Consider the following 72,089-nt stretch of genomic DNA (forward strand, 5'->3'; position numbering starts at 1 on the left):
TTACACATTTCACAACATCAAACATTTTATCAAGGGCTTATTCCCAAGCAATTTTAAAGCAAAAACTGATAAAATTTTCAAATCATTCATTGAAACACGTAAACATTTCCCCAAAACATTTTGAAATGCAAGTTCACTCACCTAGCAAAACTAACACCGACAAGGTTCTAATCCAAGTAGTCTCGAAATACCAGTAAAACCTATATTTATCAATAACCCATAACAACCTTAATTAAGTCATAAATTTAAATCTAATAATTCTAATAAATTTGCATTAGCTAATCTACCCTGTAACCTAACATTTAACCTAAATTTCTAGTCTAATTCTCAAACCCATCATATCACCTATTTCCAAATGTAAAGATTCTTTACCTTGGTGAGCTTGGAGGCATGAAAATCAACGAAAAACCTAATATTTCCAAGAAAAATAATTTGAAGAAACTAGAAAATAAATCTGAAAATATAACCATAAATTCCAAAATTCCAAAAGTTGGAAATATATACCTTTCAAGCTTGAAAATGAAGATTTGAAGCCAAAAATCCAAGTGTTGTTGAAAGTGATGTAGAATTAGAAAATAAAGGAAAGAAAGTGAAATTTTTCTTTCTCTCTCCTTGCGTTTGCAACTGTTGAAAATTGGGGTTAGAAGTTGTAACTTTGTTGCACAAGGAGTTGGGAGAAGAAAAAAGCAAGAAGAGAAAGGAAATGAAAAGAAAACAAGGAAAGAAAATGAAAGAAAATTAACTTTCCATGGGAGAATGAGAGTGGCGTTGGAAGCTTCAAGAATGAAGAAGAAACATCTTGTTGGAGGAGATAAAGGATGGTTTTGGGCTGATAAGGATGAAAGTCAAAGCTTTCTTTGGAAGCTTTGACCAAACTTTGTGTAAAATTACCGTTTTGCTTTCCAAGTTTCTTCCTTTTTTAATTTAGTCCTCCCAACACTCATTTAACTTCAATTTCCTTCTATTATCTTCTTCTACACATGTACAAACAAAGTATAAAGTTTGTACTCCAACGCGGTGTCCCCATAATATTTAAAATATTTATTTACCCGCGCTATATTTACTTAATAAAGACAAACGGCCCTATTAACGTCATTTTTCTCTGAAATTTTCTCATTCCTCTTCTCCCCCACTTGGATTGACCATATACTCCTCTTTAATGGAAAATTTTGACACTAAATAAAATATTAATATTTTAATATTATTTATTCCAAAAATTTCCTCGTCTCCTTGGTACCCAAAATACCTTACTATGCCTCAATTCACTTCCGAATCACTTTTTATCTCTTAAATTCTTCCTTGATAAAAATATTATTATTTCCTCGCGTGTGAAATATTTTATCCCAAACTATTCCTTTCATCTTTCATCACTTCTAAACATTATAATTAACCTCAATTGGCATCCGATAAACTTTATTAGTCACCATATCAAAGTACGGGGTATTACACATAGGCTCTCAAGCCATCATGTTCAATTTACATATATGAATATAAAAAAATCCATACCAATTTTAATGCCATAACATGACTGCATCATCACGACAATATCGAACAACATTATAAGACAATAAATAAGTAACAATCGACTTGACTAGAAAAATATAACCCAACTCTCTAGGCTTCAAAAGGGTTGCTATACCTGTTGGCTCCATTAATTTTTGATGATAATAAAACATTCACATTCATTTTTGTCTAATATCTCTACTTGAGTGTGCAGGACAAAAATTGCATGCAAATAATTAATCAATCATTCAAATGCACATATCAAAGAGCATAAGAAGAGCATAAGAATAAGGAAGTCACAATTGATCAACAAGACAAAAGCCCTTTAGTCGATTAATGAAGAGTTAGTCAACTAAAATTCAAATCAGAAGTTGATGAGCTCAAGAATATTGAGAAACAAAAAAGACTTAGTCGACCAAGAAATAAGTTAGTCGACTAAGTGCTCACTGCCAGAAACTGGAAATAGAAAACAGAGACAACTTAGTCGACTAAGACATAAGTTAGTCGACTGAGAGCATTTTGGTAGAAAATTTGAATTATGCACTAGAAGATAGATTAATGGCCAGAACTGCAACAAAACTATTTCCAACGGTCAAAAAATGTCTAACTCACTTCAGAGCTAATTTTTAAAGTATAAAAGAGGCTTCCAATGGCTAGTAATGTAATGAAGGCTTCCAAGAACACCAAAGAGCTGAAAAACCTGCAAATACTCTTTGCTCATTTACTGCACTCAACTCTTATCTTTGTAATTGTGATCTACACTTCACTTTGTACTACTTAGATCAACTGTGTGATCATAGGTACACTCTTATCACTTTTTTTCCTGTATTCTTAGAGTGAGCGAGTCACTCTAAGGGATTGATTCAAGCTAAGATTGTTTGATTTAGTATAGGTTATAACTTAACCTTGAAAAGTTAAGTGTTGGGTTTTAGTTGATCCTGGTAAAAACTATTGTGTAAGGTTTTGGCTGAGCCTGGTAAAAGCCATTGTAAAAGCTTGGTGAAAGCTTGTGAATTTCACCGTTCATAGTGAATTAGTTTGGAAATCCTTGGTTAAATAATCAAGGTAGTGGATGTAGGTCTTGGACCAAACCATTCTAAATTCCTACACATTGTCTACTCTATTTTTATTTTCATTGCTTTTCAAATTAGTTCTTCATCTTGCCAAGAGCCAAAAAGTGCTATTCACCCCCCTCTAGCACATTATTTAGGACCAACAATACCACCTTCCAAGAAAGAAGAACAAACCATGTCTTCGTGACTCTAGTTGTTGAAGAGCTATCACTGATCTGTAACAAAAAGTAAGGAAAACTAACCTGTGAGTCAAAAAGACTCCATGAGTGAATACGGGAAGGGGACAAGCCAAAGGGGAGAGTTTTTACATAAATTACATTGTTAATGCAAACATGATTCTTGAGATGAACATACTTCATTTGCAAATTTCTGATAAAATAGAGTTGTTATAAATTAGTCCTACTTTCATAGTGAAATCAACATTTCATAAACATATAGTTCCTTAAACAAGTTGAACATTTATGCAAAACCTTTACGAAAAACAACCAAGTTGTATCTTACCTATGGTATCAAATCCTCCTTAAGAGAAATGATACTTAACCATATAAACCCAAGTTATGGGTAATTTACTCCAATCTTTTTGTAAACCTTGTGAGCTGCTCATGATTCTCATTTAGAATTCAATCATATAACTTCAAGTTATGATCTTTCCATCCATATAATTTGAGTATTCATTTTCAATCCATAAAACTCAAGTGGTCATTCTTTCTTTATAATCCATAAACTCAACCAATGTACTAGGACTTGTTCTATCTATTAAACCGTCTTAGCTATCTTATAGCTTAGAGTTTTAATCTACAACTCAATCAATCATCACAACATAAAAAGCAATCATAAGAAGCATCATAATAACAAAAGTAATATGCAATAATCATGAATGCAAGGGATGCCTACTTGGTCCTGGCCCACATCTGGGCATTTATGAATGGAACATCAGCCTCACTCACGTTGAGCGTTGCCTCCATGTAGTAGAATTTTGCCTGACCATGTGTTGGGATCGCCCGATGCATATCATTAAGCGTTAGCACCACACGTAGAATGTTACCTCACATTGTGTGGAAACATTATCATCATCATACTAGACGCAATAAACTAGTGTGGAATGTTACCTCACACCGTATGAAAGTGCTAGGAAACTATCAAAACATTGTAGGCTAAAATCACTGGCGGAACTTTTACCATTATCCCTACAACCTCAACTCAAGAACAATAGGTGGTCCTTCACCCCACTTGGGCTATATGCATTTGTACCTGGTACGAAGATGTCACGACCCAATTTTTTGGGCCATGACAGGCACATGGGTCCAATGGACATAATCCACTAAACCCAAGCAAGCCTATTATTTATCTTACTTATAATTCCATCTATTATCACTAAGTCATATTTCATAACTTTGAATCAAAATAGTGATATACATTGTCAACTCGTACTGGCATTACTCATTTAAAATTTACATTAAGTTCATCTATACATAACAAAATAATACTCGACTTCCAGCGGAGGGACTTAGATGAATATACAGTTACCAAATGCCGAGACACCTACCAAAAGATGGACACAGGTCTACAAGGACACCTCGTCCTAATTATCGACTGCCTCGTGATCTGAAAATATGAATTTTTATAAAACATGAGTACAATACTCAGTGAGTAAATATTAGAAGGGAACAAGCAATCTCAAGCAGGAAATTTGACAATCATGATGCACCGGTTGAAAATAAAGCCATTTTCATCTAACTACTATTCCAAACCCTTTTTCCCTTACCTAGAAATTTATTACGCATTCAAGGATTAAACATCCTTGAATTTACACCGATCCTTCTAGCAAAGTAGTAAAACTGACGGTTATTTACAAATCGTCACACAATAAGGGTTTCACAACCCGTATGATTCATATATGCATGTATCACGTACAATTTCATTCACCAATTGTTCTATCAAGCAAGATAGCAAAATTAACGGTTTATCATAAACCGCCACAAACAAGGGTTTCACATACCACACAATCAAACATATACACACAAGGATATGAGCAATTATATACACCGCCAAGTCTTCACTATTCTTGGTGGTACAAAGAAATAACTATCGGAGTACTCGGTAAGGGGTATCACTCAATATCCATCTTTGCACACCTTTGAATTTTTAGGAAATTGTGGGCGTTACGTATCGCCGTCCCCACAACCTTTATCATTAAACCGGCATTGCACTTCCCACTCCGCACATGCACGATTGTAATTATCACATCCTTTGTCATTCAACTAGCATTGCACTTCCCACTCCGCACATGCACAGTTGCATCAATTCCACCATAATTTATTAATAATGCATATCAGCATAATACAAGGGTACACAGATTCAGTACACTTAATTTCACACAATTTCTCAATAATACATGTAGGCATCATACAGATATACACAGATGCATCGCAATCGTATTTAACATCACTGAAATATTTTCACCAAAGGCTTGTTCCCGAGATTCATTTTTAAATGGGAATTAGATATAATCATTGACGCATTTCATTTCAACTTAATCAGAATTCCCAAATAAATTTTGAAATGCAAATTCACTCACAGGTGTCGAAAATTCAGATTCCGGGTGCACTCGGACTAATAGTCCTCAAGCGCAATTCCTTTGCCTTTTTCGGACGTCTCACTACCTTGTCAAATAACAAAGTCAAGGAATTTACTATATTGTCCCTAAATTGATATAAACTAATTTAAATTACTAATGCTTGATATGTAAATGCAAAAATACGTTCGATTACCGCTTAATCGCAGTATCGATTAAATTCGACCGATCACCCGATTAATTGGCGATTGTGTCCAAATCACCTCCAAATTAATCTATTTCTCCTCTAATACCTTAATCTACCACATACCATTTAAATAAAGCCAAATTCAGCATTAGAACCCTCACAGTTCCTTATAGAAAGATTCGATAATTTGGTGCACTAGCACCGAAATTTTTTCTACATAATCGTTTCACCTTAATTCATCATTTTCCAAGCCATTTTCCTTGAAATAAAAACAATCCCCCATTGATATTCAGCCCTCATGGTTCGACCAACAAGGAACCCTAGAGAAATTGAATATTTCTTTTGTATTTTTGTTCATAACCATGCTTAACTATCCATAAACACTAACATAGTCTAAATTCAAATTATTCTAACAACAATTCCTCTTCCATACCCAAATTTCAGAATTGAATTCATCATGATAACTCAATATTCAACCATGGAAATCAAGAACAAAAGCATGGGTAAGCTAGGTATCAAGGAGAATTAAAGAAATTTTAACTTACCTAGCTTGTTTCCTTGATTTCTTCACTTTTTCTTTGAATTTCCACCTAGGTTTTCTTGTTTTTCCCTTTGTTCTTCCTTTTTTCTTGTTGCTGGTTGTCTAGGCCGAATATGGTGAGAGAATTGGGGATTTAATGGGCAGATTTCTATAGAAAATAATAAAATAATCAAGCATGCCACGTGTCACATGCTTATTGCCCCAAATTTTAACTTTTTGACTTTTTCTTCTTAATTTTCCACCACAAATATTCTGGTATTTATCCAATCCTACCACAATGAAAATCCCTTGGTCTTGACAAGTGCTGGGGTGAAAAATTTGACGATTTGCCCCCGAAGAGAAAAAATTACGATTTTGCCCCTATACTCGGAAATATACCGGAATCACATTATTTCTACTTTTCAACCTCAAATAACACTAATATTGATCAATATTAACCAAATGGGGTAAAAATCGTTTCATAAAAATTTCGTTTAGTCCTTTAGTGGTAAAATTACCATTTTGCCCTTGTGCTCCAAAAATACCGGGAATCACAATTTTTCATTGCTAAACATCATTTTATACTCCAATAATCATAATTATATTTTATATAATTATTCTTGATCAAATGTGATCAAATCTTGGCTAGAAATCTCCATTTTATCATCAAATGGTAAAATGATCGTTTTGTCCCTAATCGGTCAATTTTCCTAATTGACTCCAAACTGGATCTTGAACTCCGAATCACTATCCTAAACCATTCTGTGGGTTTCAAAATTTCAATTTCCTCTTAGAATTTCTATTTGAACTAGTTCAAGGCTCGATTTAACTTAATTATACCACTCGATACAATACCGTTTTTTAATCGAGCTTGACAGGGTCTCACAGAAGAACCACATGGCACTCATCATCATAAAGAATTTCACATATTCATACATATATCATCAACACATATTGAACGTATGTAGACTCGTGCTACAACTTTAATCTTTCTTGTAGGGTATGTGGAACTACATAACATATTATCACAAAGAACCATGTTTCACATGTTCTAATATTCCTCATATAAAACACTTCATAATCTTAAAGGTAAGAACATCTACCTTTACTTTAGCATTCACCTCTAGTTTTCCATAGCAATAATTTAGGTACTCTTTTACCATGAATTGTATTTCTCCCATAATACTCAATCATCATGTCTACCATCAAGGATGGAGGTGGGAACTTGCATCCAATTATCATCCATAACTCCATTCACATTTCTCACTCATAATCATACCAGAATTGAAACATTTGAAGTAAAACATTTGAAAAGGCTTATCCCCTTTGTTGAAAACTAATACATAATAGTGATATTTACATACATATTTAGATTGTTAAACTTCTTTGAAAACATTTGGATAAATTCATTTGATTTAATATTGTAACCATGGTATTCAAATCATGCAAGCCAAACAACTCAATAAACCATGCTTAGCTCTACCATATTAAAATATTTTAAAGAGGTGTATCCACTCACCTCGATGGAAGCATGCTTCTAAGCTTTGCTTCACCAAACCTCGCTCGTAATTCGAACCCAACAAATTTTAACACAACAATTTCTAACATAAGTTTTCTATTTTTTTTCTAGCAAACCCATTTATTCGAAACTAGTCAAGTAAACACATTTCCTTTGTTCTAAGCAAAAAATCCATAAAACTTTAAAGCCAAATCTTAGATAATAAATCCTTGAACATCCTTATCTCAAACACCTCCTTAGAGAGGAAAACCCCATAAAATACTTTACTCAAAAATGAGCTAAATAAGCTAAAAATAATGAATTCTTAGAGTTAGGGCACAACCTTGGTATTTAAGCTCAAAAATGTCAAATCATACCTTAAAATTGAGATTATAAGGTTGAATCCCTAGTAAATGAAGTCCATGGAGATTGGAGAAAGGTTTGAAGAGGAAGAGAGAGTGTTTAAAGGCTAATGCAAATGTAAAATAAGGAGAAAATCATGTTTTAGGGGTTTTCCCCTATAACTCTAAGGTCGAGTTTTTAAACTGGTAGTTGATCCTCAAGCTTAATTTTTGTCGACCCCAAACCAGAAACTCATTTTTGAACTCCATGTTGCTAGTGTCAACTTTTAGCCTTTGGGGGTCGACCCTTAAGCTTCTAGAAGTTATTCTAAGTGTTTCATCTCGTGAAGATCTACCCTACCTTGCTTGGGGTTGATCCTTAACACATGTAGTAGCTATTTAATGATTTTGTACCCCTTAGTAATGACATTTCAAGCTTAGATTTGGAAAAAAAAAATCCTTTCCTTTGGTTTCCTTTTTCAACCATTCTTCAACAATCATCACTCCATAATTAAAACACCATATGAAGGATAAATTTAAAACTCCATGGTTTGGATAACTCATTCAATAATTTATAAAGAAATAGTCTGATTCGCACATCTTTATTGAAAATTTTCCAAACTACACTTAGATGAAAAGTTGGGGTTTTACATGTACATGATGAAATACATCTCTCATGTTTTGGTTAAGTGGTACGATGAATGGGTCGTGTTGGAGGCTTGCTTGGGTCTAGAAAACTATATCCATGTGGATCCTTGCATCAGTCATGGACTTAGAGTTGGGTCATGACATGGATTCTCAAGGGTAAAAATCAAGATTTTTGAGCTAATGGAGATGTTTCCTAAGCCCACCAAGTTAGTTACTCGTTTCAACCATGTATCAAGAATTAGAGGCTTCACACCCATCCGATCTCTTATTGATGCGAGATTTGTGACATTCTATTCCTCCTAATTATATAATGCTCTTGTTGCACTAGTTCTTTTATACATAAAGGAGAGGGGTCGCACCTTAGTCCAAGTCTACCTCGACCTTGGTATCTCTCATGGGGTTCTTACAACAATGAACATTTAGGTCTACTTTGATACTTTTTTTTTTCACAAGTCCACATTTCCAATCTAAAAGACATGCTTGATAAATGGAGGTAGGGTGAGCATCAATCGATTTTGATTATGGAGGAAACCAAAACCGATCAAACCGAATGGGTTACACACCTTATCAAAATTGTCAAAACCAATGAAGAAACCAAGCAAACCAAAATAGACCACAGCTCGGTTAGTTAAGATTTTATTAGGCTTAGGCTTAAAAGCCCTAAGTTTAAAAATAAGCTCTTATTGTTGCACTTAATACCCATATCAAACAACCATAAATTAATTCAACAATTAAGGCTTATTCATCACAACTATATGTCATCACTCATCACTCATAAGTCTTTACTTTGGCTTTGAGAGTTGGGACTAGCAACAACTAGTGAGGAAGGCTTAGGTAGTGGCTGGCGAAGAGGTGAGGTCTATCACGACACAAACTTGGGGGTTTGTGATCAATGCATAAGCCCCACAGGCAAGGCCCAAGAGACTCGAGCAAGCCTCAAAATTCCAAATTATACATACCACATAGCCAAATGTTTCATAACATAAATATTCATTTAATATTCAATTCAAATATATAAGTGTTGCCCTTGGCACATAATTTGTATACAGTATTTAATACATTTCTCACAAGGCCATACATTAGCCGCATAGCGAGTTTGTATCATACAACCCTTATGCAAATATAAATAGCAACATTGTGTTTGCACAAATCCCAAATATACATGGTTGGGAAACCAATACCACAAGCAAATGCTAACATAGTTCAAATTCAGTGGAGTGGACTCACTGGATAGGGAACGTACTAGATGCCAAAAGTTTTATCATGAGCAAAGTTAGCCATGTAGTCTCATAGCTTACCTATTTGCACATGGTACAATAAAAGGGTGAGTCATTTAATACTCAGTGAGGGAAAAGACTAATATAGCATAAAAATTCTCATATATATATATATATATAGGCATATCTAGCCATAAGACAATCATAATCAAACATCTCCAAAGGTGAAAATGCGAGGATCATTCTAATAACCTATGTGCATTTCACGGTGAATTGTTGCAACGTCATCTCAATGGCATACTCATATTCAATCAATGATCAAACCAATGTCTCCAAATAAATGCATAATAATCAAAACTTATCTTTATAAACACATCATCGATTAAGCTCTATAGGCACATTTTAGTTACCGAACACAACATCACACTCAAAATATAATTTGTTTACCTCAAAGCCTTTCATCAATTATTAATCATATTTCAATCATATCTCTCAAATGTTAGGGGCACATCAGTTATCCTTAAGGAGCCTCCACATTGGTATATATATTATTAGGTTGATCCTTAATGTCACAACCTGGAACCTCCTTCGGGCCTATGACAACCGTCGTGACCTCCCAATTGACACTCATTACCCGAAATACCAATCAAAACCCCGCAAGGCTTACATATCAGTTTCTTGCCTTTCCTGTGAGCAATCGTTGTTAAACATTCTGTTTTAAACAATTACCAGTCGTTTTCGACTCAAGTAAATCGAAAGATAAAAATTATTTTATTATTATTTTTTTTTAAAAGGATTTATAGATAAATATTACTATTCAAAATATTGATTAAAATATAGCATTATTATATAAAACAATATTTATAGAAACATGTGTAAGTAATCTTTTGTAACGTGGAAGTAAAATAAATTCATACATACAATAATTTACAAAGTTATAATGTATAATAATAATTACAATGACAAGTGGCCTGTAAATACACAAAGTGTTGGTGATAGTAACCTATTGTCTATGAGATAGAGGGGTCAACTGGAATCCTTGACAAAATCGGGTATCTACAAGCTACCACAGGCCTGAAATATTTGGAAATGAGGTGGGTGAGATTTTGCAATCCCAATGAGTAAACAGACATTATTATAAATATCTAAAGGCGAGTAAAATGGTGGCAAGTTTAAACAACAAATCACAAGCCATTTCATAAAGTTTTCAATTTATTTCTTAAACCATAAAATATTTGAATTTACCAAAACAGTTGTTAAGGCTTATGACTTTTATTAGAAACAGGGCTCAAGCCAAAAACTAGTCTTCGGGGATACCTTGGTCGAGGCATCTAACCGAGTCCATCAAGGTTGTTAAGATATTTACATGTTAAACACATGTTGGTTTTGAAAACAAGTCGTTTCTTGGCGTTGGTCGAGTTACACATTCACGTGGGGGTTCGACGTGAACCGAGCTTTAACACTACCCCAGGAGTTACCTCATTGCCTCTACAATTAGAGTAACTATGTAACCGGGTTTACCGTACCCCTCTAATAGGCAGTCCACAGAAACCCGTCACTGCAGTGACTAAACCCACCAATTTTAATAAAATTTCAACAGTATAACGTGGCTTTTATTTATTTACCAAGCCTGCATAGTAAAAAACAGCTTACATAAATTCTCAATGCAATTATAAAATATAGCCACATATACTCATATATCATAAGCCATTCATAGAAAAATATATTTTTCAAGACAATTAGCAACCTCAAATTACTCAATTTCATGATCAAAAGTTTCTTATTTCAGATAATCAACACAATATATTTATTTGTCACATTTATTTCTAAAACATCAAAAGTCCCATTTTAATCTCATTTTCGTTTCATAAAATACATGAAGAGCATTAAAAATAAACTCTAGATAATTTACAATAATAATAGGTTTACTCACCGCTTGTACAAATTAAATATTTTTTAGGTGCCCCGATCACTGTTCGTCGAGAACGACTTCCTTGCCTTTACCGGAAGGCTCTCCTCCTAGACACATTGCAGAAATTACACAATTCACCACATTGATGCTAAATCACTATATAATTGACTTAAATCCTATACTAATGCATGGTATGAAATGAAATAGCCTAAAACGGCTTAAATGCGGTATTAACCTATTTTTGGCATTTTACTCGATAAATTGCTAACGTGCTCCATTTTAGCTCTAAATTGTCCCATTTTCTCTCCAACATTTCTAACCATTAAATATCAGCCAATAACCCTCTAAAATCACCAAAATCAGCTCACTTTCCTCCTTGAAAAATTCGGTCAAAAATGGGACAATAACTCGGTTAATTTTTCACATTGTTTTTCTATCACATTTAACCATTTTTCATCATTTTCTCTTCATTTCTCTTAGAATAAAAATCAGGTCATCATCATTGTACATCACTAAATATTCGGCCAAGGGTGGGTATTGTGAGAATTTCATGCTTTTTTGCCCAATTTGATTTCTATACACATTTAACTAACTAAAACTACCAATTTAACTAAGAATCAGAACATAAAAATTTCAAAATCCTTCCCCTTGAATTTCGACCAGCCCTTGGTATCACTTTTTGATCTCTCTCCTCAAGCATACTAAATAGAAACAAAGGCATAGGAAAAGTAGAAATCAAGCTAAAGTCAAAAAATCTTACCGTTAGACGCGTAAACGGACAAAAAACGCGAATTCCCTTTTGAATTTTTTAGTTTTCCTTTGGTTTTTCTCTTTTCTTCCTTTCCTCTCTATTTTCTCTCTTATTTTCTCCTTATGGCCGACCATCACCTGATGTGGGGTTTAAATGGGCTGATTTTCCTTTAAAATAATATTAAATCATAAAAAAAAGTGCCATGTGTCACTTTTCCATTGGCCCGTTTTTAAAATTTCATCCTTTAAACTTCAAATTTTCACCACTTAAAATACCATAGTTATTCATACCAAAAATAAATAAATCTTATGATTTTGACAAGTTTTGGGTGGTGAAAATTACGATTTTACCCCGAGGTGACAAAATTACCGTTTTGCCCTTATGTTCCAAAAATTACCGTAATTGAAATTTTTCACTTTCTATCATTAAATTATACTCCAAATAGTTAATCCTGGTCAAAATTTTCACTCCATGATCAAATTATTATCTTAGGTGGCAAAATGACGATTTTGCCCCTAAACATCAAAATTTTCAATTTTTCCCCAAATGAACCCTCGAACTCCGAACAATCATTTTTAGTCATTCCTGAACTGTAAAATATTAAATTTCATCCTACCATTCCTATTTGAACTAGTTAGAGGTTAAATCAACTCAAGTGTACCGTTAGGTACAATATCGGGTTTCGTCTATTCTTAGGGGCTTTCCTAACGTAATAACATGTTACTCAGTGCATGTATGTCATGACATATGTTTATAGGGTCGGGTTTTATAATTCTACCCCCCTTAAAATAAAATTTTAACCTCAAAATTTCACTTACCAGATTCGACAAATAGATACGGGTATTGGTTCCTCATCTGATGCTCTACTTCCCATGTCATTTCCTCCATTCGAGCGCTTTTCCACAACACTTTGACCATTGAAATACTCTTGTTCCTCAATACTCGATCCTTTTGATCCAAGATACTCACAAGTTGCACCTCGAACTTCAATCGTCATGCAACTCGATTGGAGGTGCTTCGAGGATGTGAGAGGGATCTGGTACATATTTCTTAAGCATGGAGACATGGAAAACGTTGTGGATCCGATCTAACTCCAAAGGTAGTTCTAACCGATAAACCACTGGTCCAATTCTCTCAATGATTCGGAATGGTCCAATATACCTCGGGTTAAGCTTTCCCCGCTTTGCAAATCGAATCACACCTTTCCACGGAGAAACCTTAAGAAAAGCTCTATCATCAATCTTAAACTCCAAGTCTTTTCTCCGTTTATCTGCATAGCTCTTCTACCTATCCTGGGCTACATTTAGCCTTTCTCATATAACCTTGATCTTGTCATTAGTTAGATTGATCAATTCCACACTAACTAACTTTCTTTCACCCACTTCATCCCAACAAAGTGGAGTACGACATTTCCTTCCATATAAAGCTTCGTACGGTGCCATACCAATGCTAGACTGGAAGCTGTTATTGTAAGTAAATTCCACTAACAGCAAGTGTCTATCCTAACTCCCAAGAAAATCCATGACACAAGCTCTCAACATATCCTCCATAGTCTAGATAGTCCTCTCGGACTGACCATCCATCTGTGGGTGAAAAGTAGTGCTAAATTTCAATTTGGTTCTGAGAGCTTCTTGAAATTTTAGCCAGAGTCGAGAAGTGAATCGAGGATCTCGGTCTGACACAATAGAAACGGGGACTCCATGTAGCCTCACAATCTCATCTATATAGAGCTGAGCCAACTTCTCAATAGAGTATGAACTATGGACAGCTAAAAAGTGAGCAGACTTAGTCAACCGATCTACGATCACCCAGATCGCATCCTTTCCCCTCTGTGTCCGTGACAGTCCCAAAACAAAATCCATAGTTACATGCTCCCATTTTCACTCGAGAATAGGTAAAGACTAAAGTGTACCTGCTGGCCTCTGATGCTCTGCCTTAACTTGTTGACATACGAGACACTTTGTTACCTGCTACGTCTCGCATCATACCTGGCCACCAATAATTCTCCCTGATAGTCTTATACATCTTGGTGCTTCCGGGATGTAATGCATAAGCAGATGAATGGGCTTTTTCCATGATCGCCTGTCTCAGCTGGTTTCCCTCAGGAACACAAACTCGGTCTCTAAACATCAAGACATTATCTTCTCTGAATCTAAACTCACTAACTCCCCCATTGGTCAATTTTTGAATTTTTTTTCTTAACTCATCATCAGACCTCTGAATGTCCTTAATCTGATTAACTAAAGAAGATCACACAATGAAGCTTGCCAATAAGGATCCATCCTCACCATTTCTCAACTGGACCCCAAGATATTTCATCTCTAATAATGCTGGAAAATAACAACTCTGAAGTACGGCTAAAGACGATGAAGACTTACGACTTAAGGCATCAGCTACAACATTCGCCTTTCCTGGATGATAGTCTATCACCAAGTCATAATCTTTTATCAACTCCAACCATCGCCTTTGCCTCAAATTAAGCTCTTTCTGAGTAAGCAAATATTTTAAACTCTTGTGATCCGTAAATATCCAACAATGCTCACCATACAAGTAATGCCTTCAGATTTTTAAAGCAAACACCACCGCTGCTAACTCTGAATCATGGGTAGGGTAATTTGCTTCATGCCTCTTTAGTTGTCTAGAAGCATAAGCCACAACTTTTTCATCCTGCATCAGTACGCACCCCAACCCCAACTTTGAGGCATCACTATATACTACAAATCCCTTACCACTCACAAGAAGTGTCAATACTGGAGTAGATGTTAACCGGTTCTTCAGCTCTTGAAATCGACTTTCACACACATCGTCCCACTTAAACTTAACTCCCTTACGAGTTAGACGGGTCAAAAGAGCTGCTATTAAGGAAAATCCCTGAACAAACCTCCGATACTAACCGACTAATCCGAGGAAACTACGAATCTCCGTCACTATCTTAGGTTGCTCTCATTGTAAAATTACCTCTATCTTCCTGGGATCAACATATATTCTAGCTCCCGATACTACGTTTCTCAAGAATACCACTTCCTGTAACCAAAACTCACACTTCGAAAACTTTGCATACAACTATCTTTCCCGTAAAGTCTGTAATACTATACGCAAATGGATAGCGTGCTCATCATTATCTCTCGAGTAAACTAGGATGTCATCAATGAATACAATAACAAACTTGTCCAAGGGTGGAACACCCTGTTCATGAGATCCATAAAAACTGTCGGTGCGTTAGTTAACCCGAAAGGCATGACCAAGAACTCATAATGACTGTACCGAGTCTTGAACGTTGTCTTGGGTACATCCTATTCTTTAACCCTCAACTGATGATACCCAGACCTTAGATCAACCTTAGAAAACACTGTGGCTCCCTGTAATTGATCGAAAAGATCATCAATCCTCAGCAACGGATACTTGTTCTTCATGGTCATTCTGTTAAGCTGTCGGTAATCTATACATAATCGAAGTGTACCGTCTTTCTTTTTCACAAATAAAATTGGTGCTCCCCACAGAGATGTACTAGGGCGTCTAAAACCCTTGTCCACTAACTTTTTCAACTGTACTTTCAACTCCTTCAACTCTGTCGGAGCCATTCTATATGGAGGAATAGAGATAGAGGCAGTACCCGAAAGTAAGTCAATGGTGAATTCGAACTCACGATCGGGAGGAAATCTCAGTAATTCATCAAGAAATACATCAGGGAACTCACTTACTACGGGGACATTCTCTAACTTAGGTTCCTCCCTCGATATATCATTCACGTGAGCCAAGTATGCCGGATATCCATTTCGTACCAATTTCAAAGCTTTGAGGGCTGAGATTACACAAAACGGTAATATTTCCCGTAAATACAACTTCTGCTCCCTCTGAACTCTGAAGAATCACTTCTTTCTTAAAACAATCCACCTTTGCTCAATGTGCAGACAACCAATCCATACCCAAGATCAAATCAAAGCCCCGAATCTCCAAAGGGATTAAATCACCCATAAATTCTTCTTCCTCAACTTTAATACCACAGTCTCTATAATACGTATTTCTTACTAACTGCTCACCCAGAAGAGTATGCACTACAATCTCTTCCTCTACTGGTGACAGGTTCCTATCTGAGAATGATGCAAATGATATGCTCACGTATGATCTATCGGAGCCCGAATCTATCAAAACATGTGCATCTCTATCAAACACAATCATAGTACCTGTCACTGTGCTAGGTCGAACTCGGGCTTCATCCTCAATCACTGCAAAAACCCTGGTCAAAATCTAGGGCTACGGTTTGGAAGATGGCTACTCTGGGGTATTACTCCCCATGCCTGACCGTATCACTAGGCCTTGTCTAGATTGTGATCCCGAAATGTCTCTCCATGGTATACTAGGACGAGTCAGAGGAGTAAAAGTAACTACTGTATCTCGTCTCAACTGAGGACAATCTCTCTTGATATGCCACTGTTGGCTGCATTAAAAACACTTTACAAGCTTTCTACATGACCTAACATGAAATTCTCTGCAATTACGACATCTGTCCAATCCTCCTGAAGTTCCCCCCTGACTACTCATCACTGGCCAATCAAATCTAGAAGATCTCGGCTGTGACTGCTGAGATGGAGGTCTAGTGGATGCCACAGACGTTGAGGTAGTACTTCCTATAGTAGATGTCGAATCTCTGCCTCTCTTTAAAGACTGACCCAGGAACTTAGGCAGATTCTTTCTCTTTGCAAACTCAGCTCGGATCTGTCTATTCTAAATGGCGAGCTTCTCAGCCTGTAAAGCCATCTGCACAACTTTCTTATACGACTCCTTGCCAGTCACTATCATACGCTCTCGTATCTCATTACGGAGTCTTTCCTCAAAGTAGTTTACCTAGTCTTGCTCCAATTTCACCAACTCAGGTACATAAGACATCAGCTCGTTAAAACGAGTCTCATACTCCTCAATGGTCATGTTCCCTTGTTTCAAGCTCAGAAATTCTCTCTTTTTCTCTTTTTGATGGAAATAGGTGTAGTACTGACCATCGAACTCTCAGAGAAAATTCGTCCAAGTCAGCGATATAGGAGAGCGAGACTTTACTAAACTCCACCAGGTACGGGCTTTCTTCTCAAATAACCATGTAGCCACCTTTAATTTCATCTCATCATCTAATCTCATATCTGTCAATGTCTCCGATACTTGAATAACCCAATCCCTAACTACGGTCTCATCCAACTCACCAGTAAACGAGACGCAACCTAACTGTCTAGCTTCCTTCAATTTCTTAGAAATGGAGACGTCGGGTGTTTGGGGTGGAATAGAAGGTGGTGGTACTGGGGCTATTACAGGGAAAACAGCGGGTGGAACGGGACCAGCCTGAGCCTGGCCGGTAAGAGCAACGAGAAAAGTCGCTAATGCTTGAGCTGCCTTGGGTGACATGGCAGGTACGCCAGGAGCAGCAACAGGTGGTGGAAGAGGTATAGGAATGTCAGTAGACTCAGCAATAGGGGCTACTCTAAAAGAAGACGCAGCCGACTCCTCTTCTATGAAATTCGATTGACTCTGTCTAAGGTGACCTCTTCTGCAACGACCTCTCTCTAGTAGCTACCGACGTCCAATACTTTTGAAAAAGACTCGCCAAGTCTCGAACAAGCCTGTCTAGAATTTGCTTGTTAATCCACTACATTCAATCATCATATAATATTGATACTTTCATATACTAACTTGAACCATAAATATAAAAATCAATACAAACTTTTTCCTTTTTATTCGTAAGTATATGTATTAAAATCTATAATCTCCAAATTAATGCTTATATAAAAATTTAGAATTTGTTTACAACTTAATAAATAAAATGCTACGACTTGACCTCTAACAGCAGAGCGACTCGGAATAAAATGCTAGGAGATGCCTTTACCTATTCACAGTGGACCGAATGCGTCACTGACTACATGCTGGGCTGATCCCTATCTGCAAAAGGGGAAATAAAAGGGGTGTGAGTCTCATCGACTCAGTGATAATTATCGACTCAGCGAGTAGGACGCAGATGGGAAACAAGTAAATGGCAGATTAGTTTAATATAAAAATGCAGATTATAAAAATAATTCGTTTCAAACTGGGATTTGTGCCTTATATAAAAATTGAGAATTTCTTATAAAGTTTAAATAATCGAGGTAATAAAATTTTTTCACATCAAAATATATTAATAATCATTTTCGAATCAAATCAATAAAATTTAGCAAGCTCAAGTGAAACCAAATAATATTTAAAATCATGCCCAAATCATAACTCGCCCCATATGCAAGGAATTACAGATTTATTTCACAGATAAACATATAGGGGAGTTGCAAAAAATCGTTTAATTCCTTTTTCACCATGCAGAGAAATATAATTCATAATATTAAAACTTATTTCAACTCATATAAAACCATTACATTTTTGTCAAAAATAAACAACATGGCTTATGACTTTCTTAAAAACTTGGCTTGTGCCAAAATCATTCTCATACTCGGTTGTCAGGGATACGTTGGTCTGGGGCTATCCCAACCGAATCCGTCAAGGCTGCTAAAAAGTAATGTACGCATAAATCATATTTTTATTTTGAAAACACAGCCGTTCCTTGGCGTTAGCGGAGTTCATCATCACGAGGTGGTTTGGCGTGACGTGAACTCTAGCCATACCTCAGGAGATACCCTATGCGCCTCTCCGACCGAGGTACATATATAACCGAATTTCGTACCCCTCTAATAGGCTGGTCCACAGAATCCACCCACTGCAGCAAGCTAAACCCACCATACAATAAACTTTGCAATAGCATGACATAGCAATTATTTCACAATCCAGCCTCTTAAGGCTAAATACACAGTTAATATATTTCAACACAAATACCAATTCAACTAATCATGCAAATATTGTCACAAGCCATTCGATTCAAAATACAATTTATAACACAACAAGTAGCAATCTCCAATTACTTTTGAATTTCTTGGTTAAAATGAAATCACCTTTTAAAAGAATTCAAATTTGATCTTCAAGAGGATATTTTAAATCTTTCTCAAAATATCGGTCCCCACATCATGTTAAAACTCTCTTTTTGTAAAATGTTCATTGTAAATATTTGCATGATATTTTGTATCAAAATAGCATGGTGAATATGTAATAAATTTCATGAATGCACACCACACAAACAATAAGTCACAATTTCCTTTGATAAAAATCTTTTCGAAAAGCTTGTTTCCCAGTTTAAAACACTTTATGTCTAAAATATATATATATATATATATATATTTCAAATGATTTCTAAAAATAACTTACACCCACAATTCCTTAAAATTCTATCAACGCATGCTTTCCATAAATTTTGCACTTCACGTAAAATATATGTACATGTATATATATACGAAATTCTTTAAAATTGACACCCCCTACTCACCTCATAATAGTGGGATATTACTTCACTATTGATTCGTATGCGTATAATTATTCCTATTTATCGGTCACATACTTTGTTCGGCACGCCTCCACGACAACTTTCCTAGCAACTTAATTAAAAATTCCTTAAGCAACTTGCATATTTTTCATCCAAAATATGCACAATATTAAACTACCCATAAATCTTAAAATATAAAATTAACTTACCATTGGGCCTTCTCCATGGGCTTCTCCATTTTTCCCATTTGGGCCAAACCTATTTATTTTTATTTTCTATTGGGCCATGCCCACTTATTTTCTATTGGGTCATGCCCATTTATTTTCTATTTGGGTCATGCCCATTTTTATTTTCTATTTGAGCCATGCCCATTTTTATTTTCTACTTCTTTTCTTTTTTTTTCTTTTCCTTTCTTTTTTCTTTCTTTCACCGTCACTTCCTTCACCACCATGTCTTCCTCTCTTCACCACCGTGGCTTCCTCTCTTCCTTGGGTCATTTTCTTCCTCCTCCGGTGGCAGCACTTTCAGCTCTCTTTTCCTCAAAAATTTGGCAGCACCAAGTTACTTTTTCTCCCTCAAATTGGTAGCACAATGCTATCCAATTTTTCTGCACAAATTGGCAGCGAACAGCTCCAATTTTTCTGCACAAACAGCTCCAATTTTTCTGCAGCAAACAACTCTAACTTTTCTGCACAAACAACTCCCATTTTTCTGCAGCAAACAGCTCCAATTTTTCTGCACAATTTTTCTACACAAATTGGCAGCAAATAGCTCCAATTTTTTTGCACAAATTGGCAGCACTTTGCTGCCCTTTAATGGCAACAAAACCTCTAAAATTTTCAGCTACAAATTCACACAATTTCAGCAGCAAAAACCTTGAATTTTCAGCACCAAAATCAACCATAGAAACCTCAAAAATTCCAACAATTAACTTCAAAAAAGTCAGCTTTCCTACCTCAAAATTTTTAGCTTTCTTCTTCCTCCAAAATTGCAGCAAAAATTTACTTTTTCCTTCCTCAAAGTGCAGCAAAACCATTCTCTTTGCTCTTCCTCTCTCGCGGTTCTTTCTCTCCCTTTTTCTCTTCATTTCTTTCTTCCTTTATTTTTCTTCTCTTTTTCTTCTTCACTAACCGACTTAACTTTTCTCTCTTCCTTTTTCTTTCCTCACATGGCCGGCCCCCACCTTTCTTTCTACACTCTTCTCTTTTGTTTTCTTTACTTTTTTGTCTTTCTTCCTTTCTTTTGTATGGCCGGCCATTCACCTCACTTGGTTCCAATTTAATATTATTCCAAATAACTTTGACTTTTCTTCATTCCCATCCAAACCACATCATTTCCATTCTTGACTCATGTGATCACTCATGTACATATAAAAATATTGTTTGACTTTTCAACATCTTTTCTTCATTATTTTATCATCCATTTTATTTTTATTTTATTTTTATTTCTTCAAAACAATAAAATTTACATATTATGCCTTAACTTCATTTTATTTGGTACTCCATCTTCCAATTTTCGTATCTTAAAATTTAATCATTCCAACATGTTTAAAAATTCTAATTTTCTTCTATCTTCCTTTTCTTACACGTGTATAATCAAAATATCGAGATCGCATTTCAACGCGGTGTCACCATAATATTTAAATATTTACTTACCGGCGTTAGCTCGATTTAATAAAATCACGTTGTCACAATTATTGTCGTTTTCCTTCAAAATTCTTCTTTACTTCTTCTCCCCCACTTAAATTAGTCATATTCCATTTTTCATGACTAATTCCGATAACATATAAAATATTAATATTTTAATATTATTTTATTGAATAAAATATTATTTTATTTCAAAATTTTTCACTTGCCTTCTTTGGTCCCAAAATGCATTATTACATCTCGGTTTACTTCCGAATCATCCTTTAGCTTACTAATTCATCTCCAACAAAAATATTATTATTTAGTTGTTGTTTCTGCACGTGCGAAGCATTTTATTCTTGAACGTTCCTTTCATCCTTTGTTGCTCCTTAGCACGCCAATTCGCATCAAACGATCATTCGTTTGATCAATAAGGTCTTATTTGTGTCTAACAAGGGTGCGGGCTATTACATCTTCTCCTACCGGTAGATCTAGTGATAGGTGGTAGCTCACATCGAGGAGGCATAATGATCTACAAAAAGAACGAAATTGGTTTAAACGATTTAAGACTCTATATGCAACTACATGCAACTAACTAATCTTAACTAGGCCACACTGACATTGTAAATTATTTTAAAATAACTTTAAATCCAAGAACTTTAAAAATCAAAAACTTCTTTCAAAACCATAAGCTTTTAAACCAAAAGCTTTGATACCAACCGAATTGTCACTACCTGGAACCTCCCTCGGGCCCATGACAACCGCCGCGACATCCCGATTGACACTCATTACCCGGAATGCCAATCGAAAGTCCGTAAGGCTTACGTATCAGTTTCTTGCCTTTCCCGTGAGCAATCGTTGTTAAACATTCTGTTTTAAACAATTACCAATCGTTTCCGGCTCAAGTAAATCAAAAGATAAAAATTATTTTATTATTATTATTATTTTAAAAGGATTTATAGACAAATATTACTATTCAAAATATTGATTAAAATATAGCATTTTTATATAAAACAATATTTATAGAAACATGTGTAAGTAATCTTTTGTAACATGGAAGTAAAATAAATTCATACAAACAATAATTTACAAAGTTATAATGTACAATAATAATTACAATGACAAGTGGCCCGTAAATACACAAAGTTTTGGTGATAGTAACCTACTGTCTGTGAGATAGAGGGGTCAACTGGAATCCTCGAAAAAATCGGATATCTATAAGTTACCACAGGCCTGAAATATTTGGAAAGGAGGTGGGTGAGATTTTGCAATCCCAATGAGTAAACAGACATTATTATAAATATCTAAAGGCGAGTAAAATGGAGGCAAGTTTAAACAACAAATCACAAACCATTTCATAAAGTTTTCAATTTATTTCTTAAACCATAAAATATTTGTAATTTACCAAAATAGTTGTTAAGGCTTACGACTTTTATTAGAAACAGGGCTCAACCCAAAAACTAGTCCTTGGGGATACCTTGGCCAAGGCATCTAACCGAGTCTGCCAAGGTTGTTAAGATATTTACATGTGAAACACATGTTAGTTTTGAAAACAAGCCGTTCCTTGGCGTTGGCCAAGTTACACATTCACATGGGGGTTCGACGTGAAGTGAGCTTTAACACTACCCTGGGAGTTACGCTCCTCGCCTCTACAATCGGAGTAACTATGCAATCGGGTTTACCGTACCCCTCTAATAGGCAATCCACGGAAACCCGTCACTGCAATGACTAAACCCACCAATTTTAATAAAATTTCGACAGTACAACGTGGCTTTTATTTATTTACCCAGCCTGCATAGTAAAAGACAGCTTACATAAATTCCCAATGCAATTATAAAATATAGCCACATATACTCATATATCATAAGCCATTCATAGGAAAATATATTTTTCAAGACAATTAGCAGCCTCCAATTACTCAATTTCATGATCAAAAGTTTCTTATTTCGGCTAATTAAGACAATATATTTATTCGTCACATTTATTTCTAAAACATCAAAAGTCCCATTTTAATCTCATTTTTGTTTCATAAAATACATGAAGAGCATTTAAAAATAAACTCTAGATAATTTACAATAATAATAGGTTTACTCACCGTTTGTGCAAATTAAATGTTTTCTAGGCGCCTCGATCACTGTTCGTCGGGTACGACTTCCTTGCCTTTACCAAAAGGCTCTCCTCCTAGACACATTGCAAAAATTACACAATTCACCACATTGATGCTAAATCACTATATAATTGACTTAAATCTTATACTAATGCATGGTATGAAATGCAATAGCCTAAAACAGCTTAAACGTGGTATTAACCTATTTTTGGTACTTTACCCGATAAATTACTAACGCACTCCAATTTAGCTCTAAATTGTCCCATTTTCTCTCCAACATTTCTAACCATTAAATATCAGCCAATAGCCCTTTAAAATCACCAAAATCAGCCCACTTTCCTCCTTGAAAAATTTGGTCAAAAATGGGACATTAACTCGATTAATTTTTCACTTCGTTTTTCTATCACATTTAACCATTTTTCATCATTTTCTCTTCATTTCTCTTAGAATAAAAATCAGTTCATCATCATTATACATCACTGAATATTCGGCCAAGGGTGGGTATTGTGAGAATTTCATGCTTTCTTGCCCAATTTGATTTCTATACACATTTAACTAACTAAAACTACCAATTTTACTAAGAATCAAAACATAAAAATTTCAAAATCCTTCCCCTTGAAATTAGCCAGCCCTTGGTATCACTTTTTGATCTCTCTCCTCAAGCATGCTAAATGGAAGCAAAGGCATAGGAAAGGTAGAAATCAAGCTAAAGTCGAAAAATCTTACCATTAGGCGCGTAAACGGACGAAAAACGCGAATTCCCCTTTGAATTTTCTAGTTTTCCTTTGGGTTTTCTCTTTTCTTCCTTTCCTCTCTATTTTCTCTCTTATTTTCTCCTTATGGCCGACCATCACCTGATGTGGGGTTTAAATGGGCTGATTTTCCTTTAAAATAATATTAAATCATTAAAAAGTGCCATGTGTCACTTTTCCATTGGCCCGTTTTTAAAATTTCATCCTTTAAACTTCAAATTTTCACCACTTAAAATACCATAGTTATTCATACCAAAAATAAATAAATCCTATGATTTTGACAAGTTTTGGGTGGTGAAAATTACAGTTTTACCCGAGGGTGACAAAATTATCGTTTTGCCCCTATGTTCCAAAAATTGCTGGAATTGAAATTTTTCACTTCCTATCATTAAATTATACTCCAAATAGTTAATCTTGGTCAAAAATTTCACTCCATGATCAAATTATTATCTTAGGTGGCAAAATGACGATTTTGCCCCTGAACATCAAAATTTTCAAATTTTCTCCAAATGAACCCTCGAACTCCGAACAATCATTTTTAGTCATTCTTGGACTGTAAAATATTAAATTTCACCCTACGATTCCTATTTGAACTAGATCGAGGTTAAATCAACTCAAGTGTATCGTTAGGTACAATACTGGGTTTCATCTATTCTTAGGGGCTTTCCTAGCGTAATAACATGCTACTCAGTACATGTATGTCATGACATATGTTTATAGGGTCGAGTTTTACACTTAAAGTTGTATCAAAGTAAATATCCATAGGCACATGTTAGTTGCCAAGGTGTCATAGCAGTTTCAAATCATTTTCATTTAAGTCTATCTGAGGTTATGTCACATCATTCACAAATCAAATCACAATCTTTGAGAGGTCCTCTCTCGACATAATCAAATCACACACGAGAGCCAATCGAGGAAGTCAAATCACACTCAAGGGCTAAGTCGTTGACAGAGCATCAAATCACCCTCATACAAAAGCAATGGGCAGAGAATTAAAGTCATCATCTAGAGTAATCTCCTAATGGACAACATTACTAGGAGTAATCTCAAATGGGTGGCATCATATACATAATCATCATCTAAAGTAATCTCCCAACAGATGTCATAGAAGTTCCTAAACTAGGAAGTCTTATGACTATGTGAGCCTAGACTAGGAAGTCTTGTGACTATGATGAATGTCACGACCCGGAACCTCCCTCGGGCCCATGACAATCGTCGTAACATCTCGATTGATACTCATTACCCGGAATACCAATCGAAACCCCGCAAGGCTTACATATCAGTTTTAAACAATTTCCAACCGTTTTCGGCTCAAGTAAATCAAAAGACAAAAATATAGTATTTTTATATAAAATAATATTTATAGAAACACGTGTAAGTAATCTTTTGTAACTTAGAAGTAAAATAAATTCATACATACAATAATTTACAAAGTTATAAGATACAATAATAATTACAATGACAAGTGGCCCATAAATACACCAAGTGTTGGTGATAGTAACCTATTGTCTGTATGATAGAGGGGTCAACTGAAATCCTCGACAAAATCGGGTATCTACAAGCTACCACAAGCCTGAAATATTTGGAAAGAAGGTGGGTGAGATTTTGCAATCCCAATGAGTAAACAGACATTATCATAAATATCTAAAGGCGAGTAAAATGGAGGCAAGTTTAAACAACAAATTACAAACCATTTCATAAGGTTTTCAATTTATTTCTTAAACCATAAAATATTTGTAATTTACCAAAACAGTTGTTAAGGCTTCTGACTTATATTAAAAACAAAGCTCAAGCCAAAACTAATCCTCGGGGATACCTTGGCCGAGGCATCTAACCGAATCTGCCAAGGTTGTTAAGATATTTACATGTTAAACACATGTTAGTTTTGAAAACAAGTCATTCCTTGGCGTTGGCCAAGTTACACATTCACGTGGGGGTTCGACGTGAAGTGACCTCTAACACTACCCCGGGAGTTACCCTCATCACCTCTACAACCGGAGTAACTATATAACCGGATTTACCGTGCCCTTCTAATAAGCAGTCCACGGAAACCCGTCACTGCAGTGACTAAACCCACCAATTTTAATAAAATTTCGACAATATAACGTGACTTTTATTTATTTACCCAGCTTGCATAGTAAAAGATAACTTACATAAATTCTCAATACAATTATAACATATAGCCACATATACTCATATATCATAAGCCATTCATAGGAAAATATATATTTCAAACTAATTGGCAGCCTCAAATTACTCAATTTCATAATCAACACAATATATTTTTATTTGTCACATTTATTTCTAAAACATCAAAAATCTCATTTTAATCTCATTTTCGTTTCATAAAATCCATGAAGAGCATTTAAAAATAAAATCTAGATAATTTACAATACTAATAGGTTTACTCACCGTTTGTACAAACTAATTGCTTTTTAGGTGCCCCGATCACTATTCGTCGGGTATGACTTTTTTGCCATTACTGGAAGGCTCTCCTCCTAAACACATTGCAAAATTTACCCAATTCACCACATTGATGTTAAATCACTATATAATTGACTTAAATCCTATACTAATGCATGGTATGGAATGTAATAGCCTAAAACGGCTTAAACGCGGTATTAACCTATTTTTGGCACTTTACCCGTTAAATTGCTAACGCGCTCCATTTTAGCTCTAAATTGTCCCATTTTCTCTCCAACATTTCTAACCATTAAATATCAGCCAATAACCTTATAAAATCATAAAAATCAGCTCACTTTCCTCCTTGAAAAATTCGGTCAAAAATGGGACATTTACTCGATTAATTTTTCACTTTGTTTTTCTACGCATTTAACCATTTTTAATCATTTTCTCTTCATTTCTCTTAGAATAAAAATCAGTTCATCATCATTGTACATCAATGCATATTCGGCCAAGGGTGGGTATTGTGAGAATTTCATGCTTTCTTGCCCAATTTGATTTCTATACACATTTAACTAACTAAAACTATCAATTTAACTAAAAATCAAAACTTAAAAAATTCAAAATCTCTCCCTTTGAAATTTGGCCAGCCCTTGGTTTCACTTTTTGATCTCTCTCCTCAAGCATGCTAAATGGAAATAAAGGCATAGGAAAGGTAGAAATGATGCTAAAGTCAAAAAATCTTACTGTTAGACGCGTAAATGGTCGAAAAACGTGATTTTCCCTTTGAATTTTCTAGTTTTCCTTTGGTTTTTCTCTTTTCTTCCTTTCCTCTCTATTTTCTCTCTTGTTCTCTCCTTATTGCCAGCCATCACTTAATATGGGGTTTAAATGGGCTGACTTTTCATTAAAATAATATTAAATCATTAAAAAGTACCATGTGTCACTTTCCCATTAACCCGTTTTTAAAATTTCATCCATTAAACTTCTATTTTTCACCACTTGAAATACCATAGTTATTCATACCAAAAATAAATAAATCCTATAATTTTGACAAGTTTTGGGTGGTGAAAATTACGGTTTTTACTTCGGGGTGACAAAATTACCGTTTTGCCCCTATGTTTCGAAAATTGCCGAAATTGAAACTTTTCACTTCCTATCATTAAATTATACTCCAAATAGTTAATCTTGATCAAAAATTTCACTCCATGATCAAATTATTATCTTAGGTGGCAAAATGATGATTTTGCCCCTAAACATCAAAATTTTCAATTTTTTCCCAAATGAACCTTCGAACTCCGAACAATCATTTTTAGTCATTCCTGGACTTCAAAATATTAAATTTCATCCTACGATTCCTATTTAAATTAGTTCGATGTTAAATCAACTTAAGTGTATCGTTAGGTACAATACCAGGTTTCGTCTATCCTTAATAACTTTCCTAGCGTAATAACATGCTACTCAGTGCATGTATGTCATGACATGTGTTTATAGGGTCGGGTTTTACAATGAACTTGTAAATAGTCACAAGACTTCCTAGTCTAGGCTCACATAGCTTAGGCCACTATGTGGCTTGCACTAAGGCACTTAACATAGCACATACAATTTACATATACATATCTTTAGGATATGCACATTCATCTAGGCAATTATATATATACATATATATAAATAATCCTCTAACCTAGGCATACTCATTTAGGCAATCATATTCACACACATACACGTGCGCACGTGCACACACACACACACACACATATAGTTTTGTAGCCTAGGCATTCATATAGCATTTAAGTACCATGGTAGTGCATTTACCAATGCATCATGCATCATATGCATTTTATTCAAAAATAAATCCCACTCACAGTGGCAATCAGAAACGCTCCACGGTTAAGTTTCAATCCTTAGCCTTCAACCGTCCTACAGCTCACCAACATGTTAGGTGGCTTCAACTTTCCCTTAAACACATCACAACATACAAATAATATTATATCTTAACTTTCAAAATTTACTAGCTTTTTCAAAAATAACTTAGTTCCATAAGTAAGCTTAAATCCTTCAACAATAAACTAAATCCTTACCTTAGTGGCTAGGTTGCTCAAGTCTTGGCTCTAAATCCTCAATAAACTCTAGGGAAGAGGATTATACCAAATCTGAAAATAATTGGATCTAAGATTATTAACCAATTAAATAAAAATTCAATGGGTAAAAATGCGTAATCATACCTCCGGATCATTTCCTAAGCTTAGATCTAGCTTAAACGAGCTTCAAATGACATTTGGGGGCTTAGGGTTTCAAAAGGTTAGAGAGAGAAAAGGTTTTCTTTTTAAAATGGACACCCGAAACCCTCTTTTTATTTTTGCCTTTGCCTCAAGATGTATCGATACATTCTTAATGAATTCCCTTTCAATGTATTGATACATGAGACCATGTATCGATACATGTCATTCAAATTGCTCTCTACCCGAAATGTATTGATAAATTGGGGGAAATCTATCGATACTTTTTCCTTTGGTTGCTCTCAGTTTTAAATCTATCGATACATTTAGACAATGTATCAATAGATGTTCATCCTGCCAAGAATGTATTGATATATTGGGAATGTATCGATATACTTTCCTTTGTATGTAAATTTTTAGCTTTTTAAACTTCAAAAATCCAAGTCTAACAACTCAAAATCACTTCCAATAAGTTACTTGATCTATTTCCATTCACAACACACTACAAATCATTCATATAACATGAAATCTTCATACAAATGTCCAAATATATCATCAAATATCAAAATCTCACTTAAACTTCAAACCATATAGTTCAACATTTTCAAACTTTGAGATTTGTGGTCTAAGTTCCACAATTATTGTTCTCATCTCAACTCATCAAGAATGCTCAATATCAAAGCATAAACTTATCACACAAGTTCAAATGCTCACTATGCTCCATGTCACATATTGTACAAATCAAACCTAGGCATAGTTTTGCTTAAGCATCATATCCTCATAAATACCCAACAATGCACTTTATCATTCATGTGCCAAACATATGCACAACATCATTTTGAACTTTCATATATTCATATTTCATATTCATTGCTCTATGGACATAGGCATACCTTTAAGCTGATATAACATATACACCAAAGATTCAACTAAGCTCATCCATTAGCTTAGCCATTTCAACATATCATTGTAATCCCTCACACACTTATGGTCCATTTCAAGGTCAGGAATGTTACAAGGTTGAGAATGCTTTAGTTTTCAAATGTAGCATGGTGGCTTCATTAAGACAAGGGGAGGGCTTTTGGAATTAGGGGAAAGCCGATTGAGGGGGTAGATGGCTAGATAGAGGGGCACGAATTAATGAGGGTTATAAGTGTAATTCCCCTCTATTTTAAAAATAATATAAAAAATTTCTCCTCGATTTTTCGATTAGCGTCAAGGAGGAGATCTCCTCCTCAACGATTGAACCAATCAACTACTAAAACCCATTGAGGTAATCGATGCCTCAATCGGAACTAAATAACTGGTCCGTTTAAGATCAAAATTGACGATTATGATCAAGTTGTACGATCACAACCGACTGTTTGCTCAATCATAAGGGAAGGAAGGCTCTTATTTATAAACCTAAAACCCACCTCATCTTTTGATGTGGGATGCGTGACACATCCGCAAACTTAAGTTTTAAATAAATATATTATCCTGAAAAATATGATATTCATGTTATCCTCCATAATGAACCAGATGCAGACGTAGTTGAAGCTTAAAAGGGCTTATCAAGGCCTGACCCAAAATGCAGGCTAGACTTTAAGTGAAGTGGTCCCAATTGGGCCTAAAAACATCTCCTTTTCGGATGAAACCATTATCTTATATCGACATACAGAAACAAACAGAAACAGTGGAGATTTTGGGAAAAAGGGGTAAAAAGGAATGTCCAAACTCTTTACAAGAATCGTGCTTTTGAAATAAGAATTCTACTCTTATCCTCTAGTTGTCTCTCCCTTTTTTCACTTCCTTTTCGTTTCACTGTTTCTATCACGTGTATTTCTTCAACAAGAATTGGACCATCCACTCTGGAAGAGTCCAAGATTCTCTTTTTTAAGTTATCTACCAATATCTCACTGGTCCAAGTAAACCTTTCAAACAAAGCAGTGATTTTTCAGTGACCCAGTTGTAAGTTAAAGCTGTACATTCAACTCTGAGCTCTGTAATAGTGGTTTTCTTTTTGTGAACAAAGAAAATTACTGTACTGATTTTGGCTTTCTGATAATTAATCAGCTTCAATTCGAAAAGAAAAGTAGTTTTGATATTTGCTACTAAAAGAAGCGCAGTGGCTCCGGTGAGCATGCGTACGTGAAGGTCAACCATAAAGGAAAAAATAATTGATGGAAAGAGAGGAAAGAGTTTTGAACGCTGTGTTGTTGCAAATATCACCGTGAGAAAACAAAATTAGAGCGACAAAAAGTTAAGTATATGGTCGGATCTACCCGACCCACATAAAAAGATCCTGATATTCAGCCGGTATTCGGCGCAAAACCGTACCCGCCGCCCGAAGTAGGCCAGTGGGTGCAGGCCACGCCTTAACTTTGCTTTTTTCACTATAGCAACTGCCCATTTGTCTCTGCTTTAGGTGAACAAGTTAGCAGAGTATAAATTTTTAAAGCAAAATCCTTGCCTGTTCTTTTTATACCATGCATCTGGTTTTATTACACTTTTATAAATGCATATTATAGAATTACTGTGCATTATCTGCAATTCTACTGTTCTACGCAAAGCTATACAGTAAAAAAAAAAAAAAAAAAACTGAAGTTGTATTGTACTGGGGATGGTCCCCCGACCCCTTTCTTCAATGTTTCTCCCTTTGATTCCAAACTTGCAATCAAGATTTGTGTTTCCTAACGAAAGTTTTGCGGACCCAGTTAAAGATAAACTAAAGATCAATGTAGCTAATCAATTTACCAGCTTTATCAGTTTTCTGGACTAATTTAGCTGGAGAAACTTCCCATTCCTACTATCCAGTGTGGAGTCCATTGTATGTTGCCTTTTTCCAAAATCTGAACAATGTTTTTGTCCAATCTGTGGGCTTTTCGCCTCAAGTTTAAGTCTCAATTTGGAAAGCAGGTGATGGTGACTGCTTTAAAATTCTACTAATTTGGACGAAAGAAGCTTCTTTTGCATACATTTTGGTGTGATATCCAAAAGTTGATTAAAACATTACACAAGAATATTGAAAAAGGTAATACAGAATATGATAGTTCTTTTTGGCTAAAACATCAAATGTGCTTTACATGTAGAACGTTAGTATATTTTGTCGGGAAAGAAATATGGAGTGCGGGGGAAAGTCCTGATCCCCAATTGAAAAAAGACATGAAAATGGGAGAAGCATTGTTGCTACTATTATACTATCTCTGTTGCATTGGAAGTTAAATCATGTGACTAGTTTTGCTACTTTCTATACAGCAAATCTTACTTTGAACCACGTAATTTCACCCGCACCAGAAAAGAAGCCAAGCTAAGCAAAAAAAACAAAAATTGCAAACAATGTAGTAATTTTTTTATTCCGTTTGACCATGACCAAATGCTTTAGGCTTTAGATGGGTAGAATGCTCAATGCTCTTTGCCCCTTTCATGGGATTAGGAGGTCAAGCAACAAATCCAAGAAAACATCCATGATCAATATCATCATCAAGACATCAACATGTTCGTTTGTTGAGTTAAAACGAAGAAAAAAAAAGGCTAAATATGCGCGTAAGGGTCACGTCACAAACAAACAAAAAAAGTTTAATCTCAAGGCCCCCGACAACAAGGACGGGACAGCCGTCTATGTAAAAAAACCGTTCAGTCTTTGCTTGAAAAAAGCCTGTACTCATGTCTCAAACGCCTAAAAGTTTAATACCAGCAAACCATTGCGCTATTTGATTAAAAGTTGCAACCGAGTGTTTACTCTCTAGAGTAGACAAACTACCCCTAGCCGCCTTGCACAACTGACACCTCTGCTTCCACTGAAGCTTCCTGCAGGAGTGTATGTGCCTCTTGCTGCAGACAGCAATCCTTTTAAAGCAAATACCACGAGACCCTCAACGCACGCGCTGCGACAACAACGGACAAACCCCACTTTATTTACTCTCATGCCCTTGCAACACCACCCTTATAAAATCCCGTCCCATCCGCACTTTTGACACCACGGTCACTCGCTTGCCACTTTCCCAAATACGAATTTCTCTAACTCCAGCACATCTTTGCTTTCTGCCTTTTAGTTGCTTTTGAACACTTTGTTGTTTGTTCTTCTTGGGAAGAGGAGGAGTAGAAGAGGAATGCATTATCAGGGTGATTCTTGGGGCTACTACGTGCCAACGAGGAGCATGGGGTCAGACCCAATGGAGAGGGTGGTGAAGCTGGCCTCAGAGAGCGCAGTGGTGATATTCAGTTTGAGCACCTGCTGCATGTGCCACGCTGTGAAGAGGCTCTTCTGCGGAATGGGAGTGAACCCAACGGTGTACGAGCTTGACCAGGACCCCAGAGGGAAAGAGATGGAAAGGGCACTGATGAGGCTGCTTGGCAACTCACAAGCAGTTCCCGTTGTTTTCATTGGAGGGAAGCTGATAGGAGCCATGGACCGAGTCATGGCTTCCCACATCAATGGAACCCTGGTGCCACTTCTCAAGGACGCCGGAGCTCTTTGGCTCTAATTATTCTGACAATATTAGAGAAGTAGATGCTTCATTAATAATTAACCAGGAATTAAATGCTGAAAAAAAATGTAGGAGAGTACTGTCTTCACGATCTCTATCCAATTTTATATACAATTAGTTAGCTAGTTTAATTAGTTAGTCTGTTAAGCTTTGTTTTCGAAAGGAGATTTTGAGGTCTCCTAGCTTTGTCTTATGGCAAATGGAATTAATGTAGCTGATGCCTCGTTGTATAGTGAATGGATGCTCAAAACTTATCTTAACTTGGCTGTGCTAGAAAGTGTACTTCATCAATCTTTCGTCATTTAATTTGTTTTTATTAATTAAGCACCGGAATGTGAAGCAAAAGAAGAGACCGTACGGTCGAGTGGGAACTACAAGGCCACTGCCAGTGGAAATGACGGAAGCTGTGGCACGATCATGAGTTGGTATCGTTGACTGCCACTTCTGTGACATTGGGGACCCCGCCGCTGGTCTTAGGTTTTATGTGCAATCTGTGACACGCGTGATATTGAGTTCGCAGATTTGAAGAAATCCCCCTCACAAATTCAAAAACAATTAAGATAATTAGTTTACACACAAGCAGAGTCGTCAGCAACTCAGCCATTTTTTTCGCTCTTTTCAGAATAAGTGAAACGTTTATCTTACCCATTTTTATTTTGATCATCTGTGGCATGATAATTTAGATGTCTACGAAGATTGGGATATGTTCAATAACTTATTGGAGTTGCCTATTTGAGGTGTATTTGATGTTGGATCTTTTCCTATTTTTTTTATTTGTGAAGGTAACTCCAAAAGCCAAAACCATTGATAGGATCTGAGGACTGAGGATAAAGGGAAAACTTGGATAGGTTGTTTCAAAAATTTTATTCTCTGGTTTCTGCTAGGAATTTAATATCGAAATGTTGCAAGAATGAGCGGGAACATCTTTATGATGGTGCAGCAATGGAAGGGAACACTTTTGTAATGGATCAAGGTCAACCCTAGACAGAGGTCCTGAATATAATTAAATAGCTGTATATACAAATTTCCCATCATCAAAGTATATTATGTAGCTTCCTTAATTGCCTGCTTCATAAAAGCGATGGACCTTCATCTTTAAGGGAAGGGAACATGTCACATTTAGTGTGGCCACAACTTAGCATGCTATCATTTTTTCCCTTTTTCTTATCAAAACAGCAGCCTCAGTACGCAGTATGAGTTATGTACTATACATAATTTTACTATTAAGTATTAATAACTATTTGACATTTGTCTTCTTCTAATTTATATCTACAGTGAGTATAATTTATGGATAGACTTTATTGGGCAATATTGTCTTTTTTTCTTTATCTTTTTTAATTTCAGTCATCTATTTTCAAATTATATAAATATTGTTAATATTAATAATAAAAAATATTTAAAAATAAAAATTTAGGAATATAATTAAAAAAAGTATGACCATATTCATCAATTATGTCAAGTTCAAGAATGGAGCATGTAACATTACCAAAAAACAGGCTATTTCCAACGGAATTTTTCGTTGGAAATAGCCTAATTTTCGTTGGAAATAACGTTTTTCGACGAATTTTCAACGAAAAAATTTATTGAAAATTTTGTCGGTAAAAGCCTTGTCGGTAATTCTTTCCATTGAAAATCCGTTGAAAATTTTCAACGAAAAATTCTGTTGGAAAATTTTCAACGAAAAATTCTGTTGGAAAATTTCGTTGGAAAAATTTGATTTCTGTTGGCTATCCCAACAGAATTCCGTTGGAAACGAATGTGGAAATAATTCCGTTGGAAATTTCCAACGGAATTTCAGTTGGAAAAGAGAATTCCCACGGAAAATTTTGTTGGAAACGAATTTCGAACGGAATTTCGTTGAAAATTTCCAACCGAAATTTTCATTGAAAATGTTTTTCCAACTAAAATTTCGGTAAAAAATTATCAATTTACATCCATAATTCCTATCCAAAATTGATAAGAAAAATACGCATTAAAATCCAAAATTCAAAATTTAGTCATTCATGCATTTTCATTGTTATAATGTAAAATACAAAGTAGTGGATAACAAGCTAGCAAGAAAGGCTCATGCAACCAGTTTAATTACATTGAAACAAACAACCCAAATAACGCCCCATCATAATAGAATCATGGCCAAAATCAAAACAAAGTGCCAACAAACAATAGTCAAAACAGCAAGTTCTTTCTATTTTCATAACCAGAATCAAAGCCAAACAATCAATAAAGTGTTGCATCTCATTCCTGGTTTCGCAAGTTGATAAGCACAATGGTTCCATTACCGTCCAATGTTTGGTGCCCATGCAACAGAATAAACTTGATCTCCCTTGTCACCAGGCAAAGCCAACTCTGCTACTGGCAGCCATCTCTGCTACTGGCAGCCATCTCTAATGAGCTGGATCAAATTCCCACACCTATGGAACTCTAAAATGAGTCTAAATTAGCAATATAACAACACATCCACTTGTTTTTGTCAGTATGCAAGTCACTCAAGAATAATGATAACAGGCAATCTCCTAACATTAGAATATAGGTGATCTCGGCTACCAAACTTGCCCAGTTTTCAATAACATGGGATCCTGGAACTCGATAAACCAAACCAAATAAAGATACGCTGCATACTACAGAGACAATGCTCATGTATGGAACAAATTGATGCACCCCAATCCCATTATATTAGAGCAGAATTTAGCTACAAGAAAAATGAATTTAAGAATACCTTGAGGGAATTGAGCTGTGGAGTATTAGAAGTGAAACCCAAAATAAAGCTTGATTCTTGGCCTTCACCCCTTAAAGGTTGTGTACCTATCAAAATTTACAATATCAATTGGCATTTTCAAAATATTACCATCAAATCTAAGAATTAAAAATTCAGGGAAGAAAAAAACCTTCTACAGGCTATTCCCATATGGATAAACTCCCATCTTCACAAATGCAAGCAACAGCATCGCCATACTCAGGAGGGATCCAAGCAACCTTCACAATGCCAGCTTCATTGGCCTAAAATCGAAGATAGCAACTCAAAAAATTGAGCCTAAAATGCGATAACTATTAAATAAAAGAAAATGATCAAAAAAAGAAACCAATCTTTCAAAAAAAAAAACCAGATTCAAACAACAACAAAAAACCACAAATCAACCACCAAAAAATCCTAAACTAGCAACCAATACCCACAACAACAAAAGTACATACATAAAATTTAAAAAAAAAAGGAAATCGGAAGGGAAAGTGTTCCTTTCCATCCTATGGCTTTTGGGTTTTAGATCTAATTTCTTTAGAAGGATTTGGATCGGTTGGAGGGTAGAGAAGCTTGGGTAGTGCCGGTTGGGCAAAAGAGGAAGAAGAGAAGGAACTTCTTGGGTTGGGTGTCGCCGGTTGGAGGTTAGAGTGCTTCGGTTAGGTGCCGCTGGTTGGGTGAGTGAAGAGAGGGAGATCTTGGGTGAAAGAGCAGAAGAAGAAATGGGTAGACGGAAGAAGGAGACAGATCGGTTTTCAGGGAGAGAAGAGGAAGGAGAAAAGTGAAGAACGGGAAGAAATTTTGTGGGGGTCTCTAAACGGCGTCACATAGGAAAAAAGAGGTATTTTCTTTTTCTTCTCAAGCTGGTGCATTTTTGGAGTTGTCCATTTGGAACCAAATCATTTAAAATAGATATCTTGCAATTTCATAATAATACAGGTTAATTTATATATATATAGTTAACATATTCTATAACTATCACTCTAATTTATATATTTATAATAAATTAATATATTTTTAATATATTATATTAATAAGCTTACTATATACACCATTCTTCTAATTAATTTATATTTACTAATATTAGTACCTAAAGTATTATTGATTTTATTTAATATATTACTATATTTTATCATCTATTCTTATAAAATTAAAAAATTAATTATTATGTTATTCTTATAACCTTTTTAATTTTATAAAATTAATGAATTTGAAATTATTAATTTATAATTTTTGATTCAATAAAGTTTTCAAAATATATAAAAAAAAGTAAAGGAAAACATATTTAAATTTTTAATATTATAAAACTTAGTATGTTTATATTTAATTTTATTAATATATTTCTTATAAATGATTAATAAAATTTTTAAAAATTTTTAATATATTTTAAATTCAAAATTTAAAAAATAGTAATACCGACGGAATTTTTCAACAGAATATTCTGTTGGAAAATTTCGGTTGGTAATAGTTTTTTCCAACGAAAATTCCGTTAAAAAATTTAACGGGCTTGAATTTTTTTTGGCGTCATAAATTTTTCAACGGATTTCCAACGGATAATTTTTCGTTGGAAAATTCCAATAGAAATCCGTTGGAATTTCTGTAAGAAAGTTTAGCAAGATTAAATTTTTTTTATGTCAAAAACATTTTCAATGAATTTCCAACGAAAATATTTCATTGAAAAAATTTCGTTAGAAATCCGTCAAAAAAAGTTAAACTAAATTTTTGTTGAAAATCCGTTGAAAATTTTCAATTCAATTTTTTACGTCGGAAAAAATTGATTTTTTTGTAGTGATATATAAGGAGTTAATTAACAAAAACTTTGAATTATATGTTTATATATGACCCTAAGCCCCGAACCCTTCAAGTATAGCCATACCTTTTTTGTTTTTTCTTTGCCCTTTGTACTAAAAAATAAACAAAATTGCACGTCGAAAGCTGTAACTTAAGGGGTAGGCATTTGCGTGGGTAGGTTGTTATAAAGATTTTATTCTCTGGTGTCTGATAGCAATTTAATTTCCAAGCGTTGCAAGAATGAGAGGGAACATCTTTATGGTGGTGCTGCAATGGAAGGGAACACTTGGTGCTTTTTTATTTTTATAGTAGATCGACCATGGTCAATCGTAGACAGAGGTCCTGTGCATAAATAATTAGCTGTATGGTGTATATATATTTCGGTCATCGAACTGATAACACAGCTTCCTTTGCTGGTCCATAAAAGCGAAGGCGGTGCAGCATTATCTTAAATGTCCCAATGGATGGGTGAAGGAAACATACAATATTTATTATGCCCGCACCTTATAATGATAAATATGATTTCCTATTTCTAGAAAGGATGGATACCTTGTTATGCATCGACCAGCAACACAGTCAGTAGTGTATACTAGTAATAAATATTATGTTTTCACCAGTATCTTCCAAGGATTCTTTTAGAATCATTATAGTCTTAGTAGCACATTTTGACTAGCACTTCATCATATGGATATGAAGACAACTTTCTTAAATAGTAAAATTGGAGAAATATGGTCCAATGTGAAGGGTTTTAGGAGTCAAGGAAAGAACACTTGGTGTACAAACTTAAAAAGTCTATTTATGACCTTGAACAAGCTTCTAGGTATACTACCTGGGGTTTCTTTCTTTTTACTTTTATTTTCTTTATGTTCAAAATAAGCAAATAAGCTACCTTCCAGCTTACTGCTTTTTGATAATAATAAAAGTTTACCGTTCAAAAAAAAAATCACTTAAATAATACGCTTAAAAAATATTCAAAATTTTAAATCATTTAATTAAATTTAAATTCATACTTTTATCAATTATTTAAAGTATTTTCATCGTTAAAATTGCTTTTAAATGGAAAAGGTTCAAATTAGAAGTGTTTTTTTTTTTTTTGAATGAGAAGCTACATGGATCAATCCTAAGGGTAAAGGGGATGATCCTTTTGAAGCAAAGCTAAAAGATCCCTTGTACTGCTAGGGATAGATCCTTACTCACAAAATTCAAATTTTTATACAGCAAATGAAGGCAAGATCGAGCCTTTAATATTGGGATCAATCCCAAGGTATCTATTACCAGTAATGATGGTAGATTTTCAACAAAGTAACAACTATTTTCTTAGTTAATGCTATGCGGCTCCAATGGGATTTGCAAGTATAAATACAGTATCTTTAGATCATCATTGTAGAAGAATAAAAGAAGAAACAAGACACAAGTTTAGTGCAAGTATTTTCACATTCTTTCAAATGATGGCAAGATCGAGCCCTTCATAGTGGGATCGATTTTGAGGTATCCATTAGTAGTAATGAAGGTAGATTTTCAACAAAGTAACGACTCTTTTCTTAGTTAATGCTATGTGGCTCCAATGGGATTTGCAAGTATAAATATACTATCCTTGGATCACCGTTGCAGGGAAATAAGAGAAGAAACAATACACAAGTTTAAAGCAAACAATTTTCATATTCTTCCGAGTTTTTCATAGCATTTGAGCCTTCATTCATATTCTATTGTAATCATTTTCAATATTTCTTTGTGCTCACTAACCAATATTTACCTATTAGAGGTTTTCTTACTAGTAAAGATTGTCAAAAAACTTATAATCTCGAGAAATAGAGAGGTTATACCTTAGCCTTCAAAAGATAGTATTAGAGGTTTTATCTAAGCCTTTAAAAGATAGAAATGTTATACCTTAATTCAAATGGTATTTGTATTGGTTGAATTGAATGGTGGATTGAACTATCTAGAAAGTTAAGGCTGAGGACAAAGGTGCCAAGAGAACGGGCCAAACCTCTATAAATTGTGTGTGCAATTCTCTTTACTCTTTATTTTTATTGCATCTACTTTCAATTAAATACACTACAACATTTTTTTTCTAAGTGCAGCCTTAATCTAAGGTAGCAGTTAAGTGTAACCTTAGCTAATGTATGAAAAAATTTAGCCACACTTTTTATGGAATTTTGCAGCAAAAGTAATGCGCAGCCATATACTATATGGTTGCAATCCTAAAAAGGTATAGTAGTGTTTAAAATATGCAGCTAAAAAGTATTGCAACACATATAACATTCTAAGGTGCGACAAAAATGTGCAAATTGTATGAAATTTACAAAATTGAAAGCAACCAATAAAGTATAAACCACGAAAATTTTACAAAATTTACAGCAAAATATTGATCATTGAAGAAATTATTAAGTAAAATTACAATTCCTTGTATAATGTCTACACATTAGTTCCAAATAGCCTTTACACAAAGTATTCAAGTAGAATCCCAAAATAGTTTGTTCTCATGTGGATAGGAATATATTGTCGAAGAGGCATTTTTGGTACCCTACAAGTTACAATATTAGATTGCTTCAATTTGATAGGCAATGATCATTTAAGAAAAAAAAAAAGAAAGAAAAATCACAGCAACAAAATTAAGATAAATTTGGTGGGTACATTTTCATATAATCATTTCTCTTTTTCCCATTCCATGTCTAATTGACTATGAATAATGACAATAATCTGCCACAAATAAAACACGTGAGAGCATCTAAAGTAGGATGCTTAAGATCGGATAATTCTTTCTAGTTTTGAAACTAATTAAAGATGTGACACATTACCAATCAAATCTCAACCATGTTTTTAGGTTGCACCAAAATATTACTTGAAACATAACATTAGGAAGTAAACAAAATCAAGCGTATCTAGGGAAAAGGAGTTTACTTGATTCATATACTCCATTTGATGGATGTTTACTTCATACCCAATTTGAAAACCAAGCCAAATGATCATGTCCAATTATTGATTTTAAACTCGGCTGCTCCTCTTAATCTATCAAAAGAAGAAAAATAGATTTCGGTAATGATAAAACATGTTGGGTAGAGATTTTGAAATTTAGGAGAGAATGTAGACAAAAATATGTCTTCAAGACATGTAACAAAGTGTCACAACCCAAATCTAAGGTAGGACTGGCCTAAGAGTATCGATGGGAGTTACCCTTTTAAGTCATGTAAGCCAAATATAATAAGTAAACCACATTCCCATAGATGCCTTATGTGACTCATCACCATGGAATCATATGAAAAAGCATAAACATGATTATATTATATATTAGAAAATATATAAATCAGTCTACACGTTCGCATGCTCATAATGTGGAAACAAAATATATAACAAATCTGGTGTATAGACATCCTGTGGCGAATACAATCCATAAGCCAACTCATAACAAACATCCATAATATCATTTACTGTTAGGAATTTGAGAATATGTTGGCTTGGATAACAAGTATATTTTCATGTTCACTTCCATTTATTTTATTTGTAGTGAAAGTACATTTTAATAATAAGATGAAGAATTTATTTTAAGTAAGTATTTATTATCTAGTTATAAAGGTGCCAAGATTCTACTGAGGAAGTAAAATACATTTTGTATGAAGAGGAATACATAGGAGACATGTATTTTAATAGAATCTAAAATTGTTGACAGTTGAATAATAAAGCAAGTCACTTTATTATGTTAAGACTGTAGTGTCCATACTACTTCCAACAAAAAGAATGTGATTCACTTTAAGAGAATGATGAATCTCAAATCATCGGTTTGATAGAGTTGGATCTAAGTGGATTGATATGTTTATGTAAAGCATGGATTTTAAAAATTTTCTTTTATAAAGGAAGTAAGCAATCCATTTACACAAGTGAAAAAACACATCATTCATATTGCAAGTAACATAATCACATCCTAAAAAATAAGAATCCATTGAAGTAAAATAAACATACCTTTTATTTCACGATTCTTATTTTTGGACACCTAGTGAATTGTAGTAAATTCACTACCACACCAACGATTGATTTCTTAACCAAACAAACTTACCACTTATTCTTCAAGAATGCTTTCAACTTGAACCTTGAGTAGACAAGATGTGGAATGGTAGACTATAAGATGGCAATCGATTTGTCTCGCTTTCTTTCTAAAAATTAATGGCTAATTTTTTTCAAGAAATCAGCCAAGAATGGGAAAGCAGAAGAGAGGTGTGTCAAAGTTAAGAGGAGAAGGAGGAGGAGAAGGAGAAAAATGGCTGTGAAGACTTTTTCAAGAGATATACATACGTTTGTTTTTTCCAATCTCTTTTCTTTTTATTAAAACTCTTGTCTCAATGGTTTAATCAAAATCAAATACCTTTGAATCAATCTTGACCATCTATTTAGAGTTATGGATGCATAAACATGCTTCATAAGTATCAAAATTAAAATTAAAAAATAAATAATTTAATTATTTAATTATCATTTAGAGTTCTTGATAAAATAAAACTCCTTGTTGAATAATAACTCTTATTTTATTATTATTATCCATATTTATTTTAAAAAAATTAATAATAAATAAAAGAGTGCTAGTTAAACATGGAGTCTCTTTTTATCAACATGGATGTCTAGATTCATTTTGCAAGAATCCTTCTAGCATTATCTTAATTTACGACAACTCTTGGCTTTAATTAAGACAAAATATGTTATCTTATCTAAAATTGAGACAAATATGTTTTCTTATCTAGATTAAGACAAAACATATTTTTCTTGTCTTAAATTAAGATAAACATGTTTTCTTGTCTGAATTAAGACAAAATATGTTTTATTGTCTAAATAAAGACAAAACATGTTTTCTTATCTAAATTAAGACAAACATGTAAAAATAGCCATTTTAGTACATAATTTTATTAATAAAATAAAACATGCATTCCAACTTAAACAAGTTGAATTTTACGAAGCTAAGTGGGGAATCTATTTGGGCATAGATATTTCAAGCTCCAATAAACTTAGAATTATTCTTAACCTCATTAAGATAATTTGTGAAATGCCCCATACTTTTATATGGTGATAAATAAAGTTAATCGGATCCAAATTAAGGTCAATTAAAATGTTTAAAAGTGATAAAAGATGAAATGAATAGTTTATGATAAAATATTTCGCGCGCGAGAAAATAACAATAAAATAATAAAATTTTATTGGAGGAGAATTTGTGAGATAAAAGGTGATTCGGAAGTCAATTGAGGTATAATAAGGAACTTTGGGTACCAAGGAGACAAAGATAAAATTTTTAGAATAAAATAATATTAAAATATTAATATTTAATCGGATGTCTAAATCAGTCATGAAGAAGGATTATATGGTTGATCCAAGTGGGGGAGAAGAAATACAAGTGAATTTTTGTAGAAATAAGCGACAAAAGTGAAATACGAGTGTTTTGTTAAGTCGAACTAACGCGGATAAATAAATATTTAAATATTGTGGTAATACCATGTTGAGGTGTAATTTTTATATTTCGGTGGTACACGTACCGAGAAAGGAAGTTAGATGAAAATTGAAATTTTTAGACGTATAAAAAAGGATCGAAATTGAAATATAAAGATTAAAGGATATGTAGTGGAATTAATGAGAGAAATAAAATGAACATATAGTAAAGTAATAATAGTATATAAAAAAATATTAAAAGACCAACATGGGCTACCCATGTGGTCAATAAAAGAGTTAAAGACTATTTACTTGGTTAATTGGAGGGGGCCAGCCATGTGGAGCAAAAAGGTGAAGGAAGAAAAAAATTTTTGGAGGGCCGGTCATGTTGAATTTATGTGGAACATTTAAGAAAGAATAATATATATATATATATATATATATATATATATATATATATATAATTGAGTAAGCTAAGTAAAGAAGACAAAGAAAAAGAGAGGTTGGTTGTGAGGGAGAGTAAAAGGGAAACAAAAGAAGAAAAGGAAAGAAAGAACAAAGAAAGAGACGAGAGAAAGAAAAACAAAAACAAAGAGAAAGCCGAGAGAGAAAGAAAAACAAAAGGAAAAGAGAGTTGAGTTGAGGGGCCAGTTTTGACACCATTTAAGAAGGAAAAAATAGCCATTTAAAGGCTGATTTTAGAGGCTGAAAAGAGCTATTTTTCTACTGATTTTGGAGGTCAAAACGTGCAGCTTTGCTGTTGGTTTTGGAGGCTAAAATTTACAGATTTTTACAGTAGAATTTGAAGGTTGTAAGGTGCTATTTTGGTGGTTAATTGTTATTGTTTTGGCTGCTAATTTTTGGAGGAAAAAGTGCAGCTTAACTGCTGAATTTTTGAGGAAAAACAGAGTAGCTTAGCTGCTGATTTTGGAGCCAATATAAGCAGCTTTAGCTGCTAAAAAATTGAAAGATAAAAGGCAAGAAAGTGTGGCCAGTGGTGAGAGGGAGAGAGAGAGGAAGAGAGTGGGACGGTTTGTGCACGTGAAGAGAAGAAAAAGAAAGATAACAAGGGCTGTTGGACGGTGGAAGAAAGAAAGAAAATAAAAGAAAAGAAAAGAAAAGAAAAGAAAAGAAAAGAAAATAACAAGAAAGGAAAATGGGCATGGCCCAACAAGTAAGAAAAATGGACATGGTCCAATAAAGGAAAAATGGACATGGTCCAATAAAGGAAAAATGGGTATGGTCCAATCAAAAAGAAATGGGAGAAATCCATAAATAAGGACCCAAAAATACCAAAGGAAGAAAAGTCCAAAAGAAAAGGAAAGTGGAGACTTGGGCCAACCTAGTTTAATTGGGTAAAATTCTTTACTCTTCTCCATGACTTATTATGAAATTGGACTATATGGAGGCTAGCTTATTTTATTTAATTATGCATTGGTTAGTTGGTGATATGAAATAAATCTAAGTTGCTTAGAAGGTTGAAATAGGCACTTAGTACCATATATAAGTTACCGGTGTTAATAATCTAAAGAATTACGTGCACGAAGGATGCAATTAATTATAGTAAAAAAATATATTAAGATGTGAATTAGGTGAGTGGATTTATAATAGAATGAGTGAGAGAGAAATGTAATTGACGCACTAAATATATTGAATTCAAATTGTTGTTAGGAAAGTTGTTGTGGGAGCGCGTCGAACGAAGTATAAGATTGGCAATTAGGAATAATTGTACGCGTATACGAATTAATAGCGACATAGAAATCCCTCTATTGTGAGGTGAGTAACCTTACCATCATTTTAATTATCTAAAGTATGTTTTTATTCGGTTTTGGTGAAATTTTATAAAAATGAGTTTAAATGGTAAGTCTTTGTGTTTTACAAACAAAATGTATTTACATGAAAGGATTTTATAAATTGTCTTGAAATCGAATAATGATTTTGAAAAATAGAGTAGTTGGAGACCACTTGTTATGTTGTAAATTTATGATTTGAAATCGAATGGCTTATGACAATATTTGTATGAATGGCTGAATTGGTATTTGTGTTGAAATATATGAAATGTGTATTTAGCCTTGAAAGGCTATGAATTACAATAATTGCCATATCATGTTGTTGAATTTTATTAGATGGTGGGTTTAACTTGCTGCAGTGGGCGAATTCTGTGGACCATCCTATTAGAGGGGCACGGAATCCGGATATATATATGTACCTCGATCAAAGAGGCGCGTAGGGTATCTCCTGAGGTATGGATAGAGTTCATGTCACGCCGAACCACCTCGTGATGATGAACTCCGCTAACGCCAAGGAACGACTGTATTTTTCTCAAACTAAAAATATATTTTACGTGTATACGAAATTTTAACAGCCTTAGCGGGCTTGAGTGTACGCCTCTGATCAAGGTGTCATCGAGTACTATTTGATGACATGAGCCAAATGTTTATGAAAGTCATAAGCCTTATTGAGAAATTAAATGAAATACAACCCTTTGCATGGGTTGGGATGAATTTTCAAGTTATGAAATACGTATTGTGATGGGATATTTTAATTGTCTCCTTTTACTCGGCTCTAGTTGATTTAAAATGATGTTTGTTTACTCACTAGGATTTTATAATCTCACCACCCTCCTTTTCACCCATTTCAGGCTCAAAGTAGGCTGTAGATAGCTGGTTTCATTGGGATTTCCATTGGATTGCGTCTTCCGAACTGTAGGTTCACCGTTTTCCTCACTTCTAGTCATTCGTGGGCCCGCTTGATATTGTAAATTAAATTAAATTAATTTAAATGCATTGATTTACTATGTCACAGTATGAATGAAATTATTTTGCTTTTATGTTATAAAAAGTATTTACGTATAACTCTAAAATTACTGTTTATGAAAAAATAAAATATTTTATTGAAGATTTTGTTTTATCTTCTCATTATATTCAAATAATTATAATTTCATTTTAAATAAAGGTTTTAGATGCTTAAACTTATTTCTAATTGTAAATTATGCGATTGGTACTTGCTTACTACATTTTTAACTGGTTACGAAATTTTTAGTGGAAAATGACCAAAATGCCCCTGTGAGATGAAAACTTTTATTTTATCTGTTTTAAGTTGGAAATAGCTCAAAATCCTTTGGAACATAATATTTAGCAACAGTTACTCATTAGGGAAAATGAGAAACTGATATTAAGCCTTGCGGGGTTCTGATTGGCATTCCGGGAGATGAGTGCCCATCGGGGCACCGCGACGGTTATCATGGGCTCGAGGGGAGTTTCGGGTCGTGACAATTTGAGCTTGTTAGCCATGAAATCACTCCACCACAGATTCATGGTTGCACTCTTAGATTAACTATAATTACAAGAAATGATTCAATACTTGATATTAGTTATTAGTTGTCCAATTGTAAACCTTATATTATGAACTCTCATAACTATCCAATGACAAAAAGTGAAATTATTATTTTACCCTTTATTTAAATTTTGTCCTTTAGTCTCAGATTTCATCCAATTAGTGATTTAATACTCTAGATTTAATTTTTTGAGTATCAAGATGAGATGAGTAACTAATTTATCAATCCACTAGACCCAAATTAATCATCAATCTTCTTGAAATCACTAGAAGTGATGCTAATGCTATGAACTACACTATTTAGATATATGTTACCGAATGTTCACCTCAATTATAATCCCAACATACAGAATCTAGATCAACGCTTTATGATGATCATGCTTATGGTATATCAAAGATTATAAGAAGATAAAACATGAGCCCACCATCCATCAGGATTTCGGTTCTACTATAAACAAATGCATAAGTGTGAGATCAAGATTTAAGTAACAGTTAAACTTAAATTTGATTCTCATGTGATTCCATTTCGTGTTATAGTATCATTACTCAAAGTCAACCATTCCGATGATTTGAGACTCATCATTCCCTTAAAGTGAATCACATTCATTTCGTTAAAAGTAATTTGGACATTACAACCTTAACATAATAAAGTGATCAGCTTTATTATATGGCTATGAGCAATTTTAGATTCAATTAAATTATATGTCTCTTATGCATGACTCTTCATACAAATGTATTTTAATATCTCAATAGAATCATGGTACCCTAATAATTAGATAACGAATGCTTAAAACAAGCTCTTCATCTTATTATCAAAATGTATTTTCATTACAAATAAATTAAATGAAATTAAATATGAGAATATACTTACTTTCCAAGGAACCATTGTCACGACCCAAATTTCGGGCCATGACCGGCGCATGGGCCCAATGGACGTAGTCCACTAAGCCCAAGCAAGCCTATTAATCTGACATGTTCATCATTCCATCATAAACTACTAAGTCATATATCATAACTTAGAATCAAAATAATATTAAGCATTGCCACTTCATACTGGCATACCAAACAAGTGTATATACACTGTCTACACATGTATCTTAATAATTCACATTAGGTTCGTCTATATACAACAAAAGGAGACTCGATGTCCAGCGGAGAGACTCAGACGAATGTACAGCTACTGAATGCCGAGATACCTACCAAAAGATGGATACAAGTCCACGAGGACACCTCGTCCTAGTTACCGGCTGTCTCTTAATCTGAAAACATGAAGTTGAAAGTGGTGAGCATAAACTTAGTGAGTGAACAAGAAGGGAACAAGCATACCATAAGGAATGTTTATCGAAATCATGATGCACTCATATTCTCAAAACAATGCAATTTGTTCTAGTTCTTAGTAGAACCCCTCATGAGTAAATCACTTAAAAAATCATACTCAACTATGGTACCAAAGAATAGAAAAATATAACAAAACCCACAAGTTAGCCAAAATGGACAAAAAGTTTCTCGCTGCAGTGAGAACCAGGTTTGGAGAAGGCCCTCAAACCTGAGAGTTTCTCACTACAGAGAGAATGAATCTCGCTGCAGCGAGAGTCAGAACATCAAGGAAAAAGTCTCATTTTCCTTTAAAACAAGCCATCATGCTAAAATAACAATAGCAACATGTAACACATGTAAACTCCCAAATTTTTGTCATTTCACCCATATTTTCATCATTCATTTATGCTTTATGCCTACTTAAGCCATAGTATTGTTTAAAACTTACTTTTATGGGCTTATTGAGAAAATGATAAAATTACCCCTGATTAGGGATATCGCGTATATTTCTATCTACGAGTCTATAAAGGTCAAGGTCTCACAACCATATTCTTAAATTCCTAGCACAAAGTAGTTGACTTTGAGTAATGACATTATGAAGCGAATTGGAATCATGTGAGACCTAAGTTTAAGTTAAGTCATTTTCTTAAATCTTAATCTCACACTTATGCATTTGTTTATGGTAGAATCATAATCTTGATGGATAGTAAACTCATGTTTTATCTCCTTATAATCATTGATATACGATGAGAACAATCATTTTAATGTATTGATCTAGATTCTATATGTTGAGATTATAATTGAGGTGAGCATCCGGGAACATATATCCAAATATTGGAGTTCATAGTATTAACATCAGCTTTAGTGATTTCAGGAAGATTAGTGATTTAGTTTAGGCCTAGTAGATTGATGAATTAGCTAATCATCATATCTTAATACTCAAAAGATTACATCTCAAGTATCGGATCATCAATTAGATGAAATATGAGACTATGAGACAAAATTGACATAAAAGGTAAAACGGTAAATTCACCTTTTGTCATTGGATGGCTATGAGGGTTCACAACATAACATTTGCAATTGAAAAAACCACATATTGGATATTTGTCGTAATTGTACATAACTCAAGGATGTAACCATGAATCTACGGTGAATTGGTTCCATAGTTAATAAACTAGAATTATTTTTAATGAGATTAAGAGATAATTCTATGTTTATTAGAGCTTGAAATATCTATGTCCAATGCGATTCCCTACTTAGCTTTGTGGAATTCAACTTGTCTAAGATGGAATGTGTGTTTAATTATTTATGCAAATTAATGTTCAAATTTGGTAATAAGTGTTGTCTTAATTAAGACAAGAGTTGTCTTAATTTAGACAAGGTACATGTAATGTTTTAATTATAAACATGAGTATATGTGTGAGACCTTGACCTTTAAGACTCATAGTTAGTAATATATGCGATATCCCTGATCAGGGGTAATTTCGTCATTTCTTTAGTGAGCCCATAAAAGTAAGATTTTAAACAATATTATGGCTTAAGTAGGCCTAAGGCATTAATGAACGATGAAAATATGGGTAAAATGACAAGGAAACAAAAATTTTGATGATTTTCACAATAGGGGCAAAATGGTCATTTTTCACCTTGGGTTAGAATTTTTAAGTTTTCATGAACCCGAGCATTTCTAGACAATTATGGACCTTGTCCCAGTGTCAAAAGAGAAAAAAGATTGCATAAAAGATTGGAGGAGAATAAGCTAATTTGTGAAGGGGCATTTTGGTAATTTAAGTGGAGTGCATAAGCTTGGGCTATAAATATCTCTTTCTTCCAGTAGCTTCTACATTCTCCAGCAGCTTTTCTTCTTCTTCTTCTTCTCTTTCACATTGCTTCCCAACCTCCATGAAAGCTTGATAAGAAAGTTCCACAACCTTCCTCAAATAGCTCCAAATTTCATGCTTTTGGTGCAGCCTTTCCATAAACCCTTGTGCTCTTCCACTCTCTTTCCTTAAAACCCTTGAAAAATCCCACTTCCATACTTTCTCTCACTAGTTAGGTGTTTGGAGAGAGAAAAAGAAAGAAAGCCCCTATAATAGCTTGGAAAAATATTGGAAAGAATTTCAAAATTTCAAGGTTATCAAGGTGAGCATTAAATTAAAGTTGATTTTAAATGTTGAGGGTGGCTAATGATTAGGCTTGTGAATGTTTTATAGTAAGATGTTTATTCATTTTAGAGTGGTTAAGGTAGTGAATATAGATAGCCATTTAAATGGCAATTGGAAGTTAGCTAAGAAATAGCTTTTAGAATCTATAAGTATGTGAATTGACATAATGGTGATGCTAATGTAATGGTAGGTTCCAACGAAGCTCTATCGCCCCATTTGGACCATTAGGGAAGTTAGAGTCGATTAAAGGCCCAACAACATACTGGTGAGTGGACTTGCATTTCAAAATTTGTTTTGGGAATGTGAATGCAATTGTACAAACATTTGAAAGATTTTATCCAGTTTTCCTTTGAAAATGTACCTTGGGAACAAGCCTTTGGTGAAGTGATTTTATATTGTGAAAATGTGCTATACAATGGTTTATGTGTTATCATAATATGATAATATGCATGATATGCATTGGGTGCTTCTTTGTATGTTGATGTGGACCTCGCTATGTGCAAGTTTGAGTGTACATAAGCCGATGATGACCTAGCTATGTGCGAATGGGAGTGGACATAAGCCGATGATGACCTAGCCATGTGCTAGTGGGGAGTGCACATGAGCTGATGACGATGGGAGAGTGTGCTTGATGATAAATATATATATATATATATATATATATATATACATGTATAAATATATGTGTTATAGAAAGTTCATGAATATGTAAATGGTTGAAATGCATGTGAAATTTGACATGTTAAACTTTGGGAAATTATATGAGTTTCATGTTGTGCTGGTCATGTGAACAGGGTGGCCTTTGCTTGAGGAAATGGGGAATTTTTGCTGGTGCCCTGTTTCTCGTTGTAGCGAGAAACTCTCTGGTTTGGAGGGGTGGTGCTGGCCGAAATCTCGCTGCAACGAGAATGCATTCTCGCTGCAACGAGAAACTTTCTATTTTGTGACAAAAAATTTAGCTGCAGCGAGATAAAAACTTTCTGTTTTGCTCCTCATTTGGTTTGGTTACTGCCCTATTTTCCATTTCTTTGGTACCATAGTTGAGCATGGACTTCCAACATTAAGGAATAAATGAATTAAGTTTAAAATGAGGAGGCTTGGTGAGAAACCCTTGGTTAGTTGATAATTTAAATCAAGTGCCACTATAGCAAAAATTCATTCTTGCTGCAGCGTAGCTGCAGCGAGAATGCCTTTCCGTTGCAGCGAGGACCTGTTGTTTATTTGACTTGATTCACATGAATGCTATTAAAGTTTTCACTCTCCAAATCCTTTGTTGAGCATGGACCCTTTTCATAAAGTGATTTACTCATGTTGGGTTTACATGAGGGGTTTTAATAAGAACTAAAACAAATTGCATTGTTTTGAAAAATGAATGCATCATGATTTCGTTAAGCATTCCTTAATGTTTGCTTGTTCCCTTTCTTGTTCACGCACTGGGTTTATACTCACCGTTTTCAACTTCATGTTTTCAGATCACGAGGTAGCTGGTAACTAGGTCGAAGTGTCTTCGTTTATTCGACCCTTGGTAGGTGTCTTAGAATTCAGTAGCTGTACATTCGTTCGAGTCTCTCCGCTGGAAGTCGAGTACTCTTTTGTTGTGTATAGACAAACCGATGTAAATTATTAAGTTATGTTTAGATAATATATGTACTCTTTGATTGGTATGCCATTATGAGATGGCAATGTTTAGTATTATTTTGATTCAAAGTCATAAAATGTGACTTAGCAACTTTTAATGGAATGGTGAAAAGATTATATTAATAGGCTTGCTTGGGCTTAGTGGACTAGTCCATTGGGCCCATGCACCGGTCATGACCCGGAATTTGGGTCGTGACAATATGTGGGTTGATTGAGACAAGAGTTGTCTTAATCATATTATTGTTTGTAAGTCAAAGTTATCTTAATATAAAAATATTTTTTATATAGAAAAATTTTTATGAACATAAACATTGACTTGCAGATAAAAATACTAATGGAGGATATTTAATTATAAATATAAGAATTAAAATTGTTAATTCTTTATTTATAATTAATTATAATTATGAGATAATTATATTGCTCAATGTGTAATTAGGATTTCCTTATTTCATTATTAATTCTTTTTGACTAAAGATGGATGATAATAAAATAGAATAATCCTAATTTGACATGGACTAGCAATTATAGCTAAATAAATAAATTATTATTTAATTATAATGGTAAGTGGCAACTATTAATTTAATTTTAATTAATTAAATTAAAAGTAGTTTTAAGAGAGAAATATATCTCTCATTTTATGGGGTCGAAAATCACACTATAAATATGTGATTTTGGCCAAAGCCCTAGCCACCCTATTTTGAGATAGCAAAACTCCTCCATCTGTCTTTATAGGTTTTCTTTTTGCTCTAGCATTTTTCTACAAGTCTCATGCAAAGAAAAATTGCCATTGAAGAAATTGAGAGAAAACTATCTAGTTACCATTTTGAAAAGTATTTCACACCTAGCCCAGTCTAGGTTCGAGATTGAAAGATTCTTGAAGAATAAGTGGTAATTTGAATTGGTCGAGAATTCCAACAATCGGTGTGGTGATGAATTTACTACGATTCAATAGGAGAGAAGAATCAAATATATTCCGAGCACAAAGTAGGTAATATATCTTACTTTTGATTCTTTTATATTGACATGATTATTATTTGATTTGCATGATGTATGATTGTGAATTTCTACTTATGTAAATTGGATAAATTGCTTCCATAGCTAGAAGATTTTTGAAATCCATAGGTTACACAATCACAAGCATACATTATGATCCAAATCCAACATTACATGATATAAACAAGTCATAATCCATAAAAATCAAATATAAAAGATTGGGCCATCAGGCCATACACAGAGGAGTACGACTCAAAATAAAAGGGCTGATGCCTATTGAATGCCATGATGATCACCTATCAAAACTAATTGTAGAAGTAGCTCCCTTCAATGGACAATGAGCCAAGCAATTTGCTTTATGCAATAACAAGTGCATCTTACATGTGTATGGTATAAATAATTCCGTGACCAAATACGGGAGGGGAAACAAGCTAATAGGGAAGAATTTTTAATAAAATACACTTTCAGAATTATGCAACTAATCATTTATCAGATGTTTTGCAAGACTCGCCTTTTCAAGCGTAACCATAAATCAACACTCGCCTTTCCAAGTGAAATCATAAATCGATTCTCGCTTTTCCAAGCATCATCATATGATAATCCTTCTTTTTAAGATGTGTCAAATATCCACATGGCCACAAAGTCTGTTTTCTTTTAAACGAATCAAAGACCAATAATCCCATACTTTCCAAATTCATTATCTTTCAAATGAATCGAGGAACATATGTCCATATAACCTCTAAAACCAATATCTTTCAAATAGTACAAGGATAGAAAATGTTTTTACAAAACATATTTTGTAAAATGATTCATAAACTTTTTAAAGAATATTCATAAGTTTGGAAACCAATTCAAGAAGTTTAGATAAAATTAAGTTAAACATCATTTGAGGAGTATGTGAAACATAATAGAGGTTGCCAAAGACTCCATTTTTAAAATGAACTCATTTGGTCTTTAGAAAACCTTTTGAAAACATTTAAGTTTCAAAATAATCTTGATTTATCAAGACATTGACTCCATGTATCCATATATTGTCCCATTTATCAATAGATTATCCCGATTTATCGACAGATACGAAGCAGAATGCATTTTCAACGGTTTTGTGTTGTATCTATCTATACATTGGTTTAATGTATTAATAGATTTGCTACAGATTGTAACTTTTCAACTTAGGTCTCTCCACTATGACTTCAACCAAGACTATTATTCATCCATCGTCAAGTAATCACTATTCAAGCATCACATAAACATCATCCATGATACAAGTTCATCATATTAAACATTAAGTCAAGCAAATCATGGAGCACTAGTGATAACTCTATTTCATAGAGTTATTTTGTTACGTTTTGAATATTAAATTGGCTAGGTTCTTGAGATATAGGTTTGAAATTAGGTGTTTTTAGTTATCTTTCTTAGTTTAGTTTAAATCATATTGAGTTGTTTTAATTTAAGTTGTTTTATTTTAATTTTATGTCAAAATTGCTTTTAGTTTAATTAGTATTAATTTAGCTTTATGCATTTGTAGGTGTACAACTTTCATGTTTATCACTTTACCAAGTTTAGCCTAGATTAAGGAGAAAATTACATCACAAGTTGGTTGAGTGTAGCAAAGCGAACATTGGGAGATGGCAAACTCAAAATTACGAGACCAAAGAAGTGAGGCCACAACGTTGAGGAGAAGAAAGAATCCTTCATTAGGCCAAGAAAGTGGTGTCGCCGCACCACAAAGTAGAGGCTGCGTCACCATGTTGATATCTCAAGGAGAAGCTTTTCTTGGTTTGACTAAAATTACGTTTTTTAGAGGCTATTTACAGGCACATTTGGAGCAATTTAAAGACACATTTAAGGTAGGGTTTCTTTAAAGAAAAAGTAGCCATCAAACACTTAAGAACGCTACAAAAATTTTGAAGATTGAAGATAGAAGACTTGACAATCTTTATTTTTCTTTTCTTCTTTGTTTCTTCTTTGATTTTATTGAATTGTTATTGATGGTTAAATTTTTTTGGATTGTTTTTTTTTTATTTAGAATGAGCTAAATTTCTTTATTTAGGATTGCAATTGAACCTAACATGTAGTTTGGATTTTTAATTTTCTCTCTTTCTTATGATTGATGGTTTTAGAGTTATTTATTTGTCAAACCCTATTCTATAAAATAATTACAATGTCATTTACATGCTTAATAGAATGTTTGAATATTTAGGAATTTCGAGGAATCGGTAAAAGATGATATTGCCCCTAATGGTACCATTAAGTCGATTAAGCCTCGAACTAGTTCAAATAGGAATTTTGAGGTGAAATTAAGAGTTCCACAGTTCATGGATGACTCAAAATGGTAATTTGAAGTTCGAGGATCAATTTGGAGTCAAATCGAAAATTTCACTATATATGGGTAAAATGGTCATTTGCCACTTGGGGACAAAATGGAAATTTTGAGAAAAGATTTTTTTGGCCCCATTTAACTTATTAGAGTATGATTTGAGTATTGGAGTATAATTTGAGGGTTTGGCAGTGAAAAAGTTTAATTTCGGTGATTTTTGGAGTGTAAGGGCAAAATCGTAATTTTTTCACCTACGGACAAAATTTGAGATTTTGAGAGAATTTAGATCACATTTGACAAATTGGAGAATAGTATGAGTATAAGGGATGAAAAATATGTCTATGGGCAATTTTTCAGTTTTTGGGGCAAAAATGTAATTTTGCCACCTCGGGGGCAAAACGGTAATTTTGCACCTGCAGAGCATTTTTCCAGCACAAGGTCTTCAGCCATCATCATTTTTGACCCTCGAATAATGTGTGGTGGAGAGAGAAAGCTTAATAGTTAAGAAATGACACATGGACCAATAATAAGGTGACATGTGTCAAGTTTATATTTATTAATTATTTAACTTTAAAATAAATATAAAATCAGCCAATTCTCTTTCATATGGCCAGCCAAGCAAAGAAAAAGGAAGAACAAAAGGAGGAAAGGAAAAAACAAGACATCTAGGTGGGAAAATTAAAGGAAAATTGGTGAATTTCAAGGAATCAAGCAATCAAAGGTAAAATTTTTTGATTTTGATTTGTGATCTACCTTTCCCATGCATTTCTCCTTATTTTCCATGGTTAGATTTCTTGTTTTCATGGTGAATTCATGGCTGCCCAAATGGGTATGGAGAGAGAATGAAGTTAGATTAATTTGATTTTAAGTTATGTTAGTGTTTTTAGTTAGTTTAGCATATTTAGAAACAAAACAATAAGAAAAGAATTCATTTTCCTCCATTACCATTATTGGCTGAATTTTCTAGGGGAATATTGGCTACTGATCTTGATGTTTATTTGAGGAATTATGATGAATAATGATGATTATGAGCCTAGAAAAATAATGAGAATTTTTGGAGCAAAAATATGAATTTTTACCCACTAGGGGTATTTTCATAATTTACTATCAGGACTGATAATTTGCACCACAATGAGGAATATTAAGTCAATTTGGGTGCAATTGAGGTATAGAAACTGAAAAAAATTGATTTGGAGTTTAAATGGACGCGTATATCTATTTATCGGGTAAAAGACCGAAATAGGCTAACACCGCGTTTAGGCAAAATTTAGACATTTTGCACTTCATATCATGCATTAGTAGTATAAATTAGTTTATTTTGGTTTAGTACCAAAGTAGTAAACCTCTTAATTGTGCAATTTGTCAAGGTGACGAATCTTCTGGCAAGGGCAAAGAAATCGCACTCGATGAGTAATAGTTGGAGTACTCGAATTTAGTTTTCAGAAACTGTGAGTAAACTTATTATCGTCTTAATTATCTAGAGTAGTCTTATACAATTGTGTGATTTTATGGAAAATAGGTTTAAATGGTAAATTGCTATGTTTTAAGAGAAATTGTGATTTTATAAAATGATTTTATAAATTTTCTGGAAAATCGAATACTGGTTTTGAAAATAGAGTAATTGGAGACTGCCTACTTTGTGTTGTAAATTTATGGTTTTAAGTTGAAGGGCTTATGACAATAAATGAGCATGAATGGCTAAATTGATTTTGATGTTAGAATTATTTGTACTGTGTATTTAGCCTTGAGAGGCTAGGTTGCGATAAATTACCATGTCATGCAGAAAAAGATTTTATAAATCAGATGGTAGATAAAAGATTAGCTACTGCAGTGGTGTGGGGTTCCGTGGGCCAGCCTATTAGAGGGGCACGGTAAACTCCTTTATATTCTCACCTTGGTTGTAGAGGAGCGTAGGGTATCTCCTGAAGTGGGCTTTTTGAGTGCACTTCACGTGGACCACCGCATGAGAGTGAGACTCAGCCAACGCCAAGAAACGGCTATGTTTCAAAATAAAAATATGATTTATGCGAAATATGAATTTTTAACAGCTTTGGCGGACTCGGTTAGATACCCTTGGTCCAGGTGTCCCCGAGTACAAGATTTGGCATGAGCCAAGTGTTGAGTAATTCACGAGCCATATTGATTATTTGGTTGAAATGAATATTCGTGATGTGAAAAATTTGCTGAAGTTAAATATTTTTAATTGTCTCCATTTACTCGCCTTTAGATAGTTTAGATGGTGTCTGTTTACTTACTGAGATTTTATAATCTCACCACCCTCAATTCCCCACATTTCAGGTTCGGGATAGCCGGTAGATAGCCAATTGCGTCAAGGACTTTAGTTAGCCTTACATTGTCAAAATTATAGGTTCACAGACTCGCATCTTATTGGTTAGTTGAGGGCTTACGTGTCATTGTAAAAGTAATTTTATACTTTAGTTATCTGATTTAAAATATGTATGAACATATTTAGCTTTTACACCATGTTTTTGGCGAGTTTCGGTATTATCGAAAAAAAATGATGAAAATGCCCTTGTGTGCCAGAAAATAATATTTAATTGTTTTGATTTGAAAACGACTTATGATTTCTTGAAATGCAAGATTTAATAACTGTCGCTCACTGGAGAGATGTGGAAGCTGATGCTAAGCTTTGCAGGGTTTCGATCGGCATTCGGGGTAATGAGTGCCTATCGGGACGTCTCGATGATTGTCACGAGCCTGATGGGAGTTTCGGGTTGTGACAATTAAAGTGGTATCAGAGCATGGTTTAAAGATTAGAGATTTTGATTTTAAAGCTTTGGATTTTAAAGTTTTTGGTTTTAAAGTTGTTTTAAGAAATCCACACTGACACTGCGTGGCCCGAGTTAAGTTAAGTTAGGTTTGATAGAATAGAATACGTGCATCTGCATATAGAATTTGGAGTTGTTTAGACTTGTTTTGTTTCTTCTTATAGATCTTATGGGAGCTATAAGAACTCCTGTTCCCAATAATTTACTTCCCTGTTAATGTCATGCAAAGGTCATAAGTAGGGCTGTTGTTCAGGTTTAAGATGCCACCCGTGACACGAGCCAGTGTTGGAGAGATCTTAGAACGAATGCTCCTAATGAAAGATTAATGAAATGATATATCCCTTCGATTATGGATGGAGAAATTTGGAATTGGACAAATAGGCCGTGATAATTGATTCATTTGGTGGAGTGTACAAATTAAGCATTGAGGTAAGAGTAAATTCATACATATGTGTATGAAGATAAGAACACTATGTTAATTGAGCGTGTTATGCCCATATAAAAGTGGTGTTGATTTCAATTAAGTGATTGTGAGATTTTAAAAATTGATTGGATCTATTATAGTTCATGGATATAAGCACGTGAACTAACTCGAGAGTGAGTACTAATGATTACTATAATTGATGTGTGGTCATGAAGTAAGAAGTTAGTAAACAAATCTACTCTAAGGATGAGCTTGAACTTTGTTATGCATAGTAAGGAGGAGCCAAGGGTTTAAAAGACTAGATGTGGAATTGGCAGCTTGAGGTTAAATGACTTGGAAATGTCGAATCTAGTCTAAGTGCCATATGAAGTTCTATAATTGAGATTGATATACGAATTACTTGAAAGATCAATTTAAAAGTTTATTCGGTTCAAAGTGTTGCCTATAATACGAATGATCAGTCTTAAAGGTGATCTCCCCAGAGCAAGGAATTTAGAAAATGTTGATGTTTGGATATACTCTAAGAGAGAGAACTTTTGCATCCTAAGTTTAGGACAACTTTGATTTTATGATTGCAAAGGCAAGGTGTAATAACTAAGTAAATTATTCACTTAATAAATGTGATTGATTATTGATGAATAAAGTCAAAATCTTGACGTTTAGTGGTATACAATTTGATAATTATGTATTTAAGGGTTATTTGGAGATAATTTCTTTATCAAATTTGCACTAAATGCTATGGTAAAGGCATATCAATGTTAATATAAAAATGTATCCAGGAATGATCTTAACATATCACCAAAGGAGAATTAAACATGTTGAAGTTAATGTTCTAATAGTGTGCATATGATAGAAAGCTAGTTTGTAAGTTGTAGTTTTCATGAAATATATAAGGATTATCAATATATGGACATACACTTGGAGTTGTAATTTACAAGTTTGGAGTATTTAAGATATGATTAAATGGAATTAGCATTAGTTAAGGTATGTGAATCTTCTAATTAAATTTTGTGGAGTATACATGATAGTAGAATGGAGGAACAGAGTGCCGTGATACTATATGGTGAAGTTACTATACAATATGGAAAGAGTATTCTAAAGTGGGATTTATTGACTGATGATAAGTGATGTGCAATTTGAGATACATGTAGCTATGAATAAATTTGGAGATCTTTACTTAAGCAAACTCATACTAAATGTTATGGTAAAGATATATGAATGTTAGTGGCAAAATAAAAACATTAAATGAATGTTCTGATTGCGTACTTGTGATAGAAGTTAGTATTGCTAATTGTGGTATAGACTCAGAGGGAAGCCACACGATTGTGAATAACTGAGGTAGTAGCTTTAAAGGTAGAAGAGTTGCTGGGATAAAGTGAAATCAAACAGTTGCAATGCCACAGTACTGACTATCAAACGCTGTCGCGTTAAGAACCCCTAATGGCTAGCAAGCATGAGCAAATTGAGAGTGGCATGAAGATGAAACTTACGAGTTGAGGAATGGTCATTGGTTTTCATGCTAAGCTTTGTTGTTTGGAATCTTAAGTGCATTGGGGAGGTATTAAGATAAAGATGATGAGTGAAGTTGCAAAGTTTCTTTATTGCCTTATATATTGGCATGTAAGAGAAAGAAAAGTTAGAGAGTTTTTGAGATGGTTACACAAAAAAAAAAAAATTAACATTGGGAGTGTTAAGATGAATAATATGATGACTGAAGTCAAATCTTAAGAAATAAGGAAAATAAGAGATTAAATCTTGTTAAAGACTAATGAGGAAGCGAGCGAAACGTTAGATGAATGTATGAGATACTGATAAGAGATGTCACTACCAAGTGAGAAAAAATGTAAATAAAGATTTCAATAATGATATAGCAAATGAGTTGATATAGAATATTGTTATGAGAATATACTGATCTTGTCTTAACTTTGTTGAAAGGAAAGGATTAGTAACAACACAAGTAAACTAGGTGACATGCTAGAAACTCTTGGAGATAAATCAAAATATGAGTAGTTGGGTATACCTTTATGGAAATGATATAGTTGGAGTATGAAAGAGCAAATAAGTGATTAAGTGTTTCAAGAATATTTAAATAACTTTGAGGAAGAATTATACATTATATGAGATGAGTATAAGATGTGGGATTTTAAAACTTGTTGAAGAGCCTAACGGCTAAGTCACAAGTTAAGTGATCGTATGCTGTGAGACATAAGTCTAAGATAGATATTCCTAATGAAATACTCAAGAAGAGTTTTGCTACGGATTTCGTGAAAGCAAGCACTAAGTTATGTGATTATAAAAAGGAAGCTGTAAGCTGAAAGTGATATTCATATTAATATTGAAAAATACTTGAGGAGAATCTAGTTTCAAGTTTTACAATTTCAGGTACAATTTGTAAATTGGTTAGGGAAGAATGATGTTATATTTATATGAAAGAGTAGAACAAAGAATGATAGAAATTAACCTTGAAAATGAAGTTAGATAATGTAATTTTCCTAATACATTATGGAAATTGGAATTCGAAAATGCTTGAGGTATACATGATTCAAATGAGTTTGAGTCTTAAGTGACAAATCAATATCGTAATGCAAGAAAGATACAAAGTAATATAGAGGCATGAAAGATGATTAAGGAAAAAATGATGACTCTGAGAAATTGTGATATTGCATCGTATTCAATGATCAAATCAAGGTAGATCTTAGAAGCATAAATGGGATTATAAGGCATATGCACATATGTGGGGTTGATATTGTGATCAACTAAAATGAAGAATGATTGTTAGTGAATTAAGATTCAAACTTAATATATGATGAGTGATGTAAGTAGTACAATGATAAGAAATTTTATCAAAAATTGAACTATGTGAACATAAAAGACTTCGAGAAATAGTCAAGGAGATAATATCAAGGAAATATGATCTATAGCATGGTTAAGCTGTACGAGATGGATTAATATGATTAAGAAGATTGATATTTCATACCCGTGAGATAAACAGGAAGTATGTGGAAATAATGGAAGAAAATACCCCACCTTTTCTTTGAGTTTGATAAGTGAAATTTTGAGGACAAATTTTATTTTAAGGGAGGTAGTGTTGTCAAACCCTGTTCTATAAAATAATTACAACGTCATTTACATGCTCAATAGAATGTTTGAATATTTAGGAATTTCGAGGAATCGTTAAAAGATGATATTGCCCCTAATAGTACCATTAAGTCGATTAAGCCTCGAACTAGTTCAAATAGGAATTTGAGGTGAAATTAAGAGTTTCACAGTTCATGGATGACTTAAAATGGTAATTCGGAGTTCGAGAATCAATTTGGAGTCAAACCAAAATTTTCACTATTTAGGGGTAAAATGATCATTTGCCACCTGGGGACAAAATAAGAATTTTGAGAAAAGATTTTTTTGGCCCCTTTTAACTTATTGGAGTATGATTTGAGTATTGGAGTATAATTTGAGGGTTTGGCAGTGAAAAAGTTTAATTTCGGTGATTTTTTGAGAGTAAGGGCAAAATCGTAATTTTTCCACCTACGGACAACATTTGAGATTTTGAGACAATTTAGATCACATTTGACAAATTGGAGAATGGTATGAGTATTAGGGATGAAAAATATGTCTATGGGCAATTTTTTAGTTTTTGGGGCAAAAATGTAATTTTGCCACCTTAGGGGTAAAATGGTAATTTTGCACCCCCAGAGCATTTTTCCATCACAAGGTCTTCACCCATCATCATTTTTGACCCTGGAATAATATGTGGTGGAGAGAGAAAGCTTAATAGTTAAGAAATGACACATGGACCAATAATAAGGTGACATGTGTCAAGTTTATATTCATTAATTATTTAACTTTAAAATAAATATAAAATCAGCCAATTCTCTTTCATATGGCCGGCCAAGCAAAGAAAAAGGAAGAACAAAAGGAGGAAAGGAAAAAACAAGAAACCTAGGTGGGAAAATTAAAGGAATATTGGTGGATTTCAAGGAATCAAGCAATCAAAGGTAAAATTTCTTGATTTTGACTTGTGATCTACCTTTCCCATGCATTTCTCCTTATTTTCCATGGTTAGATTTCATGTTTTCATGGTGAATTCATGGCTGCCAAAATGGGTATGGAGAGAGAATGAAGTTAGATTAATTTGATTTTAAGTTATGTTAGTGTTTTTAGTTAGTTTAGCATATTTAGAAACAAAACAACAAGAAAAGAATTCATTTTCCTCCATTACCATTATTGGCTGAATTTTCTAGGGGAATATTAGCTGTTGATCTTGATGTTTATTTGAGGAATTATGATGAATAATGATGACTATGAGCCTAGAAAATTAATGGGAATTTTTGGAGCAAAAATATGAATTTTTACCCACTAGGGGTATTTTCATAATTTGCTATCGGGACTGATAATTTGCACCACACTGAGGAACATTAAGTTAATTTGGGTGCAATTGAGGTATAGAAATTGAAAAAAATTAATTTAGAATTTAAACGGATGCGTATATCAATTTATCGGGTAAAAGACCGAAATAGGCTAACACCGCGTTTAGGTAAAATTTAGACATTTTGCACTTCATATCATGCATTAGTAGTATAAATTAGTTTATTTTGGTTTAGTATCAAAGTAGTAAACCTCTTAATTGTGCAATTTGTCAAGATGGTGAATCTTCTAGCAAGGGCAAAGAAATCGCACTCGAGGAGTAATAGTTGGAGTACCTGAATTTAGTTTTCAGAAACTGTGAGTAAACTTATTATCGTCTTAATTATCTAGAGTAGTTTTATACAATTGTGTGATTTTATGGAAAATGGGTTTAAATGGTAAATTGCTATGTTTTAAGAGAAATTGTGATTTTATAAATTTTTTGAAAAATCGAATACTGGTTTTGAAAATAGAGTAATTGGAGACTGCCAACTTGTGTTGTAAATTTATGGTTTTAAATTGAATGGCTTATGACAATAAATGAGCATGAATGGCTAAATTGATTTTGGTGTTAGAATTATTTGTACTGTGTATTTAGCCTTGAGAGGCTAGGTTGCGATAAATTGCCATGTCATGCAGAAAAAGATTTTATAAATCAGGTGGTAGATAAAAGATTAGCTACTGCAGTGGTGGGGGTTTCCGTGGGCCAGCCTATTAGAGAGGCATGGTAAACTCCTTTATATTCTCACCTCGGTTGTAAAGGAGCGTAGGGTATCTCCTGAGGTGGGCGTTTTGAGTGCACTTCACATGGACCACCGCGTGAGAATTAGACTCAACCAACGCCAAGGAACGGTTATGTTTCAAAATAAAAATATGATTTGTGCGAAATATGAATTTTTAACAGCCTTGGCGGACTCGGTTGGATACCCTTGGTCCAGGTGTCCCCGAGCACAGGATTTGGCATGAGCCAAGTTTTGAGTAATTCACGAGCCATATTGATTATTTGGTTGAAATGAATATTCGTGATGTGAAAAATTTGCTGAAGGTAATGATTTTTAATTGTCTCAATTTACTCGCCTTTAGATAGTTTAGATGGTGTCTGTTTACTCACTGGGATTTTATAATCTCACCACCCTCAATTTCCCACATTTCAGGTTCGGGATAGCTAGTAGATAGCCGATTGCATCAAGGACTTCAGTTAGCCTTGCATTGTCAAAATTATAGGTTCATAGACTTGCATCTTATTAGTTAGTTGGGGGCCCACGTGTCATTGTAAAAGTAATTTTATACTTTAGTTATTTGATTTAAAATATGTATGAACATATTTAGCTTTTACACCATGTTTTTGGCGTGTTTCGGTATTATCGAAGAAAAATGACGAAAATGCCCTTGTGTGCTAGAAAATAATATTTAATTATTTTGATTTGGAAACGACTTATGATTTCTTGAAATGCAAGATTTAATAACTGTCGCCCACCGGGGAGATACAGAAGCTGATGCTAAGCCTTGCGGGATTTCGATCGACATTCGGGGTAATGAGTGCCTATCGGGACGTCGCGGCAATCGTCATGGGCCTGATGGGAGTTCCGGGTCGTGACATTATTCCTGTCATGTGTTTAATTCGTCTGATTGACTATTCACCAATTAGATTGGTAACGAAACCTAAATGCAACTTGAGAGAGGGAGTTTAGTTGAAGCCATGGATGGAATAACATATGTTCAAATTCAATTGGCTGATTGATTGATTTCTTTCTTGTGTATGATAGAAATATACTTATATGTCATATGTAGTCAATATTAAAGTATAACCTTAATGAGTCTTTCTTTAATTCAATTTACATAGATGTATAGTGAATTGGTTTAAAGAGATATTTTATAGGAACCTTCACAGAGACTTATAAATACATTAGAACTCTAGATTAACAACTCATGTTTTTCTAGTAAGTTAAGACAGAGTAAAGTAAATTTGAATGAAGTGTTGAGGGGAAATTGTGATCCTAGGCTTTTTCTGCTTGATTTCTCTAGTTTAAATTGTCATTCTTGTTGCTAGTTTTAGTTTTAGTTTCTTCATATTATTCTTTTAATTTAAGTTGGTTGTTTGAATAAAATTAAAGTTGTTCTAATTTTAGTACTTAGCAAAATTTCGGTAGCAATTCCTTGTGAGATTGATACTTTACTTTTCATTATATTACTTGTTAACGATACATGCAGTTATGTGGCAAATCCGATGTGAAATCTATCTTGAGTAAGAGGATAAGTTGAGAAATCCTTAGGTGAGCATATAGATTACATATTTTGACTATGAAACTTAGTTTTACCTTTCAAAAGAATTCATTGACACTTTTGGTTGTTTGTCACTTTTGAAGCAAAAAATTTTCATAGTCTAAGAGAGATCAAAATATGTGATTTTTATAGAACAACCTTTTGCAAATAAAAAATGACCGTAATAATTCCCTTGGATTTTATATGACCAAAAATGATTTTTTAATAATTTTTTGTGTACATTTGCTACATTCAATGGGAGTCACAAATTTAATATCATGACCTTGCTTGAGGGTCCATGACCGGTGCATGAGCCTAGTGGGCAAGCCCACTAGATCCGAGCAAGCTTTAAAATTTAAGATCACTTAACATAAATGCCAAGGGATTTAACAGTCAAATATTCGTAATGATAATTCAAATATGATATATTATCCATGGCTCATAATTCACACAAATATTCATAAGGCCATACATTGGCCATTCAAGATGCGTTCGTACATAACAACCCTTACACAACAAACTAAGTACGGAGCGGAAGCTTGTGACTAGTACAGTGGGTGTTGACCTACCAAATGCCAAGATCGGTCTATCATTGGACGACCTTTATCACATAGCTTGTGGCCTATTTATTTGTACATGGTATACAAATGGGTGAGTACTCAAATACTTAGAGAGTGGAGCAGATACACAAAATCATACATTAAACACATATATAAAATATATGCAACATCCGTGCATCTAGATGTTCTACAAAACATCTCCAATGATAAGGCATATCTTTATCCCCAAAGTCTCCAATGTTAGGGCATATTATCATCCTCAATGTCTCCAAAGATTATCACACTCATCATTAGATTTACTCTCGAAGCCAATCAAAATTATTCAAATCATTCTCCATGGAACACTCTAGTCATCGGAGTATCACATCATATTCTTATCATATCTATCTAAGCCTTTCCATGACTATCTCATGTCATATGCAAATCAAATCAACGAGTGGTCCTCTCTCGGACATAGTCAAATCATGCTCAGAGGCCAACCGACGGAGAATCAAATCACGTTCAGGGCAAAGTCGCTAACGAAAAATAGATTATGCACAACACCAAAGCATTTGGAGGGGAATTAAAGTCATTGACCAGAGTAATCTCCCGACGATCGACATCACTTGGAGTATTCTCAAACAAATGACATTAAAGCACTACAAGTGAGACTAATACCACTGTCCCTACTTACCACCATCCTTGCAAGCACACACATAGTTACAGGGGGATGGAACTCCACTCAACCAAAAATCATATCAACATCTTGAACTCATCCCTTGGATGGAATACAAATGCACAAGTAAGGCCATTGTGCCTTTTGTCATTAACATTTCCTCATCAAACCACAAATCATGCTTATCAAGCTTCAATCATCTTTAAGCTTGATTAGGGTCCTAAGTACCTTTATGTCTCCAAGGAATCATTGGATCAAATCCTCTTAATGTCTCATTTGCCTAGGGTGATCTACTCCTAGGTGTTCATCATAGCCTCTAGACGTTCTAGTCTAGGCACACACAACATAGACCATCTATGCGGCATTGCATTAAGTCACCTAACTTCAACACATATCATTTACACACACACACACACACACACACATATACATATATACTTACTTGCACATAAATCATTTGTTCCCTAGCCTAGACATATTCATCTAGGCTTACATACATAATATAATACCAGTGCAATGCATTTTCCATGCATTATGCATTACATGCATTTAATTAACCCACTCATAGTGACAATTAAAGGCACTCCAAGCCACGCTTTGATTCTCAACCTCCAATGGTCCTTGCAACTCACCAATGAGTTGATTTAACTTTGTTTCCCTATTTAACACATCAAAACATTAAAACATTGATTATTACTGGCTTTTGAAAAATGCCAACTTTTAAAAAATAACCAACTTCAATATGTAAGCTCAATCCTTCTATAATTAAGTTAAATCCTTACCTTAGGTGCTGGGTTGCTCAATTCCTACTTCCAAATCCCTAGCAAACTCAAGGGAGAAAATCTCACCAAAGCTAGACCAAATCGATTCTAAGTTATTAACCAATTAAATTGAAAATCAATCAGTAAAAATGCTCAATCTTACCTCAAAAAGCATTTTTCAAGCTCTAATCCACTCTAAACAGCTCCAAAAATTAGTTTCGGAGGTTAAGGTTTCGAGTTCTAGAGAGATAAACAGAGTTTTAAGTGAAAATAACTTAAATGGCTCAAATCCCTTTTTCATTTTTGCATTTCCAAATTGATCTATAGATTGATTCGCATCTATCGATCGATGTCACTAAATTATGTTGTCGTTGACCTTCATCTATCAATAGATTCCTCGAATGTATCGATAGATTGTGCCCTAGCCCTATTTCTGTTCCTCCCCGTTTATCCTTCCATCGATAAATGCCTCTATGCTTTACAAAGTTCTCAGGTGGTCATCTATCAATAGATAAGGTAGTCTATTAATAAATGTTCATCAAGTTGATTTTCCCAAGCGTTTTATCTTTCTATCTATCGATAGATGTAGAACATCTATCGATAGATCATGCCTAGAATGCACATTTTCACTTCTTCAAGCCTCCAATTCCATTCCTAAAATCTCCAATTCCATTCCTAAGGCTTCTAATTAATTTCCTTTCAACAAAAACATCTCAAATTATTCATCAAACTCAATTTCATACATGCACACATATCCTCGATCATCACATTGAATTCAAATCAAAACTCCAAATCAAAGGATTTATCGTATATTTTCTCAAAAGCTTTCCTAAGTGTCTATATATACGCCTTCAAACACTTAACATATCACCAAAGTCCTCAAAGTACTATATATTTCATAATTCATTCTTAATTAACTTAATTTACATCAAAAAGTGGGGGTTGTTATGTTTAATTTTAGTCGAACTTTTTCAATTTTGTTCTTGAAACTAAAATTTAGATTTTGATTGTTTTGGATTTTTATTTTTTCTTGTACTTTTATTGAATCCAAATGAGGTGTTGTTTGCTTATTTACATTAAATATCTTAAGTAAATGGAGAGTAAAAAGTAAAGAGGACATTTACTTAAATGGTATTTAATGTAAATAAGCTAGGCATGTTTTATGGGCAATCTGTCTCAAAAATTGCATTTTGTGTCAGATGTATCGATACATTTGGCTAGAAAGGGTTTCTAATGAACATGGATTGATACATGTATCGATACATTTTCTCTAGAACCAAATGTATCGACAAATGGGCCAATGTATCGATACATTTCGTCGATTTTAAAAAAACTAAAATGGTAAAAATGTATTTTCACACCCTAGCTTATAAATATACCCTATTTTTTTAGGGTTGGCAACCCTCAGTTGCATTTGCAAGGTAAAACCCCAACTCATAAGCTCTTTCAACTCATTTTTAACCCAAAACTCCATTTTTATGATTCTAAAGCTTAGTTTTGAGTTTTTATGGAAAAAGATGACATTTTTAGCTTTTAAATCTTTTGGTCTTGGATTTTTAGAACTTAAATAGTTGTTTTATTGCCCAGATTTTTTATTGGTGATTAAAGTTTAAAGGTTTTATGATTTTCTTAAGCATTTAAGCTCACCTGAGGTAAGGATGAAATATCTATGGGCTTCTAAGCTTGGGTTTTAGCTAGAAAATTATTTTAGCTAAAAGCGAGTAGTTTTGAAAGTACCTAGAATGATTATTACTAGATTTTTATTCTAGGAAATGATTTTGATTATTGTTGTATGATAGGAACACTTGAAAAGTTCACGGATTTCACCGAAATGAAGTTATGATTGGAGTTACGAATCGAATCTCTAACTAGGTGATTGGATACACCACTTTCAAATTATTTTGATATGTAAAGCTAGCATAATTTCTATGAAAAGTATTATTTATGTATGTTGAAATAATATGTCTAAAATGGTTTGTCAAAGGATTTGAGTTTCAAGAATGAAAATGATTTTTCAAGAAAAATAAATTCTTGGTGATTGTGATATGATTGATATAATGGTTTTCAACTTATTTACGAATCTACTATGTATGTAAATATTCTACTATGCACTAGTTTTCAACAAGGGGGGACAAGCACCTTTTGTTTAAAGTCCACTCAATTACTTCAGTCTTATGACTAGTATGGGAACGAGATATTGTATGCTTATTTGTAGATGCTATAATGTGCTTGTTTGGTTTGATGAATGCCATAAGATTATGTATATGATGTAAATCCCTTATACCATATGAGATGATTAAGTATGCATGATGTATACTATAAGATTATGTATATGATATAAATTCCATATACAATACGAGGTAATTAAGTATGCATGATAAATGCCTTGAGATTATGTATATGATGTATATTCCATATACTACATGAGATGATTGAGAAAGCATGATGAAAGCCATGAGATTATGTATATGATGTATTTTCCATATACCTTATGAGATGAGTAAACTTGTATGTGAAGGACAACTTTTATGTGAAGGACATTCTACATACCTAATGCTACGAGTATGAGAACTTTTTGAGTGTGATTGATTCCATTCTCACGGGGTACAAGTGACGAATTCACTCTTATGATGCATCATAAATGCTCAAGGGAAATGGGGATGTACATTGCCAGCCCAAGGTGATAGGGGATGTACCATTACATAGTATGAGTTTAATGTTAATGAAATGATCATAATTATTATGTTTATGGTATGTTGCATACTAATGTTGTTTGAGCATTGTTCATGATTTGTATTCTATGATGGCATGAAAATGTGCTTAGTGAAGAAAACTGATCTTTATAGAAAGTCTTGGAAGTAAGGGAACTTAAAGAATGTTAAAAATGGAGGATTTTGCCCAAAAATTTGAGTTTTGGGCTAAAAGTATCGATACATTCTAAACAAAAAGCTTCAAGAGGCTTTTTGTGTAAAATGTATCAATACATTTTACTAATGTATTGATAGATGCTTGAAAGTATCAATACATTCAAGAATGTATCGATAGATTTGATGCAAAGTAGGTTGTTTGTTTGAATTTGATGAGAATTTTAAAGGCAAAGGATTTCCGAAGGTTTACATTAACATGTTTTCAAACAAATGCTATTCAAATGTGTTCAAATAACATGTTTTATAAATTCTATGATTAAATTGTTTATGAATGTCATGAGATTACAAGTGCATGTTTACGAAATACTCTTATCCCTTGGCTTGTCCCCTTTTTGTATCTATTCATGGAGTTTTTGTGACTTACATGTTATTTTTCCCATTTATTTTATTACAGATTAATGATAGCGTCTGATTGCAGCTAGTGTTACAAATACCTGTATTTGGTCTTCATTCTTTGATAGGTGTCTAGCAACCACTTGAGGCCTAGAGGGTCAGTCACGTTCTACTAACGAGTCAGTTTTTTACTTTATGTTTGTGTTTATAGACTATAAACATGTTTATGTTAATATTGCCAATATTGGGCATGTTATATTAATAATGTTACGTATGAGATTATGATGATGACTCAAGAGCCTAAATGGACACCCGAGGGTGTTGTTAACAGTTAATGTTAATGTGCATTATGACAATGGCACTTTTTCATATATATATGTAAACCAAATGCTTAAGCTTATACAATTAAGTTGAAAGGTTCCTTAATTGTATAATGAGTATTATGATTGCATGCATGATGATTTCCTATGTAAATGGATGTTATAAGATGCTTCCACATGGATGTTATGATTGTTAATGAGGTTATGTGAGAGGCTTGCTTGGGCCTAGCAGGTTATGCTTGTTCGTGTCCATGCTCCAGTCACAATCCCTTTAGAAAATGGAATGTGACATCTGTCAATAAGTTTTTTGTACTGTTGTTGGGGAATTGTGTTCTTAATTTTTGTTAATATTAATACCAAGCAATTTTAATCTTAATTTAAACTTTCTTTTCCTTTATTTTTAGCTACTTTTGGTCGTTTTATGCAAAGAGTTAGAAATTTGAAAATTATTCCTTTTGGAAAACTTCAAAGGAAAAATTTACAAGCTTTAACTCACCGCCACACGATGGCTGAACAAGAAGAGAACAAGTCCTTATGAGAATATGCTGTACCTCTTGTGCAAGGCCTTCATTCTAGCCTTTAAAGACCTGTTATTCAAACCAATACTTTTGAGACCAAGCCAACAATCATTCAATTGATTCAAACTTCAGTATAGTTTGGGGGGTTATTGAATAATGATTCAAATGCTCATATAATGAATTTCTTAGAGATTTGCAATATGTTTAAGCATAATGGGGTCACCAATCTTGTTATTAGATTGAGGCTCTTTCTTTTTTTGCTGGGGATAAGGCAAAGAGTTGGTTGAACTCACCCAGTTGGTTTTATCTTTACTTGGGATGATTTGGCTTAGAAATTTTTGGCTAAGTTCTTTCCACTACCTAAGAAAACAAAAATGTGAAATGCAATCACATCTTTTATGCAATTTGACTCAGAATCATTGTATGAGGCTAGGGAGAGGTATAAGGATTTGCTTAGAAGATTTCCTCACCATGGGTTACTGAAGTGGCTGCAAGTACAAACTTTTTATAATGGTTTGTTGGGTATAATTAAAACTACTACAGATGGGTAAATTTATTGATGAGGCTTATGATTTGTTAGAAGAAATGGCTTCCAATAATTATCAATGGCCATTTGAAAGATTAGTGTTCAGGAAAGTTGCTAGTGTTCATGAGTTAGATGCAATTACAACTTTGACTGCACAAGTTGCCACTCTGTCGAAGAAATTTGAAACTTTGGGTATTCATGCTGTTCAGAGCCTTTTTGTGACATGTAAACTTTGTGGAGAAGGGCATTTTAGTGATCATTGTCCTATTAATGCTGAATCAGTATAGTTTGTTAAAAATTCCAATATATAGTAGAATAATCCATATTCCAACAACTATAATCCTGGTTGGAAGAATCACCATAATTTCCCTTAGAGCAAAACTCAATGACCTTCATCTTCAGTAAAGCTAGTTTTTCGTCTTTGGTTTTCACCATTAGTTAGAGCTCCTATGCTTGAGAAAAAACTATCTATGGAAGAGATGTTCATCCAATACATGGAAAAGAATGATGCCATCATCCAGAGTCAAGCGGCATCACTCAAGAATCATGAGACACAAATGGGTCAATTAGCTAATGCCATTAATAGCATACCTCAAGGAGCTTTACTGAGTGACATTGAAACCAATCCTAGAAGGAAAAGAATGGAGTAATGTAAAGTAATTACTTTAAGGAGTGGTAAGCAGCTTGATGAGGTGAAAGGCAAGAACGTGGTAGATAGTGGAGATAGAGTTGATCAAG

General features: G+C 34.0%; 1 protein-coding gene and 2 long non-coding RNA genes across 5 annotated transcripts; 1 reads left to right on the plus strand and 2 right to left on the minus strand.

Annotated features, from left to right (window-relative positions):
* Positions 1-10,447: 10,447 nt before the first annotated feature.
* Positions 10,448-20,939, minus strand: LOC148764080 (uncharacterized). 3 transcript variants are annotated; one of them, XR_016024806.1, is made up of 6 exons: positions 19,610-20,939; positions 18,858-18,959; positions 18,095-18,147; positions 13,044-17,831; positions 11,496-11,581; positions 10,448-10,636 (listed from the first exon to the last, which is right to left on the minus strand). It is a non-coding gene; the product is annotated as an uncharacterized LOC148764080 (long non-coding RNA). The 3 variants fall into 3 exon arrangements; XR_016024807.1 differs by lacking the exon at positions 18,858-18,959; XR_016024808.1 differs by lacking the exons at positions 13,044-17,831; positions 18,858-18,959.
* Positions 20,940-32,659: 11,720 nt separating this feature from the next.
* LOC18608908 (glutaredoxin-C1-like) lies at positions 32,660-33,458 on the plus strand. Its single transcript, XM_007043820.3, has one exon. It carries the CDS (start codon positions 32,804-32,806, stop codon positions 33,176-33,178), a length of 375 nt encoding a protein of 124 aa, XP_007043882.1. The 5' UTR covers positions 32,660-32,803; the 3' UTR covers positions 33,179-33,458.
* Positions 33,459-35,166: 1,708 nt separating this feature from the next.
* On the minus strand, positions 35,167-36,792 carry LOC18608909 (uncharacterized). The gene is made up of 3 exons (XR_001926327.2): positions 36,067-36,792; positions 35,898-35,983; positions 35,167-35,602 (listed from the first exon to the last, which is right to left on the minus strand). It is a non-coding gene; the product is annotated as an uncharacterized LOC18608909 (long non-coding RNA).
* Between the last annotated feature and the right edge of the window lie 35,297 nt (positions 36,793-72,089).

The sequence above is a fragment of the Theobroma cacao genome, chromosome 2 (assembly GCF_053813885.1).
Source record: "Theobroma cacao isolate CCN51 chromosome 2, ASM5381388v1, whole genome shotgun sequence".
Classification (NCBI taxonomy): domain Eukaryota; kingdom Viridiplantae; phylum Streptophyta; class Magnoliopsida; order Malvales; family Malvaceae; genus Theobroma; species Theobroma cacao.

Excerpts from the sequence above, each read along its gene's own strand:
- LOC18608908 (XM_007043820.3), top strand. The coding sequence starts at position 32,804 with ATGCATTATCAGGGTGATTCTTGGGGCTACTACGTGCCAACGAGGAGC.